Raw genomic sequence first — 72,089 nt, 5'->3', positions numbered from 1 at the left:
CTTTTTCCTTAAATTGGCAGGAAGGGCATTTTTTTGGCGATTCCCATCATAGTTCACTTTGAACACCCACTCGCAGTACAATGTGTAGGGAACATGGTGTTTAAATATGATCAAGGCATACTTGTGTGGTATACCAGCACTCCTCACCCTATACTTCTCCCTCAGAGCCGGTGTCAGATCGCACAGGGAGATGTCGGGCACTGTTTGTATGCGAGCGGGTGTAGGAAGTCTTTTGGGAGCGGGTGTACTTGAGGCGATGGGCAATGGTAGGGTGTCTGGGAGGAAGCTTTCCTCCGGTAGTGGTCGCCGGGTTGTCTCCTGGCGTGGTCTAGATGGGGTTGTCATGTCCTCCTCAATAGCATAGTACACTGTATCTTCTGGTGGAGGGGGTGTGCTTGGTGATGGAAGGGGGTCGAAGGTACCATGCATCACATCCATGTCACCCCCCTGCTCCAGCGTCGGGGAAACAGGGGCATTAACACCGAGCAAATAATGTATGCCCGCTATGTCTGCCTCTATCTTGTCCATCCGTTGATCCATCCGTTGCTCCATATGTAGCATCCGTTGATCCAGCCGTTGCTCCATATGTAGCACCGACTCCAGAAGCAGATCTAGCTTTGCCAGCACACTAGAATTCCCGGGGAGATCCACACTTAGCCCATTCAGGATCCGGTCCAACGAGCTGCTTGTGCATGGCATCTGGAGATCTGGGGGGATGGGTGCAACGGAGGATGAGATGGGGGTTCCCTGGAGAGAAGCGGCATCGATGGAGAGTGGAAGAGGTGACCTGGGGATGCCCGGTACAGGAGAAGCTGCAGCGTGGTGGAAGAGGGATGGAGAAGGTGACCGCTGGATTTCCGGGAGAGAAGCAGAGTCGTCCAAGAGCAAAGGAGACAGTGACCCGTTGATTTCAGAGGCAGCAGCATCTTCAGATGGAACCGGAGAAGATGGGGGTGGAGAAGCCGGGCTGAAGATTTCCGGGACAGCTACAGCAGAGTCGTCGAAGCATATGGGAGCAAGTGGTCTGCGGATTCGGTGAGTTGGCTGCCATGCGTCTTGCGAACCGAGCACAGTACCGTATTTCTTCTTCACATAATAAGGCTGACGTGTTTTAAAAGCCTTAGCCTTTGGGGTCAGCAGAAGGTTTTCTTTGTTGGCCTTAGCCTGTCGCTTTGCCTTTGGCTTGGGAACGGTAACTGCCTTTCTCTTTTTCAGTGTGGCAGGCACAGCAGAGGTGAGATGATTCTTTCGTCCATAGAACCGGGGATGCTCCATGTAAGCGGGAGGCACAATGCAGTATCTGGACAATGCCTCAGATAAAGATCAGCAAGTGGTGGGCTATGCAACGTGTACAACCTTTTATGCATGGTGGCCAGGTACAGGTGTTGAAAGTGGGTGGTCTGTTATGTGAGTCATTAACATATAAATACACCATCCATTTTGTGGATTCACTGCACATTGAATACACATCGACTAAACATCGAATACACATTCTTGTGTTTGTATTTCTTTCTACAGTACTCGCAGCAATGCCTGTTAAGAAGATTTCAAAGGATCTCAGCATGAGAATGAAGGAGATGTACACGAGCGGACAACGAATTGCAGATATCCAGCGCTGGTTAACTGCTTCTGGCCTCGTTGTGCCATCAAGCACTGTGTGCTATCATGCACAAGGAAAAAACAGAGACCGCAAAAAGGCACCAAGGGTAACAAATGCGTAAGTACTGTATACTGTATTTATAAAACTTAACCAAAAAAAATATAGAAAACTGTAGTGTACATCTACAGTATACCGTATTTATATAGTATATTTATTATATTACAACAGTATATACTGTAGTGTACTGTATGTGTGGTCAATTTATATTTTTTGTGCAGCAGTATACACTTTTGGTATATTGCAATTCATCTTACAACGGAATATACAGTATATGATGTGTATTTATTATGATATAACAACAGTATACCGTATTTATATAGTACAACAGTATATACTGTAGTGTACTGTATGTGTGGTCAATTTATATTTTTTGTGCAGCAGTATACACTTTTGGTATATTGCAATTCATCTTACAACGGAATATACAGTATATGATGTGTATTTATTATGATATAACAACAGTATACCGTATTTATATAGTATATTTATTATATTACAACAGTATATACTGTAGTGTACTGTACAGTATGTGTGGTCAATTTATATTTTTTGTGCAGCAGTATACACTTTTGGTATATTGCAATTCATCTTACAACGGAATATACAGTATATGATGTGTATTTATTATGATATAACAACAGTATACCGTATTTATATAGTATATTTATTATATTACAACAGTATATACTGTAGTGTACTGTATGTGTGGTCAATTTATATTTTTTGTGCAGCAGTATACACTTTTGGTATATTGCAATTCATCTTACAACGGAATATACAGTATATGATGTGTATTTATTATGATATAACAACAGTATACCGTATTTATATAGTACAACAGTATATACTGTAGTGTACTGTATGTGTGGTCAATTTATATTTTTTGTGCAGCAGTATACACTTTTGGTATATTGCAATTCATCTTACAACGAAATATACAGTATATGATGTGTATTTATTATGATATAACAACAGTATACCGTATTTATATAGTATATTTATTATATTACAACAGTACTGTATACTGTATATTTTGTCTATTTATATTTATAGTACAGCAGTATACATTTTTTGTATATTTATATTTACTGTATATTACAACATTACATGTACAGTATACAATATACATTTTATATTGCTGCATATTAATAACACAATATAATTTCTTTGCATTGTAGGGAGACTACTCTTCTGGTGGACAGAATAAGTGAGGAGAATGATGAGAGGAGCGCATTAAGGGTTAAAAACACTCTTCAGGAAAACCACAATCTGACTGTATCCGAGAGCAGCATAAAGAAGATGAGACGCAGAATTGGATGGAAATATGGACGTGTGAGGTTAGTAGTGGACAGTACAGGAGGTACTGTACTGTAAAGTAAAAATGTTGTTTTGCAAACTGTACTGCGCTGTGACGCTAACATTTTTTATTCATTGTCATTACAGAGCGTACCCCATGATACGGGACGCAAACAAAATCAAAAGAGTGCTCCAGGCCCAGGCATGGATCGACAGCGGTGAGACTTTCCAGGATTGCATCTTCACTGATGAGTCTACTGTGTCGCTGGAGAGATTTGCAAGATTTGCGTTCCACAAAAAAGGCCGCATAACTTTGAAGCCACGGCCAAAACACCCTGTGAAGCTGCATGTGTGGGGTGCCATCTCTAGGCGTGGACCGGGATGCATTGTCGTCTTTGAAGGTACAATTTCTCAAATATAATGCCGCCTAATGCACTGTACTTGACTAGTGTTGCCTTACCGTATGCACTGTACTGTACTATTGAGCACTTTTCTTTTCTTGCTATAGGAATCATGAATAAAGATTTCTTCCAAGACAACATTGTGCCCGTGATAGTGCGATACATCACACAAGACTTTCCCAATGGTCATCGCTTTTACCAGGACAATGATCCCAAGCACACCGCGTCGACGGCGCATATCCTTGAGCGCGGCATCAACTGGGTGAAGACGCCAGCGGAGTAAGTGTAGTAGACCGTGTCCCATTTATATGTTCCCCACTGTTTTTACTGTGTACTCTATCTCTTAAACTAATTGTCCTTTCTTTCCAATCACAGATCACCAGACTTCAATCCGATCGAAATGGTCTGGCATCAGCTGAAGGACCACATCCGTAAAGTGGCGAAACCCTCCAAGAAGGACGAGTTGTATACAGCCATAATGAGTTTTTGGAACGATGTACTCACCGAGGAACGATGCAATAAATATATAGACCATATTGCCACTGTGTTGCCCATTGTCATCGCGCGCAATGGACAAGCATCAGGAAAGTAGTACAGTGCTGTAGTATTGTACAGTAGGTACACTATGATACAGGTAAGTATGGCACAGATTTTAGCTTTCCCAATAGTCAGAGTTTACAGTAGTTCCAGTATACAGTACAGTAGACTAGTTTGACATACTACAGTAACTGCCTACTAACTGCTCCATTTTTTCTTTCCAGAGAAAGCTGCACCAGCCACCTACTGTACAGTAGGTCTACCATAATACAGTACGCACATACAGTACAGTACAGTAACTGAACAAAGTTTTTGTTTTCTTGTCGTTCCAGGAAAAAGGGTGCACCAGAGGGGAGGGGGGGCCTTGTGTTCGTCAAATCTGCTTGTGCAGTCAAATGTACAGTATATAAACAGCAGTAATGATGTACACAAAACCTCTCCTCTCTCAATGAACTACTGTACCGCAGACACAATGAGGATACTGTTACAGTATGAAGGGAAAAAGAACAGGATGGGTTATTTAACATTACAGTATACTGTGCAATATTTATACTGTATATTTATATATACTGTATTTTTATTCTAAAGGTATTCGAGAATGTACTCTACTAGATGAGGACCTGGTGACTTTCAACACTCTCAGACACACAGAAAGGATTATTTCACATCACTGTATATTTATCCTGTATATTTTCAGTAATTTAGAAGCAGTGGCTGTTCTGAACAGCCCAGGGCCAGATTAACAAAACAATGGCTTGGATTGGATTAGCCAGACGATTGATGCTTGGCCAGGGAGGGATTAAAAACTCTAAGGGAGGGGGTGGGTGGTGTAGCTGTAGGATTGTACTGTGTCAGTATTTCCAACGCCAGGTCACCCTAATAATTGCATGAATAAACCCCCAAAGACAAGGCCCAAATATACTAGTACAGTATACTGTACAGTACTGTAAAGTATGTATTATTGTGTGTTGATGTTTTGAATTGCTGTTAACTTGAAAAGTTTCACCATTGTATTGTACTGTATTTGTAAATAAAAGTATTTTGTGGCGACTTCAGCAATAAAAGAACTGGTTAATTTATCTCACATAAAGTACGTGAATACGACCGCAATCACCATTGTACAGTAAATGGGTGCATAGGATGGAACGACAGGTGCTAAAGGGGTATAAATATGATACTGTATTTATCAGTATTGATCAAAGAGAATTGATCAGAAGGATTCCCCTTATAAAGTATACAGCACTCTATTGTCATTCATACAGTACAGTATACTGTAGTAAAAGGTAGACAACACATGGTCTTGCAGTACAGTATACTGTATTACTAAAAATCTGTCAGGTTGACCAGAATCACTGCGGATATCGGAAAATAATACAATTTTATTAATTCTACGTACTGTATATAAGGGGAATCCTTCTGATCAACTCTCTTTGATCAACACTGATAAATACAGTAATTTATCTCACACTCAGTACTACAAACTGCTTTTTGCTTGCAATAAACAAACAAACAGGGAAGCGCTACTGTATACTGTATGAGTTAGGATCAGGCCCAGCAGCCACTTTATGTTGAAAACCACATATGAAATGAGCATAAATTTGCATGAATAATTACACAAAAATATATAAAATAAATAGCACAAGTCTCTGACAGAGAGAAATTGTCCAGGTGGTGTGGATACAGGTTAATGCCCCTGTCTGATAGGACAGACTCGGGCAAGAATGGCCTGTGAGAGGTGAAAATCCAGAATGGTAGCTGGGATGGAAAGCGCTACCAACTGTGCAGGTATTGAAGTGTGTAGAAATGGGAAGGTGCCGTAGGCATCAAATGTGGAAAGCGCTCACCCAGACTTCATACACTGCGCTTTTTGCTTGCATCCTGCAAAGCCGCAAGACCAGCAACATTGTAAAAAAAGAGCAAAAAAAAGAGCAATGAGCGCGAAATTGGCGTGGGAACTTCTGTTCTAGGGCCCCTAGAAATAATATTCTTTATTTTAGTTATAAACTCACATTTATATATAAAGTATATATTTATTTCTCTTCATGTATTTATTTAGATTTATTTATTAATTGTGGAGCTGCTGTGCGTGAGGGGCCATGGCCAGGATGGGGGGGGGGGGGGGGGTAACGGTACAGTATGTGGGTAGGGGGTGAGGGTGGTTAGACCTCACAGTACATTATGCACATTGGGCCCCCCTCCTCCCCACATTTACATACTGTACACTACACGACATCAATGCAGGGAGGGTTTACCAATGCAGGGAGGGTTTACCAATGCAGGTAAGGCTTTAGGCCTTTATATCTCTCTCCCTTCAGTGTAATCTACTTAACAGAAACATTAGGGGGGGAAGGGGCTTTAGGCCTTTATATCTCTCTCCCTTCAGTGTAATCTGCTTAACACAAACATTAGGGGGGAAGGGGCTTTAGGCCTTTATATCTCTCTCCCTTCAGTGTAATCTACTTAACAGAAACATTAGGGGGGGAAGGGGCTTTAGGCCTTTATATCTCTCTCCCTTCAGTGTAATCTGCTTAACACAAACATTAGGGGGGAAGGGGTTTTTAAACAATGCTGTGTATAATGTATAAGGTTTTTTACAATTAGATAGATGTAATCCTTGGTATTGTAAGGGTTAGTTTGGTTTTAAATTGTCTTTTCTGGTTGTTACTTACAGTATATATTGATTTTGGTTTACTTGCTTGGTTAAAATACTTTTTGGTATTGTAGTGTGCATTATCCTTAGCGTTGTATACTGTAGGTGCCTTTAAACCCAGTAACCTACTGTATTGTGATTCACTTTGATTCTCCCTAGTGTTTTTTGAGTCACTATCCTTTTCATGTTTAGGGTTGACAGTGTGTGTCGTTCCCTAGTGCTGTTCATTAGTGTTTAAGGGTCCATGCCTCTTTTTTAAGTGTTTTTAAATCATGTACTGTTTATTCATCCCTTTTTGCACTGTGTCAAATAAATAAACAAATATATCAATTGCATACCTGAGTGCTCCCATACGGGTTACTTTTTTCTCTTTTCACTCACATACAGTATGTATATATATATATATATATATATATATATATATATATATATATATATATATATATATATATATATACAGTGTATATACTGTACAGTATATATTTATTTCTCTTCATGTCTTTATTTATTTATTTATTTATTTAGATTTATTTATTAATTGTGGGGCTGCTGTGCGTGAATTTTTTTTATTGGGGGTGAGGGGGGTGTTTGGCCCTTGGTGTGAGTTTACGACTTGCAGCAGCAGCAGCACAATTAATAAATAAATATAAATAAATAAATGACAATAAATACATTTGAAATACATTTTTATTGATAGTGTACATGTGCAGGGGGTCTCCGGAGCTGAAGCGCACAGGTTTCAGGTCTGGGGACCCCGTGCCCCCCGAGATACAGGCCCCTTTAGGGGGTGCCGGTATCCCTCTGCTCTGCTTGGTTTACAGGCCGCGATCACGTGATCGGGACCTTTAAACGCAGAGCACTCAGCACTCAGAAACACAGGCCAGCCAGATTTAAACACACACACAATAGGGGGAGGTTTTTTTTACATAGCTTGCAGGGAAGCTTAACGCACACACACAATAGGGGGATAGGGGGATAGGGGGAGGTTTTTTTTACATAGATTAGAGAGAAGGCAGGGCGTTTTAAAAGCGAGAATAGGGGGAGGGGGTTTTACATAGATTTTATTTATTTATTTATTTTGATTTATTTATTAATTGTGGGGCTGCTGTGCGTGAATTTTTTTTATTGGGGGTGAGGGGGGTGTTTGGCCCTTGGTGTGAGTTTACGACTTGCAGCAGCAGCAGCAGCACAATTAATAAATAAATATAAATAAATAAATAAATAAATGACAATAAATACATTTGAAATACATTTTTATTGATAGTGTACATGTGCAGGGGGTCTCCGGAGCTGAAGCGCACAGGTTTCAGGTCTGGGGACCCCGTGCCCCCCGAGATACAGGCCCCTTTAGGGGGTGCCGGTATCCCTCTGCTCTGCTTGGTTTACAGGCCGCGATCACGTGATCGGGACCTTTAAACGCAGAGCACTCAGCACTCAGAAACACAGGCCAGCCAGATTTAAACACACACACAATAGGGGGAGGTTTTTTTTACATAGCTTGCAGGGAAGCTTAACGCACACACACAATAGGGGGATAGGGGGATAGGGGGAGGTTTTTTTTACATAGATTAGAGAGAAGGCAGGGCGTTTTAAAAGCGAGAATAGGGGGAGGGGGTTTTACATAGATTTTATTTATTTATTTATTTTGATTTATTTATTAATTGTGGGGCTGCTGTGCGTGAATTTTTTTTATTGGGGGTGAGGGGGGTGTTTGGCCCTTGGTGTGAGTTTACGACTTGCAGCAGCAGCAGCAGCACAATTAATAAATAAATATAAATAAATAAATAAATAAATGACAATAAATACATTTGAAATACATTTTTATTGATAGTGTACATGTGCAGGGGGTCTCCGGAGCTGAAGCGCACAGGTTTCAGGTCTGGGGACCCCGTGCCCCCCGAGATACAGGCCCCTTTAGGGGGTGCCGGTATCCCTCTGCTCTGCTTGGTTTACAGGCCGCGATCACGTGATCGGACCTTTAAACCAAGCAGAGGGCTACCGGCACCCCCTAAAGGGGCCTGTATCTCGGGGGGCACGGGGTCCCCAGACCTAAAACCACCGCGGTTCAGCTCCGGAGACCCCCTGCACATCTACACTATCAATAAAAATGTATTTCCAATGTATTTATTGTCATTTATTTATTTATTTTTTGGCGGCTGCTGTGTGTGTGTATTTTTTTATTGTGGGTAGCGGGAGGGTGGGTGAATGGGGTATTCGCCCCAACGATGGTTGGGGAGGGCTTGCGGGGGGGGGGGGGGGTGTGGTAGCGGGAGGGCTTAACCCCTTCATGACCGTAGCGGTATTAACTGCTACGATCGTGAAGGGGTTAAGTGCACCCGCAACCCCCCCCCCTCCCGCAAGTCCTAAACTCACACCAAGGGCCAAATACCCCCCTCACCCATCCCCACTACACACAATAAAGCGGGCACGGTGGGTTAACCCCTTCATTGCCTTAGCGGCTATCCGCTATGGTAATGACGCAGCATTTTCCGTATTTTTAATAATATTGATCAGGAGCAGGGGGGGGGGGGGGGGGGTTCCCTGAGCATTAATCATTAATTTCTGGCTCAGGGAACCCCCTGCTCACTTTACAATATTATTAAAATAATGCTTCTTTACCATAGCGCATAGACGCTAAGGTAAAGAACGAGTGTTTATTTATACTGTATATTGTATGTGTTTTATTGATAGTGTACATGTGCAGAGGGTCTCCAGAGCAGAAGCGCACAGGTTTCAGGTCTGGGGACCCCGTGCCCCCCGAGATACAGGCCCCTTTAGGGGGTGCCGGTATCCCTCTGCTCTGCTTGGTTTACAGGCCGCGGTCACGTGATCGGGGCTTTTAACGCAGAGCTGGATACCGGCACCCCCTAAAGGGGCCTGTATCTCGGGGGGCACGGGGTCCCCAGACCTAAAACCAACGCGGTTCAGCTCCGGAGACCCCCTGCACACCTACACTATCAATAAAAATGTATTTCAAATAATTTTTAATGTGTGGATGTTTGCGCAGAGAGAGAGCAGCGGATCTCTCTCTGCTGCAAACACATCTCGCCCCCGCCGCCCATACAGTACTGTAGTATCATTTATGTATGTGCATATACAGTACAGTACAGTACTGTATGTTAGGGCTTACAGGGGTTGTTGTTATACAGTATATATACAGTATATATATATATATATATACTGCATTACAATTCATTATAGGGGACGGCTTCACAGAGAATAGCTCGCAAGCGCCACCATGTGTATTTTGACGGCATTGCAGTATTGTAACCAGCCGGAATAAAAAGCTTAAATTCCTGCCGGAAAATAACGCAATGCACTCTGGCTGAAAAATATCAGAAACCTGAATACACCCGAGTATACCCGAATTCGCGGGACTAGCCGTGCTCGAATAAAGTGTGTCGCCAGTGTACAACCGACAATACATTAATAAAACAACCAGAGAACAGACATTATGACCTTATGATGTTTCAAGGTACATATATATATAAAAAATTACAATGAATTCCCAATTTGGGCAATATGAAATGTCATTAGACAATTAGTTTTTTAAATGGCATATGTGGATTTTCTTCCTTTCTATGATCCTCAAGGATCAACTTATATAAAAATAGATTGGGGAGATGGAGTTTGAGGGGTAAACTCTGTGCTCAGTATAGGACTGTTCACAACATTTTATTCTTGCTTCTTCGATGGGTCTTTTACTCCCAAAGGTTCTTGCGATAATGTTCAAATTGCAAACAGTGGGTCTATTGGATTGATATTGTTAGGAGTTAGTATATATGTGCAGTCTTTAGTAGGGTGCAATCTTCTGCACTAACACATATCTGGGAGCTAGTTAGTCATGAGGATGTGGCAGGGTGTTTATTCCTAATGGAAGTTTAATGGCATCTTACTCTGAGTGTGTCTTAGTGGTCCAAACTATTTGTTTGTTGTATATACACTAATGGATGAATATATATATATATAATGGCTGTAAAAAAGGTATACAGATTCAATTTATCATAATTAATATGTCAAACAAAATTCTAGAGGCTTTCACTAGGGTTACGTTGACAGGGGGGCTAATTTCATATGGAAAAAGACGGAGTGAAGAAGAAAAAATAAAAATAAAAATAAAAATGAAAATATATAATATTTGGGTGCTATAAAAAACTCTATCAATCAACTATAATGACATTTCATTTACAATGTATGGACACAGGATCAAAATATCAACATATATATATAGTATGTACAGTTGTAGATTCCTGGATGAAATCCTGAAAAATAAGATAGGAAAAGCTAATACAAAGACAAAGAGACAAAGGAACAAAAAAGGATCATATTAGTACCATGATTTTGAGCATATTCTATTTCAAAAAAGGAGCAAGATCTATCTCAGCATTGAGGCCTCTTGGAGCTAATGTTTTGAGGCGATGGATCCAAAATGTTTCCCTCTTTAGGAGTTCTGACCCCCTATCCCCTCCCCTCCAGTGGGGTAGTACATGTTCGATGGCTTTAAAGACTAGGCCTGTAGGTTCCCCACTGTGACATTCAGAAAAATGGTTTGGTATACTGTGGTTAGTTAATTTTCTCTTGATGCCACTCAGATGTTCGATGATTCGAGTTCTTACTGGTCTTATAGTCTTTCCGATGTATTGTAACTTGCAGGAACATTCCATTAGATATACTACATGGTCTGTCCTGCAAGTCATAAAAGTTTCAATATTGAAGACTTCACTGGTGACATTAGAGCAAAAATTAGTGTGATCAGAAGACCTAAAACCACACGCCTTGCAACTTGTGCAGCCAAAAAAACCTTTCTTATTTAGCCATCTATTGTTCTTGGAATTAGAATCCCTTAATGCACTAGGGGCTAGTTTGTCTTTAAGATTGGAAGCTTTTTTAAATATCACATTTGGTCTATCGGGGATACTAGGGCCCAATACTGGATCATTTTTAAGTATATCCCAGTGCTTTTGAATGATATTCTTAATTTTTCCTGCATCTCTGCTATATCCCGTCAGAAATGCGAAATCATATTTGTTGTTTCTATTTAAATTCTTTTGCTTGGGTACCAATAGATCCTCTCTCTGAAGTTCCCCTGCCCTATGAAGTTCCCCTGCCCTTCCCCTGATTCTATTATTTCCTCTTTGTAGTTTTTCTCCAAAAATCTGTTTTTGATTTTTTCAGATTGTGTGATGTATTGTTCTTTGTCTGTGCAGTTCCTTCTTATTCTGGTGAACTGGCTAGCTGGTACATTGTCCATCCATTGTGGTAAATGGCAACTGTCTCTCTTGATGAAATTGTTTTTATCTATATCTTTGAAATAGGTTTTTGTTTTAATAGATTCGTTTTCGATGTAGATATTTAAATCTAGGAAATTGATTTGGTCCTTGCTCCATTCACTGGTGAATTTCAAATTATATGAATTCATATTCATCTCATTGATGAATTTGATGAGTGTGTCTTCTCCCCCACTCCAAATGAAAAACACATCATCAATGTAGCGGCGATAAAGGACAAGATTCGCCCCAAGCTCACTCCCTGACCAGATGTTATCTGTCTCCCAATCCGACACAAACAGATTGGCGTAGCTTGGAGCGAATCTCGTCCCCATCGCCGTCCCACATTTTTGCAAATAAAAAGTGTGTGAATACCAAAAATAATTGTGCTCTAATATGAACTTTATACTGTCAATAATAAATTCAACCTGTGATGCTGGTAAGGTCTCATCCTCCTGTAAAACCCGCCTGACTGATTCGCAACCCTGTGTATGTTCTATAATTGTATACAGTGAAGCAACGTCACATGTTGCCAATAGAAAGTGTTTCTCCCACTTGACACAACTCAAAAGGTTGAGTATCTCTACTGTGAATGAAATTGGGAATTCATTGTAATTTTTTATATATATATGTACCTTGAAACATCATAAGGTCATAATGTCTGTTCTCTGGTTGTTTTATTAATGTATTGTCAGTTGTACTCACATATTAATCTATGCGCAGCAATTGATTATATCACTTGTAAGTTCCAAGTTCACTCCCACAATAATAGTCCTAGATCAGGTTGTTCAATTGTTTAATTGTATAATTGAATGGATTAGCTTATCTATAGGGTATATAAGTATCAACTGCACCCAACCTTTACACACTCCTGACGAAGCCGACAACAGCTACAGCAAGCTGGGCGAAACGCGTAGAGTGTACCAATTTTGGATTCTAACGCGACCCGTAGCTGACCAACTCTGCAGCCGTGACGTCATCTTCCTGGACGGGCGCCGTGAGGGAGGCTCTGAACCGGCACACAGATCCGCGAGAGAAAGCCAGCCAAACACCCGAGGGAGGCGGTGAGCAGTTCGGGGAGCTTCTATTTTCTCCATTTGTGAGATACATGCATGATTTTTACTGGCACATTGTAAGTGCGCATTTTATTGACCCGTTTTTTAAATTATAAAGTTGTACCTTTTTGATCGCACTATGTAGTTCTCTCTCTATTATATATACACCATCCTGCTGACGGTATCTCTAACAAGGGGGGTCCAGAATACAGATGGGTGGCAACCCAATTTGCCAATTGCCTGATTAACACATACATCTTGTGAGTAGTACATTCATACGAGCCAAGAATATATCATTCCACTTTAAAGAAACGTCTGCACTTAAATTTGTATTTCTTTCCCCATATGCTCCCCCTGGATGTTTGAGAAAAACACATACACACACACACACACTGACTGACACACATACACACACACTGACTGACACACATGCACACACACTGACACATACACACACACTGACTGACACACACACACACACACACACACTGACTGACACATACACACACACACTAACTGTGAATAGGTTAGGGGGATGTGTGAGGTGCAGGGGAGCTGCGCATACGTCACACGGTCACACGCACGCACACGGTCACACACACGCACATGGTCACGCACACACGCACAGTCACACGCACACACACACAGTCACACGCACACACACAGTCAGTCGCACACACAGTCAGTCGCGTACACAGTCAGTCACGCACACAGTCGCGCACACAGTCAGTCGCGCACACAGTCAGTCGCGCGCACACGCACTGTCACGTGCACCGTGCACTGTCACGCGCACACGCACTGTCACGCGCACAGTCACACACAGTCACACAGTAACACGCACAGTCACACGCACAGTAACACAGTCACGCGCACAGTCACACACAGTCACACAATAACACGCACAGTCACACGCACAGTAACACAGTCACACGAGGAATTCACGCTTAGTGCAAATACAAGGGATGTGTACGCACGTTCTAAGTCAAATTTATTTGCGTTTTGTCAATGAAATTGTATTTTGATTTTTAATTAAAACATCACCAATACAAATACAATTTCTGTGACAAAAGTCAAAGAAGTTTCACTTACTATGCGCGTGCACAGCACACACAGCTTTTTTTTATTCTGTTTTCTGGATTCTTGTTTTTTCTAATTCTGCTTTTTTCATGCTAGTTTTTTCTAAATGTGTTTTTTATGCTTGGTTTTTTTCTAGGTTGCCCATTGACTGCAAATGTGTTTATCTATGCCCATTCGGACTTTAGCTAAATACAGTGACAGGCAATGTATTTTTATGGCAAATGCTTATTTTTAATTGTTATGTTTTGTATTTTTGTTTCTTGTTTTTAGTTAATTGTTATGTATTTGTGGGGCTTGTTTTTTATTTAATTATTGTGTTGTTTAGGTTATTGGTTTATTTAGGTGCTTGTTTTTTTATTATTATGTTAGTGTGTTTGATTTTTTATTGTTGTGTCTTTTTGGTGCTGTATTTTTTTTTAGATTACCCATTGACTACCATAGTGGCTAATCATGCCCATATTATATATGTAGCCATGTGGTAAAAATGGTATACAGTTCTCTCTCATGCTGGCAGTAAACCTGGTAAGTATACAGGATTGCCAGCATCAATCATGGAGGTTTGCCCTCACATCCTGGTGAGGTGTCATATGTACATGAGGGGAGTGGTAACAGACCTGGTGTCCATTGTTAGTGACAGAGGAGGTGGAGCCATTTCCTTGGTATATAAGGCACAGCACTGCCCAAAGTTAGTTTGCAAGTCTATGTTCAAGGTCAAGAGCGATAAGTTAAAGGGACTCTGCAGCAATTAGTCTGACCCGCAGCAGTAAGGCTGGCAGGGTCTACACTGTGTCCAGGGACCTGGCACAGGTGGTGATCTCCCTGAGGGGAGAGGTAATCCAACTCCATTGGGAGGGCAGATAGATCTTCTGAAAGGAGAGCACAGAAGAAGATGAGCGGCTAAGCTGTCTGCTGCGAGGGGCAGTCTGCCTATACCAACATCAATAAAGATGCCCTTGTTCACAACAACCCCCCTGTGTGAGTGTGAAATTACTCCACAGTGGAAGGCACCACCAAGAAGGAGTTCCTCATCAGAACCATCTCCTTGCGGACGCAGAGATCCTGATGAGGTGAAGGCGCTGCACTGTATGTAGGTAGGACTCTAGCACACTACCTCAGCTGCCTGTCTGGGTTGACATCCCCATAACACCATCATGCTGGAGACTCAGGAGTCCTGTTGCCAACAGGTGCACCACCAGACACGACCATGTAATGGGGACTGGTTAGAACACAGGGGCCAATGTGAGATTGGTGGGGTCAGCCAGGTCAGAAACACCATTACATTTGGAAGCGCTGCTGAGATACCTGTCAACAGGACAGACTTTTGCTAGGCACACTGGGAAACAGGAGAGTGTATGCTGCCAGTCAGTGCTGTGTTGGGACGGAACCCAGGGGTAGTCAGGGGGCCTGATGGAGTTGTCAGACCAAAGGGATGACCTGGGAGCCTAGAAGGAGTTAGTGGGTCTGGAGAGGGGCTATAGCTGTTCTAGTCACCTTGAAGTAGAGCTAGTTGGTAGGATGCCTAAAGGGATAGCCTTTTAACAGAGGTCAGGAAGCGCTAGACTGACCAAGAGTAGGTAGATGTCCAAGTACTGCATGGAGAAGCCAGAGTACTCTAGCCCATTCCAGATCACTTACCGCTGAGAGCACAGACTGGAGAGAAAGAAGAGAGAAAGCATACACAGAGAGAGTGAGCCTAGCCTGAGGTAGTGCAACACGAGTCAGACCTACATTAGGTACACAAGGTGGTGCATCGGGCAATCTTTATTGTATCGGTATGGCAGTTGCCCCGCAGAGAGGAGCTCCATGTACAATAACCGCAAAAAACGAAACCACATGGCGACCGCAAGCATGGAGGATCCGCGCGGCGCGGAAGGTCCAAAATGGCGGAGCGGAGAGCAGAACCATCACTTCCGGCGGCGGATGTCATTCTGGAGGAAGAGGTTCCGGTTGGAAACCCAACGCAAGATGGCGGTGGCGAGTCCCGCAAGATCCAGGACATCACTTCCGGTGGGCACAGCGGAGTCGGATGGAAGATGGCGGCGTCCTCACGACCGAGTAGCTGTAACAGATCGCTTGGATCAGGGAAGAGCTGGCAGGCCCTGCGGATGCCTGGGAGCAGTGAGACGGGAGAACCGCATGGCCAGTCCGATGGCACCAGGCCAGGTAGCGAAGAGATGCGGGTCGTAGCCCCGCGGATACCTGCCGTATTCCCATATGCCCAACCCCCGGCCACAGTTAAAACCCTGACCCCTATTACCTTTTCCTACGGGTCACCATCGAGCCAAGGGTTGTCTGGGGAGTACCGAACCACCTCCGATGAAAGGACTGGGGAGAACTTGGACTCTGGGGAATGTTTCACGTCCGATGACGGGTCAGGTAGGGGAAGGAATACGCGACAGGTATCTGTTTCGAGTGATTGCCCCAGCTCTATCAGTGTCAAGGTTACCAGTAGGCCCAAAAGGCTGGGTACCCACTCGAGATCAACGGGTACCTCAGGGATATCCTCCGGGGGAGAGTTAGAGGAAGGCGAGGGTCCCGTAGCGGTACCAGAGGAGGTTAAGGAAACCAGGTGGTGGGCCCCCAAGTTTGAGGGATATGAGGCCTGGCTAGATCGTACCAGGTTTAACTTAAGACAAGATAGGATTGTGGATTACTGGTGGGCACCAGGAGAATTCATGGAGGAAGCTCGTCAGGAGGAACTGAGATTGAGGTGGTATGACATCAGTTCAGGGGTGGTGTATCCCAAGGACCAGACAGGTTACAGGACCCTGTAGGCCTTGCTGAACCCTTATCATGGGTGCTGCCAGTAGAAACTGCTAAGGTAATGAAGGGATTAACTCCCTCAACAACCCCCGCAATGCCTAAACACCCACGATGGGACAAATACCCCCTTCACCCACCCCGCTACCGACAATGTATTTTTGTTGCATAGAATTGAAGCCGGGGGTCTCCGGAGCTGGTATTAATGTGTATCAGCTCCGGAGACTCCCAGCATCAATCCAATGCAGGAAAAATGCAATTTTCTTTCTAAGTCCTGCTCTCAGATTCCATTTATCTTTGATAAACTCGCTATTTCAGAGCTTCCACACCAGTGTTATGTAAAAAGATACATTTATTGCACGGATTCAGAATTTGTTGCTACAGGAGTCAGAATGGAGAACTCACTCAAATTCAAGTAATACTGCCATGGGTGCTTGAATGGCTGGAGTAGTCACATACAGAAGAATTACAACACCAGCATAAACTAAAAACGTGTAATATTTAACATTTTGACCAAAGTTTTGCTCCTATCCCTGTCCACGCGATTACTGAATTTCTTTCAAATTTGTTGGAAACAATGGTATGAATAATGGAGACAATTTAAATTGTTTCAGACTTAAACATTTTAATACTTTGCAGCATTCCATAAGAAGTTACATTAAAACAATTCTGTAACTTCGGTACTTTAAATGTTGCAGATATGTTTTACTTAAGCAAATACTATAGAAAGTATTAAGTAAGAATTAGTAGGATGAAGTAAACATCTTCCTCTGACATGTACTGTACAGAATGCAATGTTATGGTTATCAGTTTTATCACCATAGATTACAAATTTTTTCATTAACATTTTTAAAGTATACAATAGTGTCAGTTAATGCTTCTGACTGTACGCAGAATATATAAAATAATATTAAACCTTGTATCCAGAAAAATAATTAAGTATTTGAGTCCCGAGGTAATTTAATATGATAAACTCTTTTAGACCTTAATTTATTTATGCGCAGTGCTTAAAGTATCCCTGGTGCTACTATTTTAACATTATTATTGATTATTTGCGAAGCTCCAACGTAATCCACAGCGCGCTACAATGGGGTACAGAGTTATGAATTGCAAAAAAATATACAGTTATAAGTGAGGATAACATGAACAAACAGATACAAAGTGGTAATTAAAGCCCTGCCACTGATAGCTTACAATTTAGAGGGTGTAGTTACACAGTCCATAGGGCAATAAGGGATTCCTCTTGTGCATGGGGTCCCAAACTTTGTTACACACCTTCATACTGTAGATTTACCCACTAAATTCCCTAACTAATTAAATAGAAGGTGCAGGAATCCTTCCTGTGACTCACATGAATATCCGTGTTTCCTGGAAACAGTCCTGAAGTTGTAGATCTGGAACCATGAAGTTGTAGATCTGGAATCTCCAGAAGTCTCAGTCCTCCTTTCTTTGATGCAGATCCTCTTCAGACTCTAACTGAGATTACTTTTAGCTTAACGATAAAGAGGTTAACCTGAACCATATTTAACCATAGGTTAAACCTAGCTTTAAACGTCTTCTTAATCTAAACAGTCTTATAACAGTGCAGTAACACACACTGGATAAGGCCAGGGTTCATTCAGAGCTCCTCATCTTCTCATGCAAAGTCATTTTTTCTTCTTGTTTAACCCTGAACTCTTAGTGCTTGAGGCAGAGACAAATAAAATCTTTACTCTATGAAAATGTAATGTATTACACTAGTTTTCATTGTTTTTACTGCTTTATTTCCGTTTTCCAGCTGTATAATTTCTGCCCAGTTCTTGGATTTCTTCCTGGCAGTCACAAATCTGTTCTAAACAAGGCGAAAGAACTAGATGCTTTAATTAAAAGTATATATGTCAGACATATACAGGATTTAGACAAAAATGATCAGAGGAACTTCATTGATGCATTCCTTGTGCGGCAAAAGGAGGTAAGTGTCTTATATAAAGTACTTTCATACATATCACCGCAACTTGAAATTATCTATCGTCAAAGTAAATTTAGTCTTACTTATAAATTTTTTCATCATCAATTTGACATTTCATTTGACACATGTAGCAGTCTGGGAAGGTGTGGCCCATAATGCCTTAAGCACACACAAAAACACCAGCCTCATTTTCATACAGTTTCCCACCTAGAGGGTGAACGACATACAGTGGCTTCTGAAATTGTAAGTCCCTGTGCATCCATCTAGCACTTTGTTAGAATGGCCCCTATTTCAACTGACAACCCATGGTCATACTCTGTCTCGCAATCACCAATACGTTTTCTATAACATCCCAATCCATATCATAAATATCTCTTTCCTCAATTTGAGGCACATTAAAAGCAGCCACAGCAGCATTCCTCTTTCCTAACTATTCCTATTTCCTAACTGTTTGTCACATATGGCACACCTGTGAGCATGTGACCTGTATTCGAGACAAGGGTTAATACACAGCTTGCAAGCTGGTCCACTATTTACCATCGCAAAGGTCCCTCAAATTAACAATATCTCCCTTCCATCAGTCCCAATATACCATCTGTCACAAGTAGCACACAAGTGATCACGGGACTTAGATATGCAACCAGGGTTAAAACACATGGCTACTCTTGCCAACTCAACTTTCTCCTATGTAAGGTACATTCAATGAGTTAATATTAACCCCTTACTCAATTGAAATCATAGCTATGATTAGGTTTGACTTTTTGCAATGATTGCAGAGATTTAACTGTTATCATGCAGAATAGATGACATCACATGATATTCTCATTGTTAATAAAGAAACTCTTTGGTTCAAAATTGTATTTGCCACGCACCCTGATCATTGCAGAACTCACTAGAGAATGCCTTTGAAAGTACCTCGAAAGGGTCCTGATTATAAAGTTATAGTTATCAAGAGAGCCATATTTTAATCCCATCTCTGGAAAAAAACAAATGCCCTCTTGAGACTCTATTTGCTCCATACAACACATCTTGTACTTTTTGTGGGCCATAAGTGATAACCCACCAATAAAGTCTTATTTGAAGCTCTGGAGAAACCCAGGAAGAGTCTTGACCTGTCAGAAACCCAATATATTGTATTTTTTAAATTAAACAGTAGCTATATTAACCCCTTAAGGACCAGATTGGTTAAAAGATTTAAAATCTCATGATATTATCATAACACTGTTCTTTAAATTATTTTTTTCTTTTATACAGTGTGAATACTCAGCTTCTGTATAGCTGGAAGACAGGAGACCTAATTGTCTCCTAGTTATATTTCATCCTTTGCACAAGCTGTTTATTATCTATGCAAAGTTCCCTGTTTTTCAACTGTGTTAGCTGTTTTCCTACTCCCACTGCGGCATCAGCAGTGTTTTCAGTGATTTTAAGAATGTCAATTATTTTTTTTGAACCATTCCCTTTATCTTCTAACTTCTGTTTTTGCACACTTATGAATGTATACTGTTCCGCTATCCAGCGGGAAGCAAAATCGTGCATTCTTTCACTTTGATTTGGAAAGGTGTTTTTCCATTATTGGCGTGGTCACATAATCCTGAGCCTGAAACCATGGATCTGAGGTTCCTTCCATACATTTAACATAACCTCAGGGTTTGTTACCTTGGCAATCTTTTTCATCAGACCCTCCATTATTAAATAATGTATTTAATTATTACTCAAATTGCTTCAAACACTTAATTGGACAACAGATTGATTTATCACACAATACTATTAACTTCTAAATGTGTTTGCCTGACACACTAAACCTTCCTGCCACGGCTTGACATTTTGTAAGAAATACACCTTCTGTATTTCACTTTCTATTTGGGCACAGAGTCTTCAGTCACATGACATAAACTGGAAATAAATACTGTAACAATGCATTACTTATCTTCTAATTTTCAGGAGGAAAGAAACCCTCAATCATATTTCCATCATGAAAGCCTGACCAGTGTTATAAGAAATGTTCTTTCTGCAGGAATGGAGACAACAACTACCACCCTTCGCTGGGTTCTTCTTCTGATGATGAAATACCCAGATATTCAAGGTAATTCTTATTGATCCGTAACCAAATGAACTGTGCATTCCAGAATCTGGTACTTCATCTATTTGGCTATGATGCTGAAATTATGGTTACTTACTTTTAGTAGTGACTTCAATATATTGTACTATGTGAGTTCTTGTTAAGAAGTTTTTGCAAAATGCAATGTTTTTTAATGTCTACTAGCAGAATGACACTGGTACTACTCTTAACATTTAGTTTTCCTCTGTGTAAGATTTTTGGAAACACAGAGAACACTGTATGATGCAAAGACACAATGCATACAGATAAGGCCCTATTAATGCACTCAAAATCTGAGGGGTAGGTCACCCTAGTAAAAAAGCAACAACACAGGAATAATCTGAACCAAACCTATAAATAGTATTAAAGTATGCTTTATTAAAGTTGGTTAAAAAATGGTACCAGAATAAATGGTGAATGGAATGAACCGAATACAGTAAGTGCTATTGAGGCAATTGGCCAGATAATCTGGCCAAATGCCCCAATAGCACTTACTGTATTCGGTTCATTCCATTCACCATTTATTCTGGTACCATTTTTTAACCAACTTTCATAAAGCATACTTTAATACTATTAATAGGTTTGGTTCAGATTATTCCTGTGTTGTTGCTTTTTTACTAGGGTGACCTACCACTCAGATTTTGAGTGCATTAATAGGGCCTTATCTGTATGCATTGTGTCTTTGCATCATACAGTGTTCTCTGTGTTTTGATTAGTCTCCTTGCCCTATTGCACCAGTCTGATTCAGTCAACCTAGCGGTCACACTAGGTTGAGCGGGTGCCACCCCTATTTTGCTCTCTAATATTTTTGGAATGAACACTGTTTAATATATTCTCATGAAATATACAAGCAACAAAAACTGACCTTAAAGGAAGGTGGAATTTTAGCCCACACACATAAAGGGACTAACTTAAGCCCCGCAGAACATACGATGCAAAACAGAAAATCACATGGAGACTCTCCAGTTGACCAAGCTTAAACATATATGGGTTTAATGATTACCTACTAAAGTATTGTATACTAAATACTATTTAAAAATAACTTATGGGTTTGTTTGCTTACACAGGTTCTTCTCAGATCTTGTGATCTTGTGCTTTGATCATATAATAATATTTGATTGCATTGATTGCTACAATATTTACTTTAGGAAGACATTATCTAGTAAATTCAGCTGTCTCAATTGGGTTGGGTATTTACAATTGTTTAAGGTTTCATTTATTGTACGTACCATTGTAAATTTTCATTTATAAAGCCACTGAAGGGCTCTACAATGATAAGCTTAATGCAGCAAATATGCACTAACATGGGAATAGGTGAATACAAAGTAAACACTGAGAGAATGGTGTTCCTGCTTCAAATGTAGTACAATCTAACCATTAATCATACGTTTAGGAGATAATTCTCTAAACCACCAAAGCAAAGGCTTCCTCACAGCTGGGTGTACTGTACCATGTTATGTCTTTTTGAGCAGATATAATGGGGTTATTCATTACCATTTGCATTTCCTTGGTTTAGAACTTCTGCCTATAATAGCTAGATCACAGTTTCCAGATATATTACTGACTGAATATATTGTTGATAGTTTTGTATACATTCAATATTATATGGTATGTAGGCATCTTTAAACATTGATTGTCAATTTAACCTCTCTGAAGGGAAATATAATATACTGTACAGCAGAGCAACATATACTGTAATTGTATTACATATGTAACCCCCCTTTGTGATTATTATTGGCTTAGAGGTTTAACATTTTGGACCCACACAGAATAACTTACTTTTCCCTATCACATGGCGCAGAGTGAATAGGCAGAATTATAACTCTGTCCACTTGTGCCTAGTGATAGTGATATAATAGCACAAAATATATAGGAGGGAGAAGGTTATAGATGGTCCAGTTGCTGCCAGCGTTGCATGTGAGAGACCTCACTGTGAATAGTGTTAATAATCTATATATGCTTAGTATATGTTAAGGATCCCTTTATTATTTTCTAGTTAGGGACAGTACCCTGTTTAGATAGCGCCCCCATAAATAGCTCCACACTACCCTAATAATTCCACTACTCTAATAATTCCACTACTCTAATAATTCACATAGAGGCAACCTATGCCCCGAGGACCAGCCCCATCGGAGGGTCCTTAGCAAACTCTTACTCAGGCCACATGATGGCATTCAGTACCCGAGATGGGGATACTGACAACAGACAGAGAGAGAGAGAGTAGTACAAATCTCGGCAAGGGCCCAAAGGAGGGGTAGCATTTTCGACGATCCACAGTAGAGGGATTCCTTAGGTAACAGGAGTTAGTAAAGCCTCAGTACCTTCCCAGCAGGTCGAGATTGGGAGCAGCTAGGGCAGAGGATACAGACAGCACAAACAGAAAACAGTGATGAGACTGTACACAAAATAATGTGTACAATGTAAATGAGACTTTATCGACGATGATTAAAAAGCTGCTGTTCATATAAATAAAGTTCCTGACACCCACCATTGCATTAAGACAAAGACTTAGCAAGCTAAGTTAAGAGCCATTTGATATAAACTCCTAAGGAGCCGAGCAGGGAGGGTTACACACAGATACAGATATATATATATATATATATATATATATATATATATATATATATATATATATATATATATATATATACAAATATAGCTGTATGCTCATCTTCATGTCTTAGGCAGGTCTGCAACCCCGCCTTTCCCCATTATCACCCAGCATACAGCACTTCCACTGCAGCAAGGGATTCTGGGAAATGACATGCAAATGAGCACACAGTGTCACTTTTTGCCTCAATAACCATTTTTAACATGGTTCCCTATAGGCTCCTCACCATAACTTAACTCAGTATTATGTTTTATATATATATATATATATATATATATAGATATATACAGATATATTATCACCCAGCATACAGCACTTCCACTAGTGGGGAAAGGCGGGGTTGCAGACCTGCCTAAGACATGCAGATGAGCATTCAGTTGTATTTGCATATTTGCTTTCCTGTGGAGGGTTTTTGTCACTTTTTTTACTCACCATAACTTAACTCAGTATTATGGTATAGCCTATCCCATAGCCTCTTTGCATACCCAGTTAGAATCAACCCCACACTGATGAGACCCATCAAGGTCGAAACAGCTGTCTGTGGGTGGTTTTCTGGGTATGCACCTTAACCCTGGCTGTGCTCAAAGCTGTGATCATGCAGCAAGCTTAAGCCTATAGGGAACCATGTTAAAAACGTTTTTTGAGGCAAAAAGTGACACTGTGTGCTCATTTGCATGTCATTTCCCAGAATCCCTTGCTGCAGTGGAAGTGCTATATGCTGGGTGATAATGGGGAAAGGCGGGGTTGCAGACCTGCCTAAGACATCCAGATGAGCATACAGTTGTATTTGCATATTTGCTTTCCTGTGGAGGGTTTTTGTCACTTTTTTTACTCACCATAACTTAACTCAGTATTATGGTATATATATATAAATATATATATATAGATATAGAGATATAGATATAGATATATATATTTATACAGTGGCGGCAGAGTTTATTTGAGCTCGGCCGTAGCCGCGGTGTGGGGAAACCGACGGCAAGCCGGCGCCTCGTTTGGGGCTTTCCCTGGTGCGTGCCGCGCGTCACTCTGGCGCCGGTCACACGGTCCAGCGTTCCCCGGCATCCCCGAAGGCTGCAGAGGCAGCAGGGGTAAGGGGGATGCTGCGCGCAGCTTTGCGCAAGCCAGGGGGAGCAGCCAGGGGTTCGGGGAAGGGGAGGGGAAGGGGGCATTTTAATTAAACGTGCGGGAAGGGGAAGATGCGGCAAGATGCGGCTCGCTCGCGGCTCCGTTTTGGCACCAGCCGGAATAAGCCCCGTTCATAAGGGGCACAAAACGGGCAAATGGTAGAATAAACTGTGTCGGGCCTGTAGATAGATACATACATATATATATATATATATATATATATATATATACATACATACACATGTAGAGGTATCACACTGATACACATACACACTCTTTCATCACTTGCTTTCAGGAACCTTTTGACACCTCCAGCCATAAAACACATCCACACCGGGGGAAGGACCAGCACAGATAACATTCCAATAGACACTGTTTATTGTATAGCTTTTACTTGCTTCATTCATTGTAACATCGCCGGAAGAAGAGATCAGTGTATCTCAAAAGCTTGCACAAATAAAAGCATTTCGTTAGCCACTGAACGGTATCATCTATTTATTTTTTGATTATATATATAGATATAGATATATATATAGATATAGATATATATATTTATCTGTATCTATATCTATATATATATATATATATATATTTATCTGTATCTATATCTATATATATATATATATATATATATGTATCTGTATATATATATATATATATATATATATATATATATATATATACAGTATATATCTGTATCTATATATATATATATATATGTGTGTATATATATATATATATATATGTGTGTGTATATATATATATATATATATATATATATATATATATATATATATATATACAAAAACACAGAAAAAACAGGCACACTCATAGCGTAAAATTGTATAACAATAAATTTATGGAGTAAGGGATAAAAATGCACACTCACAAACAAAGCTGAAAAAAATGCGTTTTTGAGTACAACTCAGCCCGTTCAGACGCAGGAACCCAAGGAGGAGGACTTCGGTGTGATGTCCGCGGTGTGTCTTGCCACAATAGCCCCTCTAGGTTCTGGCAGGGACCGAAAGCCACGAGGGACGCCGCCTTCCCCTCTCTCCGGTGCTACACAGAGCATACACTGAATAGAGTCTCGCGTGAACTCGATGACATCATCGAGTTCACGCGAGACTCTATTCAGTGTACTGTATGCTCCGATCGGGGCTTCCCCTTCCCCTCTCCGGGTCCGCCGGGTCCCCCGGAACCCCCCACCGCCGTCCCCCACATCGCGGGACACCAGGGCTCCCTCGGGGAGCCTGTGCACGCGTGCAGGGGCGCAGGCCCCCGATGACGTGTGACCGCGCATCGGTGATGCGCGGCACGCCGAGGGGATGCGGCTCGCAAGCCGGGACATATCCCGGCTTGCGGAATGAGCCGCAGTCAAATAAAGTGTGCCGCCTCTGTATACTGCACCGACACACTTTATTCGAGCAAATGCCCGGTATGTACCTGGCAGATACCTGGAATGCGCCACTCCTCACCTCTGACAAGCCCCGTTGCATTTGCCTTCCCAGCCTGGGTTCATGCCTGGCTGATGGGCGGCTGATCTGTTAAATGATAATGATTAGGATTTAATAGGCTGCAATGCTTCGCGTGTCTACCAGATGGCATAAATTCATGTATTGTAATGCAGTATATATATATATACTGTGCAGTATTGCAGCCAGCGGGAATAAAATGCTTCAATCCCTGCTTGGAAAATAACTCAATGCACTCGGGCAGAAAACAGTCACAAACCTCAATACACCCGGGTATACCCGAATTCGTGGGACTAGCCAAGCTCGAATAAAGTGTGTCGCCAGTGTACGTGAGTGACAACTACTCTCCACTGACTATATATATATATATATATATATATAGAGAGAGAGAGAGAGAGAGAGAGAGAGAGAGAGAGGGAGAGAGAGAGAGAGAGAGAGAGAGAGAGAGAGAGAGAGAGAGAGAGAGAGAGAGAGAGAGAGAGAGAGAGAGAGAGAGAGAGAGAGAGAGAGAGAGAGATAAATATATAGCAACAATAGAAAAGTAAACCCCCTACTGTATAATTAGAGCACTCTAAACAGATATGTACAATGATGACACAAGAGGAATCTAATGATGTAATGAATTGATGAATTATTTAAAATAATCTTTATTAGGAGATACCTCAAAATTAAAATATTGCAGGTAAGTGAACCTATGCCTCCTCTGAGGCTTGCCTAATCTAAAGTGTGAATTGAAAATGGAGTGGGTATAGACTGGGGTATGATGTCCCAATTTAACGTTTAAGTAGGAATATAAAACCATCACGTTTAGATGCAACATCACATCTAAATAAGTGTAGCTAAATACCAGACTCTGAATGGTTAATGAGTACCCTATACAGAGAAATAAAAGGATCTACTGTCATAGAGAGTCTCAGTGATTGCTGCACTGTGGGGATGCAATGCCTGTGGCCAAATATGTAAATGAATATCAATATATAACACTTACTGTACATCAGTTCTGGCCCCCCACCTAGCAGGTAGTGCAGTGTAGTGTGAACACTTTAGTGCACACTTCAATAAACACCTAGATCCTTGTTAAATGAACATATATGTTGGAGAGTTAATATCACTCATAGTGTAAACATTCGTTGTAGTTAACCTCATATAGTATCACACAGATGATGAAACATTTTAGCTCCTGTGCAATTTAAACCTCATGTAAAGACATATTTCAGTCTCAAAGCTATATAGCTGGACAGAATGACAGACTCAATATGTCTGACAAAATGTCTCTTATTTAGCCAATATAGTAAATATATCCAGATAAAAGCTTTTGACTGCTGCATAAACTTGGTAGTTAACAGAGAATATATGACTGGACAGAGAGACAGACTTGTAGTGTCTGATGCAGTGTCTCCTTGTGGTGTCTCCTTGTGGTGTAACAATCAAACCAATTAAAATTGGGAGGTATGATACAATAACCCTCACAGGTACATAGCAGTATATTCCATGTAACCAATTAGCTCAGTTTTTATCAGTTTCAAAGCTGGGTAACATGGACAAAATGACAGGCTGAATATGTCTGACAAAATGTCTCTAAGTTAACCCATATATAGAATATATCCAGATAAAAGCTCTAGATTCTTGCACAAATTAGGTAGCTTGCAAAAAATGTGTGACTGGACAGGTGACAGACTAGTAATGTCTGACACAATGTCTCCATGTCACGGTGGTAACTATGGTGTAGCAACAAACTCATACAGTGGCAGCCGCCTTCATCCTCATGCGGCCGTTTCAACGCGTTATTTAAAACCCCGGGCAGATGTGGCATGTTTTGGCCATTTTAGGCGCCGCGGGCGGTTTCATTGTTTAGCGCTATTAGCGCTGTCTAGCCATGAATGCGGCTGAACGCGGCAAAGTGCGTGACATACGGAAAACATCCCTGTAGGCGGACGCTCACAGAGGTATGCAAGGGAGACTGATTATAGTGAAATTAAATAAGCCTTTTATTGCGCCTGTTTCCTTAACATCAGGAAACCATCCAAACAAGGGGTAAACAAAGCTTCTATTCACTTGGGAGTATTTCTAGTGAAATACTATGCAGTTCACAACTCCCTTAGATAAGCATGTCTCCCCGCCCCAAACATATAGCATGAAATAAGCAGATATAGAAAGTCTCATAAATGAAAGTCTTATCCGTTCCTTGTGGTTTGGAGGGAAAATCTTCTCTGTCCCTGGTTGCTACCTTTTCTTCAGGGTTTGTCAGCATTCAGGTTTAGAAGCTTCCCCTGTGTCTTGAAAGCAGCTCTGCTGTTTCTTCTGGCAGGGCTCAAGACAAGTGTCTCCAAGTTCAGCTCAGGTGTGAGCTAGGGAGTCTCCCTTCCTGTCTCAAAAGACAGGCTTTTCTAAGCCATCTAATCAGGCAGGTGGTGTTTGTTAATTGACTACCAGCAGTTAACCACCACACTGCTGGATTAGAGGTAATTACCTGAACAGGGATAACTCCCCTGTTACATACCTCACCTGTTTGTGGGAAGCTCGGGCTTGCCACGGCCAAAGCCCATCCTTCCACTCTCATTCTAGATATCTCTGTGACTTGAATGAGAGTGGATGGAGGAAGAGAACCTCAGTCCTGCTGGGATTGGAGCCATTTCTCCAGTTTATTCGTGTCTCCTCCTGAAGGTGCTTGAGATCAGCACTCCTCAGTTGCTCGAGGAGGACTTTTTCTAAGTATAGTCTTTTTGCTACGTGCGCGGTCATGAGATTTCCCTCGCGTCGGGTGCTCGTCTTATTGTAGGCATACTGTATGGCAGAAGTTACAGAGCATTTAAAAACAGCCCTTTGAGTTTTCCGCTCTTGAAGCTGTCTCTTTGCCCTTTTCCCACTCAATGGGGTTGCTAGTTCAGCCTATTTGGGGTTAAGTTGCAATTCCACACCCACTTCCACAGAATGTCCCATCTTTTCAGCTTCAACAGCTAAGTATTCCTCTGGTATTGATTCAGCACGTGTACCTTCTTTTGTTGCCTGTTGGGTGGCTGAAGGTTTTGCAAGTGCTTGTTTAGGTGGTTCAAATTTTGCAACCTTGTCTTTCAGATGAGCGGTATTCCCAGCTCTCACTGTACCCTTGACTTCATAGGTTTTTGAGGCTGTGGTGTACTGACGCTTAGTCAGGGTCAATACTTGTCCTTGTAGGACTGTAATCTCATCCGCGAGAGATCCCTGGTTTTTGAGTGCGTCTTGAAAGTCTCTTCTCAGGGAATTTATCTGCATGCTTTACTTTCTCTGAGCTTGCTTCCACATTTTTATTGCATTGTGAAGCACTATGAATTTCTTTGATTGGGCCACAGTTACTTGTTTTAGTTTCTGGACCTTCTTGTGCTCCCTTTTGTGCCGGGTCACCTGGGTTCTAAGCTTGGCCTCTAGCGATGCTTTGGTGATGCTCAGGGTAGCCTTCAGTTTCTCATGCTGCTTTGCGGGGAAATACTGGGTCATCAGACGTTCCTGCAGCACTTGAATTTCTTTAACAGCCTGCAGATTTTCTTCCTGCAGAGTTCGCTGCTTCTCCTCGGCCTTCTCGAGGTGCGTACGTAGACCTTGCAGTTGGTTCTGCAGTCGGTGCTCTGCTTCAAACTTCTCACCTTCCAAAAGTCTATTTATTTTCTTAAGCTCATGTAGCTTTTCATTCTTTTCCTTGACTTCGTCTGTCAACTGAAAATGTTCTTCTTTCAGTTTTAAGTTTTCTCTTTTTAATCTTGAATTTTCTCCTTTTCAGTCTCTGTACTATTCAGAGCCTCCTTGCTGTCCTCCTTCCATTTACGCACATCGGCTTTGAGAATGACAGTCTCCTGCATGAGACTTCCTTCTCTTGGTTGAGGGTCTGAAGCTCCTTCTGAGAGACTTTGAGATCTGTATCAAGATTGACAATAGTTTCTTTAGATATGCCAGCTCCTCAATGAGACTGTGTAGTTCCTTTCTGGAGACTTCCAGGTCTGTGCGGCAGCTGTTGGTCTCATGATATGAGGCATCCAGTGTTCTGCGGAGTGTCTGAAGCTCTTTCTGAGATACGTCCACCTCTGTCCGGACATTGTTGACCACCTGTTGTGAGGCATTCAGCTCTACGCGAAGAGTGTGAACCTCTTGCTGAAAGACTGTCATCTGCTATAGTGCCTCCTCATACTTCCGCTTCAGCTTAGTCATCATTTTATCAGATTGGCTTTGCTTTTCATCCATGGCGGAAATAGTAGCGTTTGCAGTATCTAGCTCAGTCTTGAGATCGTCCAATTCTGTCCTGGCTGCAGAGTACATTGCGAGAACATATTCATGTAGCTTCACGTTATTTTTCAGTAGCTCCGCGTAATCATCTTTCTTTTGTTTCAATTGTTCACGGAGCATATCACCGTCATGCCTGGCATTTTTCAGGGCATCTTCAGGGCTGGTCAAGGGATCATCACTCACTGGTTCCGGCTCCACTTCCCTGGGATGGTTGGTTGAGGATTCCTCACTGTTGGCACCGGACAGACACTTCGTTGGGGTACACGACTTCTGCCTTGGGCCCTCTAGATATTCGGTTAACCGCGGGACGAAATCTCCATTTTCTCTAGGCTGCAGGGCATCTCGGTCCCCCTTTTCCTCCAGAGGATCTGCGGACGTGTCTGTTCCTTCCCCGGTAAGTGAAGAACCGCTTTTCTTTTTCCGCCTTTTTGTTTTGGATGACTCCGTCCCATCTTGAATACTGGGGTCTCCTTTTTATTTGATACTTTAGCAGCTTCATTATATATGTCAGGCTTTTCTTGCAGTTGCTTTAGCTGACAGAAATATTGGGTGATCTGCTGCTCCCGCTCTTTCTCTTGTCGACCATATTCGTCATCATAGAGAGCGGTCTTTTCTGTTCGTGCCGAGTTCAGGCACCCCCACCATTCTTGGGGTGTTTTGTGGATGTGACTCGGTTCGGGTTCCCCGTAAGGGATGTCTTCCTCCTAATTGTACTGGAAGGGCCACTCTTCCGTGGGGTCGGGTTCATTACAGGAACGCTGCATCTTGTCCTCCATTTTTAGGCTATCAGGTGTAATTTTCTTCCTGACCTCAGGAGGCGCTATTGTCGCTGTTGCCACTGTATTTGCTAGAACCCCCAATTGTGGTAGTCCTACAGGTGGGCATATTTGCTTGTAGAGGTCGTAGCTCTCACAGGCATCTCTGTAGACTTTTTCTTTCTTGGGTAAGTTTTAGAATATCAGCAGTACGGTGCATGCATTTTCTCTCATCAGGTATACAGATGTGCAGTTGCTAGGTAAAAACGTCTATTTGCTTTACACCATTTACTTGCTAGGTAAATCTCTCATTAGGTATGCTGAATGTGTAGTTGCTAGGTAAAAACTTCTGTTTTCTTTACACCATTTACTTGCTAAGCCCAATCTCTCTGTTTCAGCCAAATAATGTGATTTTCTGCTTGAGTTCAGTCTCAACTTTGGGTATTATGACATCCACTCTTCACACTTTGGGAAACCGTTTACACAGTTCAGCAATTCCTTTTTTCTAGTAGGCAATTTTACCCTCAGCACTTGTTTACTGAAAATTCCCCTGCTTCAGCACAGTCTTGCATCAATTTTCACATTTTTCTGCATATACTCCATTCACAACTGGTAGTCCTATGCGGTGTGGCAGCCTTTACTTGCAGAATCAGTACCGCTCATGGGTCACCATTTGTATTCACTGCTTCAGCTAAACATTTGAAAACAACAAACGCCTATCCTTTTAATGGCTAACTCACTTCTTGAACCCTGACTATGGCTTGAAGGCAAACCCTCTATTTCAATGACCATATTACACTTTATTGTGATAGGCAAATAAGGTTTTACCTGCTTGAGCAATCTCTCTCTCTCTCCTCTTGGGATTGGGGAAAAGAGTCCATCTGTGGTTTTGTAAGTTTCAGTGCAGTAGTGTGTATCACTTTAACTCTGATCTCTGCTGCATGAGATTTTTTTATTTTTTTTTATGTTGCTCAGACTGTTTGTAGGCAAAAAGCATAAAAAAAATTCACAGAAAAAATCTCCAGTCCTTTCTAACTTCAAAGACCACCTCTCGTCCCACTTCTGACACATATGTAGGCGGACGCTCACAGACGTATGCAAGGGAGACTGATTATAGTGAAATTAAATAAGCCTTTTATTGCGCCTGTTTCCTTAACATCAGGAAACCATCCAAACAAGGGGTAAACAAAGCTTCTATTCACTTGGGAGTATTTCTAGAGAAATACTATGCAGTTCACAACTCCCTTAGATAAGCATGTCTCCCCGCCCCAAACATATAGCATGAAATAAGCAGATATAGAAAGTCTCATAAATGAAAGTCTTATCTGTTCCTTGTGGTTTGGAGGGGAAATCTTCTCTGTCCCTGGTTGCTACCTTTTCTTCAGGGTTTGTCAGCATTCAGGTTTTGAAGTTTCCCCTGTGTCTTGAAAGCAGCTCTGCTGTTTCTTCTGGCAGGGCTCAAGACAAGTATCTCCAAGTTCAGCTCAGGTGTGAGCTAAGGAGTCTCCCTTCCTGTCTCAAAAGACAGGCTTTTCTAAGCCATCTAATCAGGCAGGTGGTGTTTGTTAATTGACTACCAGCAGTTAACCACCACACTGCTGGATTAGAAGTACATTACCTGAACAGGGATAACTCCCCTGTTACAATCCCCCAAAAAAGTTACAGCAGTGCTATAGGTGGAGGGCAGGCAGTCTCTGCACCTCTCACAATGATGTCAGCACATCCAATTGCCTACGTACGTTTCGCTACTGGCTTTGTCAAGGCTGGAAGAACTTCCTGCAACCCTGGATATTTAAAGGCAATAAGAAGGTTTCCTATTGGTTGGCCAATCACTAGTCAATTCCTGTTGGCCTCTGAGGGCATCTGGTGGTCAAAAGTGATAGTGTTTGCTGTTAGATGAAAAAACACAGCAGGGACCTATGAGACCTTAGTCTCTGGGGGCATCCAGTGGTCAAACATGATAATGGTTGCTGGTAAGCATAAGAGCAGCAAATAAATGACATACTGTATTGTCAAAGTCTCAAAATATGTTAAATGAATGGGTGGAAAACAAAACCCTCATTTAAATCCTGAGGTGAGAGCGTATAAATCAATCTGGATTCTTTTTGCAAAAGAATCTCATCCCAGCCTCCTTTTCTCAGTCCAAGTGAAAATTGGTCAATACCAATAAATGTAAGGACACTGCTGTGCCCGTTTGGCATTCCTGGACATGTCTGGCCACTGGTGTGTCATTTGATTACGTATGGTGCCGAAATGTTCTAACACGCGGTGTCTTAATGGTCTTCTAGTTTTACCCACGTATTTATTTTGGCAATTACAGAAGGCCATGTATAGCACACCTGATGATTTACAATTAATAAATCGCCTGATATCGAAATTTCTTGTTTTGTCCCAATTTTGGAATGTCTTTGATGTTTTGATAGACCTACATTCCTTGCATATATATATATATATATATATATATATATATATATAATATATATATATATATATATATATATATATATATATATATATATATATATATATATATATATATATTTATATACTGTATGTATACATTCTTTTTTTCTTATGTTCAGAAAAGGTACAGGAAGAGATCACAAGAGTGATAGGATCAGCACAACCTAACTATAATCACCATACACAAATGCCTTTCACAAATGCAGTTATACATGAAACCCAGAGATTTGCTGTCGTCGCTCCATTGGGCTTGCCACATGAAACTACTAAAGATGTCAACTTTAAAGGATATTTTATTCCAAAAGTAAGTCTATTATTTGCATTCCAAACTAAAGCTAACATTTGTTGTTTAGACAATACTGTTGGGATCTAATTACCTGACAATAATTGTGTTATTATTGCTCAACCCTGCTGCCGGCTTTAGCTGAAACCTGCATCTATTCTCGTCCTCTGGCACTTATAAGTTACATACTGTAGGCCTAAGAAATCAACATTTGTACATTTCTGTGACGGCACTCGTCTCAAATCAGAAAGCGGAACCGCAGGGCTTAGGCAGGGATGTAAATAAACCGACCGAGGCCATGGACAGAGTCCTGTAAGAGTAGCCGTGGTCAGTAAGCAGGAAGGCTTCAGGGCTGGCAGCAGAGTTGCAAAGTCCATGAGACAGGCAGAGGTCAGGGCAGACAGAAAACAGTGAGGTCGGGGTCACGGTCCGGGGTCAGAAACAGGGGAATCAAAATAGGCAAAAGGGTAAAGCGCGACTGTAAAGACAAACAAGAGCTGCAAACGTATGAACTTTGCTTGGTGACTCCCATCAGGAACTGGAGCCTTATATTGCAGGCAGAAAGGGCAAGCAGTCTGGAAAACCTGAATTGGCAGCAAAACCCGGCACGAATCGAGCAGATTCCTTGCAATTTCTTTATTTAGTCCTCAAGTACATACTTATACAACAACTGATTTGTACTCTTTGTGTCAGGGTTTTAGTGCGCTGTACATTCTATTTTTATTTATGTAGTGACAACGTGCACTCAGTGCAGTGTTCTCTAGTAAATAATACAGGGGGAAATAATACAAATGAGGATATGTGCATTACATTTAAAAGCAAGGAGTCTCTAACCCAAAACAGTTTATGTACGATGGCAAGCAGAAGCACTGCATGGAAGTGCAACATTTGGAAGGCATGATCAAAAGGGTAAGTACAGTACATACAGTATTATATGCAGTGAGTCATTTAGTCACATTAGAGAACTACTGTATGAAAATGCTTCATTGCTGAGCTTTAATTTAAAATGTGTGTTTTCAGGGTCTCTATCTTCAAATTGTGGTTGAAATTGTCTGGTTAATATACTTTATCTCCAGGCATGTGCGAAGCGAGCCTTCTGGTATTTGGGACATAAAGCATAGTTTACAGGATATTGTTATTTATTAAATAACATCTTTCAAAGTAAAAGAAACTCATCACTTTCTGGGATTTTTATGAACAATGTGATTTTCCATTGACTCCAAGAAATAATTAGTAAAATTATTAAATATTATGTTATTATGTGTAATAGCATTTAAAAAAAATGAATATTATTTTTAGTGTAAATTGTCCTCTATACAGTATAGGATAAGTGAAGGAAGGGAGTGTGAATGTTTCCATTTTTTAAACCATTTATTTAAGCTAATCCACCTTTTTTTTCATTTCCAGGGGACATTTATTATCCCATTGCTCACATCTGTCCTGAACGACAAGACACAATTTGAAGATCCAGAGCAATTCAATCCAAATCATTTCCTTGATTCAGATGGCAATTTCATAAAGAAAGCAGCTTTTATGCCATTTTCTGCAGGTACCTGAGCTTAGTGTGTGAAATAGAATAGTCCTTTATTTTGAAAGAAAATTTATACTTTAGGAGCTTTCCAAAGTAGTGTTTTTTAGTGTGAATATTTTGAATCATTCTGGCATGCAGAGTAATATTGTATTACATTTGATATATAACATTTTCTGGGGCATCTTCTTTAATGCACATTTTTTTGTCGTAAATTATATGAAGATTTGGGGGGGGGGCTTCTTTTATATATATTTTTTTTTTAAATATGTATTTGATGGATGGGGTTTTTTTATGGTGGGGATTGTCTGTGTCAGGGGAAGGAATGAGTGTGAGGATGGGGGATTGAGTGAGAGTAGGCTAATTGATGGCGGGAGTGAGCTGGAGAGAGTGAGGAAAAGAGGGAGTAAGAGTGCGACAAATGGGAGAGAAATACATGTGAGGAGAAAGGGATTGTGTGAGAGTGGAGTAATTGATGGAGGGGGAAGAATTAGAGGAGAGTAGAGAGGGAGGGTGAGGAAGAGAGGGAGTGAGACAGAGGGGAATTAAATACATGGGAAGAGCGGGGAGATAGAGGGGGATTGTGATGTGGGAAATGGGGGGGGGGGGCTCGCAAGACTGCCAACATGGGGAGGGGGGAGGGAACCAGTCGTAACTCTACAGTAGTCCTGGGCCCCGGGAATCTGTCTGCAGCCCTGACAGTGAGTGAATCTCTCTGAGACTATATGGGTAACCTAGAGGAAGAAGCTCCCAGTGTTTCCAAAGTAATTCTGAGGACTGGTGGAATATATTCTTTTGTTGTATTGTATTGTATGTCTTTATTTATATAGCGCCAAAAGTGTACTCAGCGCTTCACAAAGAATACAGTACAGGGAATTATAAATATACAATAAGTGCAGCAAAATCAGACAATAGGAAAGGAAATCCCTGCCCCGAAGAGCTTACAATCTAAAAGGTTTAGTGAGAAACTTACAGAAACAGCAGGTGAAGGAGTAAGTGCTGTAGATGGCAGTGCTTGGTCACAATGGGTGTTGCAATATCATTTAAAACATTAACTCCCAAATACAGAAGTTGCAAGACTTTGTTTTTGGCATGGGGCAAGCCATGAGACCATGAGTGCCCCAGTGCTAGAGGAATATCGCTGTGGGGTCTTATCAAGAAACATAACGCCCTCCAACCACCCCCACCCCTTCCTCCCCTGCCATGCGAACGTTGCAGCACTATCACCAGAGCCACAGCTTTAAACTTTTTCAGAGACAGTATGTCTCGCTACATCTGTAGTTCATTTATAATTGTTTTATTTATGGTCACATGTATCACAATAATATATAGGTATTAACACTCAATTACAATTATTTAAACCACTATATTAATACTTTAGATTCAAAAGAAAAAAACACAAACAATATTGTTTTTTTATTTTTTTATTTCAACAACTGTATATATAGTCCAGTCATAGTAGTACAGCTCAACCCCATTATAACGCGATCCGTTGCAACGCGAATCCGCTTATAACGCGATGCAAGCGTGGCTCCCAATTTTCTTATTTATGTGTAGCCATCTTACCCCACCCTAAGTGAGATTGGGGTGGGTAGGTGTATCTGACTACTTACAAAAAACGAAAAACCAGGCACTTATCTTGAGTAACAGACCAGAAGTGATTTCAGTATGTAATAATAAAACCAACAATTGTGATCTCTCTCTGGTATTTAGAGACAATCTTTTGATCCCTTCTGCTTCAACCCCAGAATAGGGATAATCCAAAGCCCTTATAGAAACGTGAAAACAGACAGGATATGGGGAGCGAGGAATTAGAATATATACAATCCAATAAAACGTAGACTCTAAACAGCTGAAAAATAGTGATATAACCTATTATGGTGGACAAGGGGCAAGGAATAACAGGATATATATGTATACTCACACGGCCTTGTGTAAGCACAATCAAAAATGGGTATCTTTGAGATATATCCTAGCCCGTCCACAAGCAGGTATGAAGGGATCAATGGAGTATAACAATAAATATATACTCACACGGCCCAGTGTGAGTAAAGATGATGGGTAGTTGCAGACAGGTCACAAAAGATTGTTCGCAAGCAGGGCTATGACCGGAAGAGGCAGTGACGTGAAAGGAAAGCGACCAGCAGACAGGAGAGGTAAACTGCTTGATTACAAGCAACAGAGGAGTGTCTTCCGTCATAGCCCTGCTTGGGAACAATCTTTTGTGACCTGTCTGCAACTACCCTGGACGGGTTAACTTAACCCCAAAGACACCTACCCATCATCTTTACTCACACTGGGCCGTGTGAGTATATATTTATTGTTATACTCCATTGATCCCCTCATACCTGCTTGTGGACGGGCTAGGATATATCTCAAAGATACCCATTTCTGATTGTGCTTACACAAGGCCGTGTAAGTATACATATATATCCTGTTATTCCCTGGCCCTTGTCCACCATATTAGGTTATATCACTATTTTGCAGCTGTTTAGAGTCTACGTTTTATTGGATTGTATATATTCTAATCCCTCGCTCCCCCTATCCTGTCTGTTTTCACGTATCTGACTACTTATCAGACTACTTATCGACGGCGACCTTGACGTGTACTACTGATTCAACCGTCGTCACCGGATATATTCGGCCCAGTCCCTGTCCAAACTCCAAAGGCACCGGATGTGGAGATATATTCTGAATGGACACCGTGATTTTCTCAGGAATGACCGAAGTCCATTCCCTGACTTCTGGCACCATCTTATAGCCTTTTTTGATATCCTCTTCAGAGGTAGTCTCCAGAGAGAAACAAGTGTTGGCTGTATCTCGGCCCCAATATTTGACCACGGCCGCTATGTGTCGAGACAGGGGTAGTTCACCGGTCTCCTGAAGATAGGCGCGAATCTCCGACCGTACGATGTCAGCATTAGTTCCCAATATAATAGGTGCACTCAGTTGTTCTTGGAGCTCGGGGCAGACTAGGGCTTCCACCATCATGGGATGCATCCGATTGGTATTCAATTGGGATATGTCGATCTTTACCGTTATTACTCCGTCGATGGGGTAGTCCTCCTTACTAAGGCCCCACAACTTCAGCTTCTCGGCCGACTGTAAGGGCAGATGGCGGAGGTGTTGGTCATAGAACCCCCGATAGATAATGGTCACATGGGACCCAGTGTCCAGTAAGGCTGAAGCATAGATGTCTTCCACAAGGACTCAAATGAGGGCCGTGGGTTCCACTCGACTGTAGGCGTCTAGGGGAAGACTACAGTATCTTCTCCGAGGGACCCCAATTCTTCGGACTCCTCTGCAGGCAGTGCCGGAAAGGTAGTGAGCATTGGGGTACTTGCACCATGAAGAATTTGGTTCCCGGGAGGAATTTCTTGGGGTGTGGGCAGCTCCTAGCGACATTGCCTGGTTCCCTGCAGTTGAAACAGCGATAGTCTGGTCGAGAGCTTTAACAGCCAGGGGACCTGGTAGAGGACCCAGACATTCCAGAGGTGGGTGCGTCCTTCTCCTTCTTCACCCCCTGTGTAGTGGGCCCCTTGGTCTCATCCTTGCGGGAGTCCTGGGTCTTCTTTGGAGTATGTAACCTAGTGTAAGCCTCATGACTCTTCACTTCATCCAGCAAGTCTTCTAACGAAGGGGCCTCTCCTTTCCTCAGCGTGGTGCTTTACCTGTTTGGCAACCAGGAGGGCTGAGCTTCCACCACTGGGAACCTGGGGTATATACTTATCTTCACAGTGCAGCGCCTCCACCGATAAGTGGTCCCGGAGAGATGGGAGTATTCTCTTACCGGACACAATATACATACGAACCACTCACAGTTGCAATTGAACAAGCTTTACTAATCAATAATAGAAATAGACATATCACATATATATATCAACATGCCCTTCCCACCTCTAAGGCAATAGGGACAGGTTCCCTTTTATTGTGCTGACCACTGACTGTGTAAAGGTATTAGCCGCAGAGTGTCACTTTATTCAGAGTGTGAGTGTGTGGGGATAGCGCTTCCCTGGTGTTGGGGCCCGGTGGTGCACTTTGTGAATAACTTCCTGGACTCGGTCCAGACCAGATCGCAACCGCAACCAGTATTCCACGACGTGGCTCCATATAACAATGCATTTTACAAGATCAAATCGATACTGAACTCCCATTGGAACATCCTGTTGAATGACCCGATTATTGGTAAAAAATTACCAGCTAGAGCACCAGTTGTATTTCAAAAGGCAAGAAACATCAAATCTGTCTTGGCACCAAGTAGATTAAAATATTCAGAGGTTATGCACATGAAGGATATAAATGAAGTTGATGGTAATTTTCTTTGCAGGCGCCCTAGATGTATAACATGTAAACATCTAAAGACATCAAACACTATCTCATCTCATTCCAACAGAACTACACATCTAGTTAAAGGACATACTGTATGAATTGTTTATCCAGCTTTGTAGTCTATGTTATTATGTGCCCTTGTGGTATACAATATATTGGCAGGACGGCACGTCCTTTAAGTATACGATTTTTAGAACATCGTAGGAACATAATACATGGACTATAAACACACAGTTTATCTCGCCACATTCAGTTGAAACATAACAAAGACCCAGCCACATTAGTAGTGATGGGCATAGAAAATATTAAATCCACTCTACAGTATTAAGTGGGGATAGACATAAACGGTTAAATCTAAGAGAAACCTACTGGATTTATGTTCTTAACACACTTAGCCCATTTGGTTTATACGACTGCATTTATATCAGTACTGTAGTTTGATAGGACTATTCTCCCTTGATGATATGATATAGAGGTCTGGGTTGAACATGCTTGACATGTTCCCTCTGTGTCTGTCTCATGGAGTCTCTTTCTCACATATCTGTTTATTAGATAGGTCATTTATTAGAACAGTAATAATATGTATCACTTTATTTTAGGTGCATACACTTTAATATCACTTTAAATAGGAACATATTATCATTGGGCAGAATACATTGATATACATTGGTATACAGGCAGTCCTCGGTTATCCGACACAATGCGTTACTCAAAATGGCGTTGTAAAGCGAAACGTTGTAAAGCGAAACACGTTTTCCCATAGGAACAATGTTTAAATGAACGGTTCCGTTCCTGAATAATGCTAAAATACACAAAATATTTTATGCAGACAATAAGATATGCAGCACACACATAAATTATATAGTGTAAATATATAGTGTAAATATAGTATAATATTATATATATACACACATACACGATGTTGCAAAGCGTCATAAGAGCGTTGGATAAGCCGTTTTGGCGTTGTAAAAATGAACATAGGTATGCATTGCATAGCGTTGGATAAGCCATTCGTTGTAAAGCGAAGCGTTGTAAAACGAGGACTGCCTGTACTCTCTTATTTCACTGTATTCTTTTATTGTACATATATTAGAGATTTAAGATATATAAGAATATATACATTAATATATACATTTTCACAATTTTGAACATTTAAAATGATTTCCTCCATAATTGACAGCGATATATTATATATATTTTTTGCTATATAGTGCATTCTTTTCAGTTTGCGTTATTTGTGATCTCGGATACAAAGCCTCTGTTTGTTTGATGTTTCTTTTCTCTTCTCTTCTCCTTATCTGAAAGATATATCACCATTATTATTTCAGATATACATTAAATTACAAAAATAGTTTCAACATACTATGGGTTAAATATTTACCCTGGGGTATCTATTATTCATTATTAACATAAATAGCAGTATCACAATTTTTGAATACCCTTGTAATACTATCTATCACTCGTACATTCTGTAGCATGATCATGGACATTCCTGATTAATATAAAAAATTATCAACAGATTATTTAGAGTAACGTATGAGTGAGTTTCTTCTAATTTGTTGTCCTTTCAAGTACACATCATATGTATCTTAATCATTTATCCTCCTCTCATTTGGGAGGCTGCTGATCACTGTCAAGTGGCTAGCACCCATCTCAAATTTATGGGAGGATTGAATGATTGGATTGATTATTATAACATTTTTATTTTTTGGTCCTGCTCTTCCATTTCTTTTTAAATTTTAGATTTATTAGTGTGTTTACATTGGTACTTGTGCATTTTTAAAATACACATGTATATACAGTCATGTTGTAGTGATTTATAATGTAAATTAATCCATCTAACACAGGCTCATTTTCACAACTGTTATGAATGGTTACTTACTGCTCAAATAACATATAGCCTGATTTATACGTATGTACTTATTATAGGTGCAAACAAAATATACACACTTATACATGAATTTATACATGGTTTTTTTGTGGTCATAAATATGTATATTTCAAATGTTTCAAATGATTTAATTCTATTTGATAATGTTATTGTTGTATGGGTCTATTGGGACATACAGCCACTAATTAACTGATTGCTTGTATTTATCTATGCAAATATTTAACTAGCCCTGACCTCTGCCGATTGGTGGATTTAAATATAAATACCTATGACGTATATCAGTCATTTATCCCCTGATGAAATCACCCAAGTGTGAAGAAACGCGTAGGGATACTAGTTTTTACTAGTGATGGTCATTGCACCAGACCTGTTCTGTATCTGGGACTTTCATTCAGACTCTGGGACTCTGCGACGCTGCCCCGTGCTGATGCGCTGTTTGCTGGGACTTTGGGACACCACCTCATGGTGATACATCAGCGATTTGGTTCCCTTCGTCCTACCTTCTCCTTTCCTCCTATCCGGAACCACTGTTCACCACAGCTCGTTTCTGGCTGAGAACAGGAGTAGCTGCACACTCTCTGGAGTTCCTGCTGGATGGTAGCTCAGAGGTGCATACAACTTGTGGGAGCAGGACGTGTGAGCGGAGCAGCAGTTTCCAGCATCTGGCAAATGAGTATTACTCATTACATGCTTTAATACTTTTTATGTTTGTGAGTGCGCATTTCTTGGAGTTTTATGGAACATTACATTTTGTATCTTAATATAATACACTAGGATCTGGCGATTTCTTCTCTTTTTGTCTTCTTGATACAGTGGGAGGTCGTTGTTCCTTTCAGAAAGCTGCCTACATCCACATAGAGGGCCACCACCCTTCCATTTTCAATAGGATATTTTAATCATATGGTTTTGTGGACTCTGATACACTTCATCATTTGTGGTTTTAACATAATTTTTAAACTTTCCTTCACTCCCCCAAGCACACTTTTTTTTATTTATTTAAAATTTATTTTTTCTTATACATGCATGTTTATATGTTATATTTGAACAGTTATTGGTAATACTAGTTTATGTTATTGATTTAGTTTTTATTTTATATTTTTATTTTTGGTATAGTGCTAGAGCATCATTTTTTGATATACATTAGGTTCCTTTATATGTATTTTTCTTATATATATACTTTATACATTGATTATACAGTTAGTTGGTAATACATTGCAGACAGATACTTAAAGTGCAGTCTTTTTTGTATATTTTTTTATATATATATATATATACAGTGTTCGACAAATCCATTCACCTACAGGCCTGTGGTGACTGGATTTGACCACGTGGCGACCTCCTCATGGCCGCCCAAGCATGGCGGGATTGGGGATGGGACTAAGTGGCGAGTAGATTTTTGGGTGATTTGTCAACCACTGTATAGATATAGATATAGATAATATATGGCTTATCAATAACCTTGGCAGTATTAGAATTGCATACAGTACACACAATATATGATTAACCTTGTACTGGTGGCTCTGGCCATGCTCCACCCTGGAGTAATGTGCCTCTCCCACCACCGTGTGCACCCCACACCGTGTCCAATGTACTGGACCAGTTCCTTGGTCACTTAACCCCCAGTGTCCTCAAAGAACCCACCCCCAAGGCGGAATCTGTTCCTGCAGGTACCGTGTTGATGCACTTATAATAATACCTGCCGGTCGCTGATACAGTACTTCGAAATGGATCCGCAGATCCAGCGTCGTCTCTCACGAGTAGTCCCTCACTGTCAAAGAGATCTCTCACGAGTCTTGACTCGGCACTGTAGTCTGATCCCACAATACAGAACACAATGTAGCTCAAGAGAGTGCATTGTCCCTGACTGCTACTATCAATAAGCGAGTCAAATCCCTATATATGGCTGTTCCCTGCAGTACCACAAGCTGGTGGTGACTCAGGGCCTGTACTGGGGCCTAGGGGGAATATCCTGGCCTATGCAGTGGGTCACTGACCCCCTGCACTACGCACCTCTTCTCCCCTTGCTCACCCAGGACACATTGGCTAGCGTGGTCTCCGCTTCAAGCTTCCCTTTCCTGTCTCCAGCTACTCTCAAGCCCTATTGGCTGCCATGCACCCTGTGAACCTGCTGAGGTTCATGGGAATTGTAGTCCCAGCTCAGAGCCTGCACAGGATTTGTCCTGCATCGCATGCTTTTGTCCTGCACCTGCGCAAACCATCTCTAGGGGCTGCTGCAACTATCACGCTACTGCGCATGCGCGGACCGCGCATAACTTGGTGGCGCCCTGAGCCAATACCTCCGGGAGTCCCTGGCTATGTGGCCGCCCCGGCAGCTCCCACTAGCACCAGGGTAAGAAGGGGTGGTACTGGAGGACCTGGCTACATCCTCCCCCTGGTTTAATCCAACAACCCCGCTTGGGAACGTATACCAATGTCACACACATTTACACAATAAAAATGCATATATAGGAATACAATTTATCACTTGTATACCCTACATGAGATTATACATTTCATTGAACATTCCAATCACAGATCTCACTCTACTGTGAGCCCACTGCTGAGCCTCATAATGGGGTGCCCCGAATTGATCATAAGTCATTCTCATGAGAGGTTGACCAACTCGTTGACTTCTGCGGAGCTGTTCTTCAGTCCCTCCCTCTGGAGAGTAACTGACCTTACTTTGTAACTCAGTCTCTTCCTTTGAGGGGCTCAATGGTTCAACACTGTCTCTTTGAGGCACAAAGCATGGGCTCTGTGGATCTAAGGGCTGACTCCCTGAAGTCACCTTATATAACTTTTGACCATAGGGCCCTTTACCTAGCTCCTTCGGGAGATGCCACTGCGGTCGGAAGGGCCCTTTGAGAGATTCCCTCCATAGAGTCGTCAGAGGTGGTATTATTTACAGTCTCTGGACTACAGTTGAGTTTGGCCCCCTATCTAGAGAAGCAGCTACTTTTTCTGGTTCTTCATCTCCTACTTGGGGTATAGGGAGTAGATGATTCCTATGCAATACCTTTGCCCGACCTTCTGGAGTCTTTGATATGGTAAACCGGGAGGCCAGGCATCTGTGACTCCACCTCATATACTCCATCTCTCCAACGGTCAGCCAGTTTATGCTTTACGGGAACGCCAAGATTGCGAAGAAGGACAGCATGCCCCGGCCGAATTTCCTTATGGCGCACTTTATGATTGTAGCGTCTCTTTTTACTCGCGTTTAATTGAGCTGAGGCTTTCTCTGCCAATTTATAGGCCTGCTGCAAACTGTCCTGTAGCCTTTGCACATACTGGAAATGCATCCTATTGGATACCCCATCGGTAGATATCTGCAAACGTACATCTACTGGTAGCCGAGCTTCCTGTCCAAACATCAGAAAATAAGGTGTATACCCAGTGGATTCATGACGGGTACAATTATAAGCGTGCACCAAGGACTCCACGTGCTTACTCCACTCCGTCTTCTGGGAGTCTTTCAGAGTACCAAACATATCAAGCAGTGTTCGGTTGAACCGTTCAGGCATAGCGTCCCCTTCTGGATAATAAGGTGTCGTCCGGGACTTGGTGATATTCAGCTACTTAAGCAATTCTCGTATGAGATTACTTTCAAAGTCCCGGCCTTTATCCGAATGCAATCTATTTGGCAGACCATAATGAATGAAATACTTCTCCTATAAGACTTTTGTTACAGTGACAGCTCATTGGTCTTTAGTAGGGAAGGCTTGGGCATATCGAGTGTAGTGATCAGTGATTACCAATACATTTCCGATACCTCGAGTGTCAGATTCAATACAGAGAAAGTCCATGCACACCAGATCGATGGGTCCTGAGCTTCTCAGATGAGCCATAGGTGCAGCCCGTGTGGGTAGTGTTTTTCATTGTATACAGCGAGTACACCGCCTACAGTGCAATTCCACCGACTCCCTCATCTTGGGCCAGAAGAATCGATCACGTAGTAGGCCAAAGGTTTAATTGATCCCAAGATGACCGTGATCATCGTGCAATGCTCGAAGGACCATTGATTGTAGAATCTTAGGTAGGAATAACTGTCGTCTATCAGGGTGGTTGTGATACGTCACTACCCGATACAGTAGACAGTTATCGAGTTCAAACTTGTTAATTTCCTTCATTAACAGAGCTACCATTTCTTTTGGGACCTGTTTAAACAGCAATGGATTATTTTGCTGGAGAGCTTGACGGACTATTCCGGCCACTGTGTCGTGTATTTGATATTGTACCAAATCTTTCCAGGCGATAATTTTATCCAAAAAAGAAGAAAAAAAGGCGCAATGGTTAAGCAAAGGAATTGTTATTTATATGGTAATGCAAAAAAGGAAAATAAAAATCACACAGTACAAATGAAACAATGAATGAATGAGTGAACTGTAATTAAAATCAAAAGTTGTGTCTGCTTTTTAAAGGACTGTTGCCGATGTGCCAGATGTAGTGGTGTAGTCTGTAACAAATCTTCCGATTGAGCCTGTGGTCTTTAAGAGGATAAAAGATAGATCTCAGCTTGCCGAATGGATGCCGGGTCATTACTGCTTCTCAGCTGGGGAGCGTCTCCTGGGGTGTTTACCTCAGTCAGCTTGCTCCCTTGCTTACACGCTGCTTACTCCTGCAGGTGGCTAGAGCTGGCTGTCTCCTCTCAGGGCTCACGGGGAATTACATCAGTTCTCGTTCAGTAGCTTTCAGGAAATATTGATGGAAGGCCCTTATTCATCACATGCTTGGACAGAAACTAGTAGGACCCAGAGAGATTTACTAGAGCATTCAAATTAACACAAAGAGCAATCGTGCCAAAATTTGGGACAATGTGGACCTGGAGTGGAGGTGTTAGTTAAGCCTCCCCCCACTTCACCCCCTCTTCCCCCCCTCCCCCCCCCCAGCACCCTCACATTTTTTGTGTTTACATGTGAGTACAACTACTTGTACTAAATGTGTTCTGGATATAGTGCATTGGATTCTGACATTTGTACCGTATTATATGGATGGAACATTGTATAATTGCTGATTGAAAATAAAAGATTTAAGTTACAAAAAAAGAGAAGAGGTGTCTAAGAGGGGATATGATAACTATATGCAAATATATTTGGGGACAGTACAAGGAACTTTCAAAATATTCAACCCAAGGACAGTACAAAGGAGTCGGGTTCATCCGTTAAGGTTGGAAGAAAGGAGATTTAACAAGCAACAAAGAAAGTGTTCTTTACAGTAAGGGCAGTTAAAATGTGGAATAAATCACCTATGGAGACTGTGATGGCAGATACAATAGTTTTGTTCAAAAAAAGGTTGGACTCCCAGATTAATTCACATGGATCAAGTAGGGTTTATCGGAGGCAGACAGGCGGCAGACAACACCAGGAGGATAATAGATTTGATTGATTTGGCCAAAAAGAAAAACATCCAATCCCTGGTGTTAAGTCTGGACGCAGAGAAAGCCTTCGATAGGATAGACTGGCCTTATTTAGAAGAGACTTCGAGTGTATTTAGTTTTGAAGGACGCCTGCTAAAAGCCATTTTAGCACTGTACGAGGGCCCAATGGCAAAGGTGAGACATCAGAGCTTCCCCTCAGAACAATTTAATATTCGTAGCGGAACTAGACAGTGTTGTCCCCTGTTCCCGTTGCTGTTCGCCCTCTGAACAGAGCCCCTGGCGGCGCACATCAGGCGCAGTCCAGATACTGTATAGCAAGAATACCAACAGGTGATCAGCCACATAAAGTGACGATATACGCGGACAACGTGATTTTAACACTGTCCAAACCTTTCTCATATTGCTCAATATTTTCGGGATCCTGGGAAAATTCAAACAAATTTTGGGATTTAAAATCAATCAGACCAAATCAGAAGCCCTCAATTTAAATCTGCCCAAAGAGGTGGAGAAATTGATAGACATAAACTTTAATTTTAAATGGCAAGCCTCCGCTATCAAATATTTAGGGGTGTACATCACAAGGGACTACAAAACATTGTATCAAGCAAATTACCCTAGATTAATTAAGATATTGGGGGAGGATCTCAGGACATGGATGAAAGGTGGCATCTCCTGGATTGGGAGATTACATAGCGTGAAAATGAATATCCTCCCAAGGATGTTATATCTGTTCCAGAGTCTACTTATACCTTTAGTGAATACGGACATCCTCTCCCTACAGTCACAAATTATGAAATTTATCTGGAACAAGAAAGCCCTAGAATTGCAAAAGGTATCTTGAAGAGGCCTACAACGAAAGGGGGATTAGCGGTACCTTGCTTGTTAATTTATTATAAAGCGGCTCAATTAGGTCAAATTATCCAGTGGCACACAGACCCGAAATTACGGAGATGGGTCGAGCTGAAGAAAAATTGCTGTGCACCAGTAGAGCTGCAAAAACTGATTTGGCTACCCAAGAACAGTGTCAACAGAATGGAATTGCCGCTCCAGGCCATGGTCAATTCCTTGAAGATATGGGAGTCCACTAAAAATAGGTGTAAACTCACTTCAAAACATTCCCTAATGAATCCAATAATCGGTAATCCAGATTTCGCTCCATGGCTGAATAGAAATAATTTGTTAATTTGGATACAATCGGGTATTACACGATTGAAAGATCTGGAGGGGAGAAAATGTATAAAAACATTTGAACAAATTAAGTTCTCAAAGGATATACCAAACAAGGAATTCTTTAGATACCTCCAGATCCGAGATTTCTATAACAAATCACCAATCAGACCAGCACGAACAAATTTTGAGCAGCTGTGTTCCAGAGGAACGGACACAAGGGGACTTACATCAAGAATGTACAGGGAAGTGATCTGTCCTGAGACACCTAATGACATAAAACTGAGCTACGTGAGACACTGGGAGACAGACTTAGGGGAGACATTAGAAGACGAGGAATGGGATGGGATCCTGCAGGCAGCAGCCAAAAGTTCGATCTGTACCATATTAAAGGAGAACGCATATAAAGTCCTAATGCGATGGTATTACACCCCAATTAAACTAGCTAAATTTGTCAAAGGATACTCCCCACTTTGCCCAAAGCAATGCGGGGAGAGAGCAGATTTGCGACATATGCTGTGGTCCTGTGCAAAAGTGGTCACGATTTGGGAACAAATTAGAGAATGGTTACAAAGGATACTAAATTTGGAGATCCCCCTGGACCCATGGGTGTTCCTATTGGGCAGACGGATCCCGGGTCTGTCAAATGCATCGCATAAATTAATCGCGCATTTCGCAATAGCCACAACATGCGAGATCGCAGCATTGTGGAAACAGGATGAATTACCAGTAATCCCCAAAATCAGAAATCGGATTTGGCACGTCTGTCAGATGGAACAATTGACAAGTATGGTCAAGGACACTGGCATACATTTTCTAAAAGTCTGGACGTGCTACACGTAAAGAAAAACCCGCACAGCTAGAGTTAAACCACGGTGAGGTGCTGACTGGATGTAGACGTAATTGTATACAGAAGAAAAAGGAACCCAGTCTTCAAGCACTCTGTCACAACAAAATGTATAATTGTAATGTTAAAATACTTTATTAATAACAATGAATAAAAAAAAGGGTATTAAAATAAGATTAAATAGTGTGATTCAACAGCACGTGACTGTATCATTGGTAACCCACCTATGGCTAGGTGGGTAGATAGTGAGTAAGGAGATCCCTAATAGATACTCGGGATCTATCGCTATAATTTTAGCTACAGTAGCGACATCTTTTATTGAAGCAAATGCCGGCGGCATGCCGGGATCTACCCCAGCTGCCGCCAGTAAAAAACGCGCACCGCCGCGTTTCCCCCACGCACCCCCCCTCCACTTCGCGCGCAATTACCCCCCCTTCCGGACCCCGAACCCGGCTTCTGCTCTGTCCCTCTGCTTCCCCGCACCCCCGCTTACCTTAATTTGATCTCCAGGGGTGTCGGGGAAGCCTGGGGAAGCCGGGGAAGCCGGGCGCGCATGTGACTGTGACGTCACAGTGTGCCGCCACGCGCCGCGGCTACCCGCTTCCCAGACGCATGCAGCCGGCGGCTTTTGCTCGAATAAGAGCTGCCGCTGCTGTACCTAAAGATATAGGGAAGGAGCCGTAGAGAGCCCACTAGAAAGGTTGTCTCAATGTGGATGTATCAGGGCGTATAATATAACGCACTAAATTGACAAACTTAAAAAAGTGTGTACATTAGCACACTTTGGCATGGTATGCGGTAGATAAGACCTGTATATTATCTACCCGTGAATAATGGTGTCAAGGCAAGGTATCAAATCTTAAAGGGAGACCCCAGACTGATTCACTTGCCAGGTCTGAGGTAGTGACCTGTATAGCCCACACTTCAGGAGATAAGTGCAGACTGGTTTGAGAGATACTCAGGTAAGGTGTGAGATTAATGGCATGATTAAGGCATAGGGTAGAGCCACTTGAACACCTGTACTGCAGATGGTGTCTCGAGGACATGCCTGACTTTAAAGTGAGCTGCTCAATGGCCCCTCAGGGCAGGAGGATCTCGCAATAGGATAATACAAGCACAATCCAAAATAATAAACACAGAGGGAAGCTGCTTGTATAATAGCGTGGATCAATATCCATACAAGGCTAAATTCAAATGAAAAGCTTCCCGCGTGTGCAGTAGGTAGGTGGCCGAAACAGCACGTACCTGTTGGTTACAGAATCAAGTGCAGTTGCCGCCATAGATAGATAGATACCACTGATACATTCCCTGATAGAAGTGAGGGTGTGCCTATATTGGTATTTGCCACTTTTTGAAACACTCCTATATGTTTTTAAACATTTTGCACATGGTGTTTCTTTACAAGACACCATCTGCAGTACAGGTGTTCAAGTGGCTCTACCCTATGCCTTAATCATGCCATTAATCTCACACCTTACCTGAGTATCTGTCATACCAGTCTGCACTTATCTCCTGAAGTGTGGGCTATATATGTCACTACCTCAGACCTGGCAAGTGAATCAGTCTGGGGTCTCCCTTTAAGAATTGATACCTTGCCTTGACAGTATTATTGAGGTTATCTAGCTACTATTACACCATTATTCATGGGTAGATAATATACAGGTCTTACCTACCGCATACTATGCCAAAGTGTGCTAATGTACACACTTTTTTAAGTTTGTCAATTTAGTGCGTTATATTATACGCCCTGATACATCCACATTGAGACAACCTTTCTAGTGGGATCTCTACGGCTCCTTCCCTATATCTTTAGGTAGCTAAAATTATAGCGATAGATCCCGAGTATCTACTGCACCGACACACTTTATTCGAGCAAATACCCAGTATGTACCTGGCAGAAACCTGGAATACGCCGCTCCTCACCTCTGACAAGCCCCGTTGTGTTTGCCTTCCCAGCCTGGGTTCATGCCTGGCTGACGGGCGGCTGATCTGTTAAATGATAATGATTAGGATTTAATAGGCTGCAATGCTTCGCGTGTCTACCAGATGGCATAAATTCATGAATTGTAATGCAGTATATATATATATACTGTGCAGTATTGCAGCCAGCGGGAATAAAATGCTTCAATCCCAGCTTAGAAAATACCTCAATGCACTCGGGCAGAAAACAGTCACAAACCTCAATACACCCGGGTATACCCGAATTCGTGGGACTAGCCAAGCTCGAATAAAGTGTGTCGCCAGTGTATTAGGGATCTCCTTACTCACTATCTACCCACCTAGCCATAGGTGGGTTACCAATGATACAGTCACGTGCTGTTGAATCACACTATTTAATCTTATTTTAATACCCTTTTTTTTATTCATTGTTATTAATAAAGTATTTTAACATTACAATTATACATTTTGTTGTGACAGAGTGCTTGAAGACTGGGTTCCTTTTTCTTCTGTATACATAAAAGTCTGGACGCCATGGCTGACGCAGACAGATATCCCCGGGGTAGATGTCTCTGCAATATTACAATGATAGTTTCGAGTGTGTTCTCCTTTGATAATGCAGGATCCGTGACCAAATAGAGACGGACAGGTAGGTCCCACGAGACAGTCACCCCAGATAGGGTTGTAGATAGGAAGAAGGGAATAAGGTGAAGAGTACTATGAGAAACGGAAGAAACACCAGGAACCTCAGAAGAACTCGCAAACGAGAACGCCACATCTACTGCTGCCCTCCCATACACCCTCCCTTCCTCCCTCCCTCCAACCCCCTTCCCCCCCCTGTTCATTGTCCGGTATGTCTAGTTCATTTTGTTTGTTGTTCGTTGTTCGTACGTAGCCCCCAGTTGATGTCATGTAGGTGTTTAGTGTTGTTGGAAAGTGAAATGGTTAAAATTTGACACAGAACAATGGTTTGTGGCATAATGTATGCATGTTAAAAACCAATAAAATCAAAGTTGAAAAAAAAAAAAAAGGTTGGACATCTTTTTAGAAAGGAAAGGTAAACAGGGATATACCAAATAAGTAAACATGAGAATGATGTTGATCGAGGGAGTAATCCGATGGCCAATTCTTGGTGTCAAGAAGGACTTTATTTTTCCCTTATGAGATATCATTGGATGATATTTCACTGAGGTTTTTTGTTTGCCTTCCTCTGGATCAATATACACTAAGTATAGATATAGGATAACGTATCTGTTGTCTAAATTTAGCATAGGTTGGACTTGATGGATTTTTTCAACCTCATTGTAACAGGGTAAATAAAAGCCACCAGTTATATGCCTGGAAAACCTATGTCTAGTCTGTAGTGCAGCACTGACTAGGTTAACTTCAGCTGGGAACCTCAGGACAATTAGTTGGATCCAAGCTGCCTAATCAAGGTGTGTTAAAACCCAGGCTTTAGACACATGGAGCCTGGCTGTTGAGGAGAGAGGAGTAAGCTGCTAAAGAGATTACTGAAACAAGGTCTGAGTAGCATAGTAGTTGAATTGTGAACTGTCTGTCCCCTGCATAGAAAAAGGGTAGCTACCTTATATATATACTGTCTGCTAAAGAGAAACTGTTTTGTTTGATTTGCTGAAGAAAAAGCCATTTTCTTTTGTTTGCTGATGAAAAGCTGGAAGAGTTAAACACATACTGTATCAAGCTCTCATTCTTATTTACCATAATGACTGCCTAATACGTTTAAAATGCATTGCTTTATTGGATTAATAAGCACTGCTGTGTGTTTTGTTTTGCAGGTCCTAGAGTTTGTGCTGGGGAGACTCTTGCAAGAATGGAGGTTTTCATCGTTTTCACAACTCTGCTGCAGAAATTCACATTCCGCCCACCGTCTGGTGTCACTGATGTGAATATAAACGCAGAAATTGGACTTTCAACCACACCATTACCACATATGATCTGCGCCATACCCCGTTTTTAGGAGACAAAAATGGGGTAGATCATCAAGTCTGTTAAATACTTACCAATACGTTTACTTCAGTTAATATATCGCTAAGTGCTAACAGGGATTTTCAAAGCTCGATAACAATATGTTAAGAGCTCTTTTCAGTCATAATGAGCCCCTCCCTGCATTATTATAATGGACGTTCGAGCTAATGATCTTCAAAAGAGGTGTTCCCTACAACAAAGAATATCCTCAGAGCTCTGTTACAGTTAACACAGGGATTTAATGTAAGGTAATTGCAAAAGGTTGTGTTACTTACATCCAGACCCTGAAATACTGTTGAGGCCAACTTCATTGCTGAATTTGCCCATCTTGTCCTGCGGCTGTTTTCGGGCTGGCGCCGAACTTGGCCGCGCGCCGCCCATCTTCCCCGCTTCTTCCCCTCCCCCTTCCCTTCTCCTCGCGACCCCCTGGCTGTTCCGCTCCGCTCCATGCGCTGGATTTCTCGCATACCCCCTTACCTTCAGCCTCTTTCGGGGATGCCTGGCGTCTTCGGGATGCCTGGCGCATCTGACCGGCGCCCGGCTGTCACGCGGCACGCTGCGTAAAAAAAAAATAGCCACGTCTGCCCCCACATCGTGGTGGCGGCCGCTGAAGACTCAGCTCGGCCACCACTGTAGGTATTTTACAGGGTCTGGATAAGTAAGACTACTGTTAAGTATGATTTAACTATCATATTGTTATTTACCAGCTTCTTTTCCTCCCCTCTCTTCTTTTTTTTTTTTTTTACTTTAAATAACTTTTTAGTTACTTGATAGACGTAACCCCAATCTGTGGGTAAGACCTGTTTACCACCATATTATTTGAAGCTATTGAAAAGAAGTGGTAACTTGACATGTCCTTAGGCGTATGCTAATGTGATAACTAACAACCATTGTTTCTGTATGTACAGTATTTAGCTTTGAGGATAGCCTTTAAACCCAGGGAAATTAATAGACGTTACCTATTTAGATAACGTCAAGTTAGTGGCCCAGATTTAATGAACTTCTGTGTATATACCCAAATGAACACATAAACAAAAACGATATAACTATTTAAGAATGTCAAACTATTTCTTTATTTCTGAGTGCATTAATAAACTGGAATGACCAAATAATATTTATCTACTATTAATCAAGTACTGATCATGGTGTGTTTTGCTGTGATTTAAAAATAAAAAATGATGAACTATATCTATATTTGATTATTTCTTGTTATAATACAGTATGGTACTACAAAACACTGAGGGTTATTTATCAAGGCCAATCCTACCCTAAAATTGACAGTAGGAGGTATTTTGAATATGTACAAATGTAATGAGCATTTTTTCCTAATTTTACCTTCATAATATTAGCAGGGAGTGGTTATACAAATCAATAAGAAGAGTTTCTATTACATTTTACATCTGGGTCATCAAATGTCTGCTTTTATTCCATGTGAAAAAAACACCACCAGGTATATTGGGGTTTAAATATCTATTGCTAACAGATATGTGACAAGAAAAAAATGAAGCAAAGTTGGGTGAGCATTTGTACATCTTCAAGAAGCCATGGTCATAGACCCCAATGAGATTATTTTTTTTATACTGTACCATGTAAATAATAGCTGAGTAATACATTATAAATAGCTTCAAATGTTTTGTTTAATTCTTACTCTTTCATTAAATATATTATTGTACATAGATTAATATCAACTGTTGGATATCTGTGGTCTGTAACAAGTGGACACTGTAGCTTACAACACAGCTTACAATTATTAGTTGTAGCAGCATGAAGCACAGCAACTTGCTGTAGACTGATACTGACTAACTGCATACTGTACATACAAACATTCCTGATTTGAACAGGAGATTAGTCCATATTGGTTTTTATCAAAACTAAAAGGGCTGAAGGATCCAGTTCAAATCACCCACTGCTCTCACTTTCAAACTTAATATTTTAACAAGAAAAAATATGGGAATTAATGTGCAGTTCATGCTGCCGTTTAAAAAAAAAATCCCATTCAATATGTGCATCATTACAATCTCACACTGAAAAGTGATTAGCTAAGCTGCAGATCGAACTGTTCTCCTGTAATCAATTGCCTGCTCTGGGCAATTTAATTAAGTTCTTGCACAGCATTTCGGGCCATGTAGTCCTGGAATATGATTGACTGGGCAGTTACAAGAAACAATTTGTTCACTGCTAAAGTTTCCTATGTTAGAAACATTACAAATGTCTTTAAAACATTTTTTTTTAAATGCTACAGAACTGATTTATTTTTTTTAAAAAACCACACAAATGTAGGGAATTGCTTGTACTGCTACTTTAAACCTGGGACCTTAGAGGGGCGTGCCTGGGAGTCACGATGCAGCCAAACAAAGACAAATAAAAAAGTCTTGTGTCTTGTACTGTAGCTCCAGTTAGAACCACATAATCTGGACTCATCCAGCTGCTAAATGCTATAATGTGCTTATTAAAGGTCTGATACCTTCGCTGGGAGACACACCCCATTCTGCAGGTAATATCTTGGAGGAACCTCACAGAACCAGGCAGTGTTAGTCATGTAAACAAGGCCTGCCAGGTACTCACATGGGGTCTGCTGGTGAATGGAGGCTGCTGTGATGCGGTGCTTCGACTTTGGGTTCATAAGGAGGGTTATTCATGTGAGGAAAGAGGCAGGGCTGCAGGACTTTAAGCAATACATGTACAACCTACACAGGCCCCACCAAGACTTACAAATAGGTGAAAGTGCCTGACCGAGCAGTCGTGATGTGGGTCCATCTGGCTGGTGCTCAGTTGCAGAGAACGGGGTAAGGCTCTCCATTACCATGTTTCTACCCCTTAACACTCCAGCATATAACTAGAGCATGAGGTCTGAGCAGGGCCAGGAGAGGGCTCTTCAGGGTGCTAAAACTTTGAACACTGCATCAAATCAGTGCCAAGTCAGTATCTAGCTACGTAGGTAGAGCTGCTCTCAATCACCATTGTGCAAGAAAGTGTTGCCCCTTTACTATTCTTAAGTTTTTAAGTAACTGAAGCTCTTAAACTTCTATTTCTTCTCTCAACAAAAATACATTCACTGGACCACTGCTTATACAGGAGGTGCCAGCAAAGACTTCATCCCTCCCAAAAAAGAAATCGCCCACACTGATCACAAAAGTTATTGTATCATATGATGAAAGGGTGAAACTGGGGTCTTAACAGGCTGGATGGCCATCTCTTATGATAATCAACTGGTTACATTAATAATACAAGTGCAAACCTTACCCCACAGGAGATTGTCCATCATCATGCCACACAAAAATAGAAAAAAAATGCTCACTCAGAATTTCTTATGGAGGTATCTCGCATGCAGGGGGTTTCAGAGCTGAAATTAATGGGTTCAGCTCCTTGCTTCAAACCTGTAATAAAATAAATAAATAAATATATATATATATATATATATATATATATATATATATATATATATATATATATAAAGAGTGTGTGAACAGTGCCTATAGGGTAAATCACGGGTGCCACCCCAGTCCAAGCCATAATGAATGCAAGATTGTGAGTTTGAATTTGTCCGTTCGATTTTATTAAAAATGTTCACTTTGGTATCACACGAGGATACGAGGATCAGGCGCTTATCATAAATATATATATATTATAACTGTATGCTCATTTGCATGTCTTAGGCAGTCTCAACCACGCCTTTCACCATTATCACCCAGCACACAGCACTTCCACTACAGCAAGGGATTCTGGGAAATGACATGCAAATGCTACTTTTTGCTTCAAAACCATTTTAAACATGGTTCCCTATAGGCTTAAACTTGCTGCATGGTCACTGCTTAAAGCACAGCCAGGGTTAAGATGCATTGCCAGTAAAGCCACCCATACATTTAAAAAAAAATATATATATATATATATATATATATATATAATATATATATATATATATATATGTAACCCTTGTTCCCCCCCCCCCCCCCAGACACAGATGCTATCTCTAGGGTGTGTGAGGGCTGGCTACACGTGTATGAGTGGTGCATACCTGCCGGTAACAGGAGGGCCTGAGCTTCCCGCGATGTTGTGGGGGAGACAGGACCAGGCTTCTGGGGTAGTTGCCTCATTCTTTTAGTGGTGGTGCAGCACCTCCATCCTCTATACCTTCCCAGGGTATGGGGTAGGACCCGTATAGAAGAAGTGACCCCTGGTCCCAGGGTGGATGCTCCAGAATCACACAACAGTCTCTCTTAAGATCAGCAGTGTCTCTCTTTATTGTACATAGCAGCCTTGCAGCAGACAGACGCAACAACAAAAGCAGTAGTAGCAGCACACCGCAGTAATCCCAAGGTACACAGCCTTTCACCCCTCCTCTCCTTTCCTCCATATGGTACTCCACAGGATGGTCTATGCGAGGCCTCAATACCCCAGTGCCCACCTCAGAGGGTCCCCTCTGGGCGGGGGTAGATCATCCCCCATCACCCCCTCATCAGGGTGAGGGGCATTGGCTCCACCGGAGCTCTGCTCACTCGCTGACTATCATATGCCAGAGTCCTCTTAGTATCTCTCCTGCTCCCAGGAGAGAGCTCGACCTATTCCTCTCTCTTCCAACTCCCAGGACACACTTTCAGAAGTAGACTAACTGTCACTTACAGGAATGGGTTGCTAAATAGTCTCAGCCCCACCCCCATGATGTCAGCAGGACCTCCCCTCTGTCTCATGCCTTCCACAGTCAGGGGCCTGCATCTATCACTCAGGGCAGGGCTTGAAGTGGGGAAAACCCATGATTACTACTGGTGCCTGCCCTTAACAGGACTTACCACAGAAGGAGGAAGATATGTATAGCATGTGCTGTTTACAGGGGGCTACACTCTCCCTCTGGTGGAATCCAATGGTCCCTACTTGGACCTAGCTCTAGCAGCACCATCCTGCGGCAAACAACCTTGGAAACAAACACACGTCATGCAGTTGGATAGACATAACATATGCTCTATGAGGTACTAATAACACACGGTTACTCTCAACATGGAGAACCTAGTAATAATGGCTCGGATCCGGATTCCTGCCATTGTGATCCGTAACGGTCACAAAGAAGGATTGGACCGACCCATGCTCCGGTCGATAGATTATGCTGTGCATGTATATACAACGTCCTATGCTCCATATCCTAACCAACTCGCTTATACGGTCCTCGTTATGATACCCAGCTTTACCAAACTTGGTCCGAAGGTACTCCTGCACGGCTTCTCGGAGCCAACTGTCTCTGCTCTCCTCTATTTCCCTCATGATGGGCATAGGCATATAGGGGTATTCATATCCATGTGACTGCCTATACCTAGCCACTATGGCGCTGTCGGCTCGGCTCAACTTAGTGAGCTTACGGTGACCCACCCTGCTTGGCAGTACCCAAAACTCTGGTTCTACAAGAGCAACCTCATCGTACAATATACTGGGGCCTTTGGGCTGAATGAGTTTCTGTTCTATCTCCCGATACCTATGATCTATCTCATCCTCTACCTCCTGGGGAGTAAAAGCACCTGCCGCCCACCAATGATCCACTATGTTGTTCTTAATGAGCAGGAACCGCGTACGGTCCATACCTGTGTGGTACCCAGTGAACAGGGGTGCCCACCATTTATCACGATGCTCGTACTCTGTGGAATGACTAGTGTGCTCTACCTCTGACTCCGCTTGTGATGAGACACCGGACGTCCCCGCCTCTGTAGAGCGCGAGCAATCTCTCCTCCTTTTGGCATTTATGTACCTGGTAGGGTTCATCTTGGAAACCCCCGTACTGACTGACCCAGCCTCTGCTGGAGTGTGGGAATGTCACAGTAGCTTGTGACAGGCTGTAATTTACACCAAAACTATATATAAATATATATATACCTGGGTTTGAACTGGGACGAGACTTGGATATAACAAATTGTATTTATTCCTTAGGATAGGTGAACACAACAGATATGTACAAATAACAGCAAAATATAGACACTTACTTAAAGATTAGGACAGAAGGCCATCAGGATACAGACTGGCCACTTCTCCCATATTTCAGTTGACATCACAGCAATACATGCAGGACAAATGCATGAAGACATTTGCATGAAGAACATTTGCATGAAGAACATGAAGAACAATGGGTAAAAGGTGGTTCTGACTTATATATCATTTTAAACCCCTCTTTCCCAGATACGGCGCCGTGCCGTCTAGCAAAAGTCCCTTTGAAGCTTTTGAAGCTCATTTTGGACTTCAAGCTTGTGGTAGCCCCCCCATCAATAAACCCTTTGAAGCAGGGAGGACATTTGTCATGTTCACTCCTGCAGGAAACCTTGGTGTGTAAGTGTGAGTTACCACGTTTACAGAAAACATCCTCTTCCCTGCTCATTATCATAACAGGGGGGGTTGCAGTCTTTCAGAACTCAACCAAAATGTCATATTTACTGCAAATCATTGCCTAACTCCCGTTCCGTAATACATACAAGCAGGTGAGATATATTAATACATTCCGTCACACCTGACGCTCGCAGAGAGACCAAACATTACAGGGTAATATGAAAATTAATAGAGATATTAATATCTGGCATTTCTTAGCGGTTAAATACACAGTGTTTAGACTCAAAAAGATATGCTAAATCCCACGGATACAAATATGTAATTCTTATCATTTTCAGCCAAGGACATCTCATAATATTCTTATATTTAGAAGGACACCCATTCAGATATCCTGCTTGGGATTTACCGCCCTGGCACCATCAATAAAACCTTTTGAAGCAGGCTCAGGTGGATGACCGCTGCTCTCCGCCGCTGTTGCTGATGCAGCCCGTCCAGGTTCTCCAGGAGACGTCCCGAGGAGGGTTGTCGCCCCGGCTGGGCGGGAGCCATCAGAGGATGCCGCTAACTGGGTCATCTTTTCCGCAGCTCGTGAGCGTTGGCCCTGAGGGGCTTCTTCGCCTGACCGTGCACGGTCAGGGCACTGTGCATTAATGTGGCCCATTTGTTGGCAGTGCCACAGCAGCTGCCGGTGCTTCTCCGCCACCGGTGGACTAACCCCAGCAAGGGGCAACGGAGTCAAGAGCGGAGTTGCCTGAGCGCCGGGCTCCTTCCAGAGCTTCTCCGCCGCCGGTGGACTAACCCCAGCAAGGGGCAACGGAGTCCAGAGCGGAGTTACTGGAGCGCCGGGCTCTGGGAGGGGATAAGCGGGTCGGATCATTGCCAGCTTCAGCTGCTCGAGCCGCTCTGCCGGGGACATCTCTCCCTGCGCAAACATCAGGGCCAGCAATTCTGGATAAAATGGACTGGCCGCTGCAACGGCCAATATCTCTCCTGGTGCAAGACTTCCATGGTCTCCGAGACTACCCGCTCCCTCCACAAGTCTCTGCCGATCCGGAGCTGGGTCCCTTCCCTGCTCTCCGGGCGGTGTGATGGTTACAGCAGCTGCAGCTGTGGATCTTTGCTCAGCCTGCCGGGTTTCATGCTCACCGATTGCTGTCTCTCTCTCAGCCTTGCTGGCTGCTGGTCCCCACGCCGACTTGATGCACTCCTCCGGTCTCAGTGCCCAGCTCCAGTCAGACGGATGGCCGGCACTTTGGTTCTGGAGGCAATGCTTCTCTAAAGTAGGGGAACAGTGAGGAGGTGCCATATCTTGTGTTATATGTTGTACACTGTGTGTTCAATATCTTTAGTCCCAGGAACTTGCAATTACCATCAAGTTCCCACTGGATCAAAGTACCCCGCAGAATACTGTAATCCAGGTCCAGTTCAGTCCCGCCAGCTGCCACCAGTTAATTACAAGCTTGTCACGGTAGCTTGTGACAGGCTGTAATTTACACCAAAACTATATATAAATATATATAAACCTGGGTTTGAACTGGGACGAGACTTAGATATAACAAATTGTATTTATTCCTTAGGATAGGTGAACACAACAGATATGTACAAATAACAGCAAAATATAGACACTTACTTAAAGATTAGGACAGAAGGCCATCAGGATACAGACTGGCCACTTCTCCCATATTTCAGTTGACATCACAGCAATACATGCAGGACACATGCATGAAGACATTTGCATGAAGAACATTTGCATGAAGAACATGAAGAACAATGGGTAAAAGGTGGTTCTGACTTATATATCATTTTAACCCCCTCTTTCCCAGATACGGCGCCGTGCCGTCTAGCAAAAGTCCCTTTGAAGCTTTTGAAGCTCATTTTGGACTTCAAGCTTGGGGTAGCGCCCCCATCAATAAACCCTTTGAAGCAGGGAGGACATTTGTCATGTTCACTCCTGCAGGAAACCTTGGTGTGTAAGTGTGAGTTACCACGTTTACAGAAAACATCCTCTTCCCTGCTCATTATCATAACATGGGGGGGGGGGTGCAGTCTTTCAGAACTCAACCAAAATTTCATATTTACTGCAAATCATTGCCTAACTCCCGTTCTGTAATACATACAAGCGGGTGAGATATATTAATACATTCCGTCACACCTGACGCTCGCAGAGAGACCAAACATTACAGGGTAATATGAAAATTAAAAGAGATATTAATATCTGGCATTTCTTAGCGGTTAAATACACAGTGTTTAGACTCAAAAAGATATGCTAAATCCCACGGATACAAATATGTAATTCTTAACATTTTCAGCCAAGGACATCTCATAATGTTCTTATATTTAATAAGGACACCCATTCAGATATCCTGCTTGGGTGGATACCACCCTGGCCCCATCAATAAAACCTTTTGAAGCAGGCTTTTGGCTTCCATTGTAAGTGTGAATTGTTACACTTTAACTATTCCTTGTGCCTGCCTCCCGCATAAACAATTAGGTAATTACCCCTTGATCAGGGCTTATGTAAATTCTAGCAAGATGTCCTATCTAGCATACAGAGGTAACCCAGCTTTAAGGTGTCAAGACCATTTGGTTCCTCATGCACTACAAAAGGGCAGGCATTCTGCCTGTACATTAGCATTAGCACACCATTAGCATTCTGCCTGTACATTTCAAAAACTGCCCCAGAAAGGCACTTTATCAAAAATATATGTTCCCCTTATGACAAAGTTATATTTTTAATATGTGTGTACTTGGGGGGTTCCCCAGAGGCTGCACCCCCAGATTCAGGGAGCTGGCGCACTCCGTTCCCAAATTACCAGTTTTCAGGGAACCGTTTATTCAGCACTGCATATAATATTAACCCCTTAAGTCCCAGTGGGTGTGTTAGGCAGACACTGATTAAACCAGAAACAATAAAACATGGGGGAACAGGGGAATAAGCATTTTCATGTTATAACAAGGGTTAAATCACATTTCTGGGCCTCAGCCCAGTTAACCCCTTGTCTCCCTGGCGAGGTTAAAGGGTGGCCAAATGGGGGGGTAACCCCGTTATTCCCAGGCCAAACCCTCACGATCGTCACAGGGACCCTCGGGCTCTCCCTCTAGCTGTAGGAGAAAACGGCACAAGGTTAGGCACAGGTATCACACTGTCATATGGTATTTCCCCATCAGCCCCCTCATCGCTCAATTCCCAGTCCCGCAAGTCTCTGGAGTATTTGGGATATTTGCTCAGTTTATCCCCACTATGTCCCAGTGACAACACTCGTGACGGGGCAGGGGCAATGGAGCTAGAGATTGGGGCAGGGGCAATGTTCAAGTCAGTGTCCAGCAAGCGGATAATACCACGACCAAGGGACGCTTTCCTGGGCACTTTCTCCGCCATACTTCGCGCCTCTCTCAATGGGCCTTTGCTCTTCAGGGTGGCCATTGCAGTGGCCATGGCTACTCTCCGTGAGGAGAACAGCGCTCCGGGGCCTCTCTTTCCGTCGGGCCCGGAAGTGACGTCATCACCGGTGCCCGCAGAATCTCCATGCGCTCCGTGATCACGCACCGGAAGTGCATCGAGGACCGGCATGGGCGTTGGCAGAGCATCCGGTGTCTCCTTACTGCTCCGCTGCTTTTTGGTTATCTGGGTGTCCTCCTCGATCGTCTCTGATGCCATCTCCGCCGCACTGGCAGTCACCATGGCCGTGGGACTTCTACGGGCCTCCGGCCGCACCAGCGCTCGCCGTCGGAAGGTGTCCGGACACGACTGCTTCTCTTTGTCACCGCTGGGGTGGTTCGCCGGTAGGCGCATCGCCACCGATGGTATGCCAACCTCTTCCTCCGAGGAGATCACGATCGGATCCTCTTCAAGGGAGTCACCGGGTTCTTCTGCGATACAACCAGTGGGTATGGGTACGAAACGGTCTCACTCCGGTACCTCTACAGCGGTCGCGCTCTTCTCCGTCGACAGCTCGCTCGGTTCTGTAGCGGGCTGGGCCTTGGTTCTCCCCGTTTGGTTGCAACGGGGAACCAGGGCAGTCTTGCCTTTACTTTCCGCCACCTCCGTTAATGTTCCCGGAGAGGCACCCCTCGGGGTCTCGATTAGAGGCCATGGCTCGTTAGACCACAGGTAGAACGTGCCGCATTGAGGGCATCGTGCCTTGGTGCTTGGAACCGCTCCAGGTATCCCGCAGTGTACACACAAACACCGTAGGTATTCGTGCTCCGCCTTCTCCACTACCAGTAGGCCTCCCGGTAGCTGGTAGATTGTGGTGCTCATCTCAGACATTGTTAGCTCAGGGGTGGAACAGTTCAGTGTTTCAGCTCCTTGCTCCTCGAATGCCAGACAGAAGTGAAGCTCTTCGCTCTCGCTTCCTGTCCCTCCCTTTTCTGGGGAAGGCTCTCCTGATTGGCTCTCCTTGTGCCCCCTCCCTCTGGTGGAATCCAGAGGCGGGGCCCTTCTTCTTTCAGTGTGACGCGACCTGGTTTGTTGACCAGTCACAGCACAGGTGGGTGGGCTTTCTGCTTTCACGCCGCTCCGCTCCTCTGCAGGGAATATGGGTTTGGCACCAAATCCCTGCACATTTCCTCGTACAGTCTTTTTGCCCGATTCACGTGCTCGCTCCAGGAGTGGTGGGAAACGCAATTTTAGGTCGGCTGCTATCTGCTGGGCCATGGATGGCGCTTTTGTCGTCATTTTTAGTTCTTCTTCTTTGCTCCTCGGAGCACATGTGGAGACGGCCGCCATCTTCGATGCGCCCACTACATGTAATTGTACACTACTCTCAGTGTCTAAGGTGTAACTCGAACCTAGACACTGACTGTACCCACTGACACTTTCTGCTTCTTTCTGCATGCTCAATCTGGTACCCAATAATATGAGGTGGCATTCCCCAGGCTAGGCAGAACTCCTTCTTGTGCACTGAACTCGATGACTATTCCGGCAAGTGCTCTGTGGGTGTGTTTTATGTGGGTGCTAGCTAGTGTACCTGGCATCTCCCTAGGTACGGGCATCCCTCTTTTGGCCACTCATAGTGCGGGTCCTGGGCCATGCTCCCTGGACACGTTAGCAGGCTGACCCCCCGAGTTGCCTCACACTATCTGCCTTAAGGGACTAGGCTAGCTATAGCTATGCACCCAGCTTAAGGCGCCCAGGGCGTACTGTGTGGGAGCGGAGGTCCACGCTCCCCTGACTTCCCCCGGTATGCAATTGCGCCCTACTTCCTTCAGCACTTGACCGGAGAGTGCACATCACTCTTTCTGCTCTGCCTTGCTGTAAGCCTGGCCTGTTCTGGATCTCAGCAGCTCGCCTCCAAATGTAACCCTTGTTTCCCCCCCCCCCCCAGACACAGATGCTTTCTCTAGGGTGTGTGAGGGCTGGCTACACGTGTATGAGTGGTGCATACCTGCCGGTAACAGGAGGGCCTGAGCTTCCCGCGATGTTGTGGGGGAGACAGGACCAGGCTTCTGGGGTAGTTGCCTCATTCTTTTAGTTGTGGTGCAGCGCCTCCATCCTCTATACCTTCCCAGGGTATGGGGTAGGACCCGTATAGAAGAAGTGACCCCTGGTCCCAGGGTAGATGCTCCAGAATCACACAACAGTCTCTCTTATGATCAGCAGTGTCTCTCTTTATTGTACACAGCAGCCTTGCAGCTGACAGCCGCAACAACAACAGCAGTAGTAGCAGAACACAGCAGTAATCCCAAGGTACACAGCCTTTCACCCCTCCTCTCCTATCCTCCAGATGGTACTCCACAGGATGGTCTGTGCGGGGCCTCAATACCCCAGTGCCCACCTCAGAGGGTCCCCTCTGGGCGGGGGTAGATCATCCCCCATCACCCCCTCATCAGGGTTAGGGGCATTGGTTCCACCGGAGCTCTGCTCACTCGCTGACTATAATATGCCAGATATGCAAGATCATATGCCTCTTAGTGTCTCTCCTGCTCCCAGGAGAGAGCTTGACCTACAGTATTCCTCTCTCTTCCAACTCCCAGGATAGACTTTCAGAAGTAGACTAACTGTCACATACAGAAATGGGCTGCTAAATAGTCTCAGCCTCACCCCCATGATGTCAGCAGGACCGCCCCTCTGTCTCATGCCTTCCACAGAGTCAGGGGCCTGCATCTATCACTCAGGGCAGGGGAAGGGGGGAAAACCCATGATTACTACTGGTGCTTTTCCTTAACAGGACTTACCACAATAGGAGGAAGATATGTATAGCCTGTGCTGTTTACAGCTAAATGATATATATATCTATATAAATATAAATATATATATATATATATTTATATATATGCAAATACAACTGTATGCTCATCTGCATGTCTTAGGCAGGTCTGCAACCCCACCTTTCACCATTATCACCCAGCATACAGCACTTCCACTGCAACAAGGGATTCTGGGAAATGACATGCAAATGAGCACACAGTGCCACTTTTTGCCTCAAAAACCATTTTTAACATGGTTCCCTATAGGCTTAAGCTTGCTTTATGGTCACAGCTTTGAGCACAGCCAGGGTTAAGGTGCATGCCCCGAAAACCACCTGTGACCATGCAGCAAGCTTAAGCCTACAATGTACTATGTTCCTCATCTGTACTGTTACTCCTGATGAAGTCTCTTTTGAGACGAAACGCGTAGAGAGTGTTTGGTGGAGGTGTATTGTTCCATTTTTAATAATTATTCACTCACAAGCCAGCTATAGCATTTGTTGTTTCTTTGGAAACATTTATCTCAGCCGTCCACTGAATACACGTATGTGAACTTGTTCCGGCTATATCCACTGACGTCACTGAGTTCTCGCGATACCTGGAGCTGAGAACTCACTGTGTGACGCCGGATTGAGAGGAAGGTGGCGTCCCTCGTGTTCTCCGGGCTGCGGAGGCGTCCATAGAGGCTGCTGCAGTGAATCTACACCGGACACTGAAGTCATCTGGTACCGGGTTCCTGTGTCGGGATGGCTGAGTTATACTCAAAATTGCTTTTTATTAAGCTATGTTTGTGAGTGTGCATTTTAAATCCTTTACTCCATAAATATTGTTCTACCTTTTTACGCTATGAGTGCGCCTGTTTTTTCTGTGTTTCTATAGCGATATATATATATATATATATAGATATATATATATATATATATATATATATATATATATATATATATATATATATATATATATATATATGAACCCATATTGCTGCTTTAAAAAAAAAATTACTACTCATTGACAGCTGGAGGCATCTACTCTCATCATCATCATCATCTTTTTTAAGTTAAATACTGGCCTCCACTTAAGTGGGCATCACAATTCTTTACAGTCAGTTTGGGAACAACTACAATTAAATACAATTATTTTGTTAGACAAGAGACAGACATTAAAAAAAACATATATATAGTGATAAATGTTTGCATTAAATGAACATAAGTTATACACATTCAATTCAGTTTATCGATATTTCATGGACAGTCAGAGATATGATTATTGGCATAAGCAGTGCTGAAAGTAGGCTGGTCAGGTCCGCACTACCGGTAAAACAATATGTGCCGGTATTGCATACCAATATGAATTATTGGGAATGTAAAACTAAAGTGAACTAACCTGTCTCTCTCCATGCCTATCTTCCTGACTCTCTCTTCATACATCTCCCTGTTGTCACTATGCCTCCCTTCCTCTCTCTTCATCTCCGTGCTGTTTACGTGCCTTCCTGCCTCTCTCTCCATCTTCCTGGTATCTCCATTCCTCCCTTTCTCCATATCAATCTCCTTGCTATCTCTGTGCCTCCATGCCCCTCTCTATATCTCCCTGCTGTCTCCATGCTTTCCGGCCTCTCCCTCGGTCTCCCTGCTCTTCGTGCTTCCCTGCCTCTCTCTCCATCCCCCTGCTGTCTCTGTGTTTCCTTATCTCCCTGCATCTCCGTGTATCTCTCGAACAGAATATGGTTTGGTCAGTGACGTAAATGCCTTAATATGGATATGTTCATATATGGATATGTTCATATTAGGGAAGCCTACCTCACTGATCAGAGCCGTCTCTGTGGGGAGATGCAGTACGTGGAAGCTGAAAGACAGTAGGGAAACAGAGGGCGGCACAGAAATCACACAGTGAGATGCAGATAGCATTGAGAGAGACAGGTTAGTCAGAAGCAGCGCTGTCAACAGCAGATAAGAGCTTGTCCTGGGCCAGGCGGCTGTGGCAGGCCATCCTGTTGGAGAAGGTCAGGCCCAACTTCTCCTTCTGGCTGCCGGGCTTCTGTCACAGGGCCCCAGTTTTCCCAAGTTGCTGCAGGCCTCTCTATGGCCTCCCCTCTCCCAAAGGTGTGTGCCAGAAGCTGGGTCCAACTTTAGCAAGGTAAGTGTTTGTGTACTATCGTTGTTTGTATTGTGTGTGGAGGGGGTATTATTGTGAGGGGGTATTGTGTGAATTGGGGGGGCATATTATATTGTGTGTATTGTGAGGGGGGGTAGTGTACTGTGGGATTGTGGGGGAGTATTATATTGTGTTTTGTTGGGGGGTATAATATTATGTGTATGTAACGGGTTTCCCCCTACCCAATCTCACATTGGCCCGGGTACTTTAATAACCAACCCCCATTACGTGTGTGTTTGGTGGTGCACCTGTAGGCAACAGAACTCCTGAGTCTCCCGCTTGATGTTAGTAGGGGATATCCAACAGAACAGGTAGCTGAGGTAGTGGGTGCGAGTTCAACTTACATCATGTGCAGCGCCTCCACCTCATCAGGGTCTATGCTTCCGCAGGGAGATGGTCCTGGTGAGGAACTCCTTCTTGGTGGTGCCATCCACTGTGGAGTAATTTCACACTCACACAGTGGGGGTATCGTTAACAAGGTCATCTTTATTGTAGACGTTGATGTAGCAGACTGCCCCATGCCGCTGCCGGCTCTAGCCGCACATCTCTCCGTGCTGTCCCTTCGCCAGGTACGCCCTCCCAAATTGGAGTGGGATCCCCTCTTCTCCTAGGGAGATCCTCTCTGTGCCAGGTCCCTGGACACAGAGTGTCTTAGACAGGCTGATTGGTCAACCTGGACCGCTAGTTACGTCACTAGGGTCACAATGTGTTTCTACAATCCCTTATGCAGGACAATACAACTTCCTAACAGCTTTCCACTGCTGCTAGAACACACACATAACTAACTGTGTTGTGCCTTATATACTTCAGGAGGCAGGCGCATCCCTGATGTCACTATCCAGGGACCCAGAGCATACAGCCACTCCCCTCCATACATAGGGCACATCACCATTGGATGAGGGAAAACCTCCATAACTACTGCTGGCATACCTGTTCTTACCAGGACTTACTGCCAACAGAGAGGAAAGCAATATACCATTATATGCATGGCTATATACTCCCCCTGGTGAATCCCCACTGTCCCGGCTGGGTCCTAAATTTGGTGTACCTTGCTCCAGGAAACACTGAAAAAGAACACACAAACTTAACGTTTAAACATTATCACTTTACATAATAATGACGGAACATACGCTCACTGACCAGCAGTAAGCAGCAAATGAAAAGGCAGACCAATAGTAGACGGACCTAATAGTAGTGTCGAGGGTCTGGTTTCTTCACCTCCCGCCCGCTGCATCATGGACAGTTACACTAAACTCTCGGGGCAATCCTCGCTCATTGCAATACACCACCTTGTGCATATACACGCTGCGCCCTATCTTCCAGACCCGCATGAGTTGGGAGACCCTCTGCTCAGCCTGAACTCCCTTAATGGCTCCTCCCTTATTAATGATAAAGTATTCGATATCATTACGAAGCCACCTTTCTCTATTGTCCTCTATTTCCCTCATCAGAGGTTCAGGGACATATGGGTATTCCAGCCGTGTGACCTTTTATATTTAGCTGCAATAGCCCGTTCAGCTCGGCAGGCCCGGGTCAACTTAGTTTGCCCAGCCTTTCCCGGCAACACCCATGACTGGGGCTCATCTGACTCCACCGGATCATCTAACCCTTCAGATCCCTTTGGGATAATAAGACCTACTTGTATTCGGTCCCACCGTACTCGTAGCTCCTTGAGATAGGCCTCATCGTCAAAATCCCCAGGAGCCCACCAATGGTCAACCAACCCATCCCTCTCTAGAATGAAACGGGTGCAGTCTATCCAAGCGACATATCCCTCATATAAGGGTGCCCACCACCTAGTTTCCCGTACCTCCTCTGAGTTAGGTTCTAGGGGCTCCTCCTCATCATCAGGCCCGCCCGAGGATACCCCTGAAGTACCCTCAGATCGCGCAACCCTTTCCTTGCGCTGCGACCAGTGTCCGCCCTCAATGCTCAGCGCACTATAGCTTTCACTAATTATCGACCCTCGTCGAGAAATCCTCCCTCCACCCTCCGATCCATCATCTGAAGCTCCCCAGTCCAGGCTTCCAGTCCGTTCTGTGGTAGGACCCCGGGAATCCCCTGACACACCCAAACTAGAAGTAGACCCGAAGGAACAAGTGACAGGGACAGGGGATTGAACTAGGGCCTTGGGGCTAACTTTGGGGATGAACAGGGTTGGGGGACGGGACTGGACGGTAGGTTTCAGCAGGGTCACGGCCTGCTCCTCCGCAACAACTGACTCACGTTCGCCACAATGTTCGCTCTGTCCTTCGGTAGTGGGTCCTCTCGTTCTCCGACTCGAGCGCCCACTCCGTCGGCTGTCCGTAGAGGATCGACTCCCACTGCTCGACCGTAGAGGCACAATCGCCTCCCACTCGACACCGCTCAGGTCGTCCGGAACTGCCTCTGGATCCGCAAGTGCTGCGACGCCATCTTGGGTTGGGTCCCCAAGCGAGACCTCTTCCTCCACGAGGATATCCGGCAACGCCCTTCTGCTGTGCGGTCCAGCTTGACCCTGGTTCCGCTCTTCGCTCACCTCCACCACCGGGATCTGCGGTGAGCACGGGGTTAACCTACTGCTCCACAGGGTCGGGGTGGATCGACCTCCTTCCGACCCACTAGTCACCACGGCAGTGGGACTCCAGCGATCGGGTTGTCGCGGCACTGGAGACACTCGACTCCGTGTCTCCACACCACGAGGAATAGCATCTCGCCACGGAATACCAGTAGTATGGTACTCCTCTAACAAGTACTGTGCGTCTGCCAGCCTGGCACACTCCTCGTCCGAGGACTCTAATTTACAGTTCGGTCGGGGTATTCCAGTAGGGGACCGTCTATGGGCTCCTTTCCGGTCACCTCTCCGATGACTGGGCTTCTCCTGCTTGAGAAGTCGGCTTGACTCCGGCTCCGCGGGACCTGCACTTGCATTCCACAGTGCACCCGGAATATCCGCTGCCAACGTCGGGGTAGGATTTCTCATCCCCCCAGCTTGTACCGGCACAAAGGTGGTCATGGGCCACATATATTGCAGTCCACAATGAGGGCATCGAGCCTCACTGCCCACAGCTCCGCCAGGCAGTCTGCACTGCATGCAGAGACAGACCACTGTCTCCACACCCTCTACTCGGATAATCAGGAAGCCTCCTGGAGCCAAATAGGGATGGGTAGAGATCAAGGGACTCTGTTCCATTTTCTCCGTTTGCTCAGCCATGGTCACCAACGGAAGCACTCGTCCGAGCGGTCTGTATTGATCAATGGCTCTTCGCAACTGAAGTGCAGAGGAGGGTTGCGCTGTTCTTCCCCCCACTTCCTCCATCGACATCCGGTGGAACTTTAGACCACTCCCCCTGGTTGAAACTAGGGGGAAGTCTCACCGCTTTGTAGGCTGACCCAGCACAGGGGCAGAGTGAGTCATAGTCCATGAGGGCGCGGCTCCAGCTTTCGCGCCAAACTCCCCAACTGGGTGGAGTCTCCTCGTTGCCGCCAATCCCGGCCAACAATTTGCAAATCGCAGAGTTGCAAGACTTTCTGCAGCTGGCCCACGCGGTGTCCCGGGAATGTGGGAACCGCCATTTTGGTAAGCACTGTCCTTCTTTGTATTTGAGGTAGCGTCTGGCTGATTGTTAATTGGTGTGTAACAAAGTCCATTTCGTTCCTCCCATCTCGCAAGGCTATCGTCCTCACTATTCTCAGGGGTATCATCCCGAGAACATAGGCATGACAAACACGGGGCAGCCACGGCTTTCACGCCATTCCATAACAAACACACAAGAGTCTCTCCTGTAGCTTGTTCTCCTTCCTCGTCCCGGCATCCTGGACCTTCTGCTCTTTGCAGATCCTCCATTCCGACGGTCGCTTCTTGCTCACGGTATACTGGATTACTGTACATGGAGCTCCGCTCTGCGGGGCAGCTACCACATCCGTACAATAAACATGCCTTGTGCACCACCTCGTGTACCTAACATACGTCTAACTCGTTTTTGCACTACCTCAGGCTAGGCTCACTCTCTCAGTGTCTACTGTATCTCCTTCCTCCCAGTCTGTGCTCCCTTCGGTAAGTGATCTGGAATGGCTAGAGTACTCTGGGGCTCCCATGCAGTACTTGGGCGTCTACCTCTCTTAGTCAGCCTAGTGCAGACCCTCTCCAGGACACCTGACATAGTTAACAAGCTCTCCCTTCTGGCGTCATACCCCTAGCACGACCTCAAGGTGACTCGGACAGCTATAGCCCCTCTCCAGACCCACTAACTCCTCTTAGGTTCCCAGGGTATTCCTGCGGTTCCATCCCAACGCAGCACAAAGTGGCAGCATACACTTTCCCTGTTTCCTAGCGTGTGCCTAGCAAAAGCCTGTCCTGTTGAACAGATATATATCTCAGCAGCGCCTCCAATTGTAACGGGGTTCCCCCCCCCCCAATCTCACATTGGCCCGGGTACTTTAATAACCAACCCCCATTACGTGTGTGTTTGGTGGTGCACCTGTAGGCAACAGAACTCCTGAGTCTCCCGCTTGATGTTAGTAGGGGATATCCAACAGAACAGGTAGCTGAGGTAGTGGGTGTGAGTTCAACTTACATCATGTGCAGCGTCTCCACCTCATCAGGGTCTATGCTTCCGCAGGGAGATGGTCTTGGTGAGGAACTCCTTCTTGGTGGTGCCATCCACTGTGGAGTAATTTCACACTCACACA

The 72,089-nt window shown here is 43.4% G+C and overlaps 1 protein-coding gene across 1 annotated transcript; it reads left to right on the top strand.

Annotated features, from left to right (window-relative positions):
- The first annotated feature begins 15,795 nt into the window (after positions 1-15,795).
- LOC142493879 (cytochrome P450 2K1-like) lies at positions 15,796-53,966 on the top strand. The gene is made up of 5 exons (XM_075598574.1): positions 15,796-18,654; positions 20,593-20,734; positions 33,555-33,739; positions 35,126-35,267; positions 52,589-53,966. Exons 1-5 carry the CDS (start codon positions 18,430-18,432, stop codon positions 52,768-52,770), a joined length of 876 nt encoding a protein of 291 aa, XP_075454689.1. The 5' UTR covers positions 15,796-18,429; the 3' UTR covers positions 52,771-53,966.
- Positions 53,967-72,089: the final 18,123 nt, after the last annotated feature.

This window comes from Ascaphus truei, chromosome 4, assembly GCF_040206685.1.
Source record: "Ascaphus truei isolate aAscTru1 chromosome 4, aAscTru1.hap1, whole genome shotgun sequence".
In the NCBI taxonomy this organism is placed as follows: domain Eukaryota; kingdom Metazoa; phylum Chordata; class Amphibia; order Anura; family Ascaphidae; genus Ascaphus; species Ascaphus truei.
Note: the sequence above shows the minus strand (reverse complement) of the source record. Positions and strands in the feature narration are given on the sequence as shown.

Coding starts and splice junctions, on each gene's coding strand:
- LOC142493879 (XM_075598574.1), top strand. CDS start 18,430: ATGTATTACACTAGTTTTCATTGTTTTTACTGCTTTATTTCCGTTTTC. Junction 18,655..20,592: donor TCCTTGTGCGGCAAAAGGAG/GTAAGTGTCTTA, acceptor TCTAATTTTCAG/GAGGAAAGAAACCCTCAATC. Junction 33,740..35,125: donor AAGGATATTTTATTCCAAAA/GTAAGTCTATTA, acceptor TTTCATTTCCAG/GGGACATTTATTATCCCATT.